The following is a 72,089-nucleotide window of genomic DNA, read 5'->3' as shown; positions in this document are numbered from 1 at the left end:
AGACTTTTATACAATTGACCAGAGCATCTTTTGAGGCAAGTTGTGGTTTTGTTGATAACTCAGCATTCCCACAATCCTTTGTTTTTTGCTGCAGGGAGGGGGAGAGTTTAACCCTGAAACTTTAGGAAAAGACTCGAGTTCATTTTCATTAAACCCAGTATCAAATTATTGCAATTTGATTATATGCCGTATATCACCCCAGATTTAAAAATTTCTACTTTTCACCTTCCATGCTTAATTAGTTAAAGTAGCTGGTTCTTATGTAATAACCAAATCAGATTTCTACTCAGTAGCATCTTTAAGTGCAAATGTCCACTGAGACAATTTTTGCCATCAGTTTATTTCTTATAATTTAGAATTAGCCTGTTTTTGTGCTTCCTGTTTTCTCTAATGGAGTTAGTAGCTTATCCGCTCATCGGTCGGGTAACCTGGTTTAATGGTACTGTGATTAGTTAATAGTGATCATGTCTTAAAATGGTAAGTGACAATGTGACTTTTTGTCTGCTACAGTCGAGATAACCATCATAAAGCATTATCATGTTGAGGTCTCCTGAGAAACTTCAGCTAGCATTAAGGAAAAAAAAAAGAAAAGGGAGAAAATCTGACATTGTGTTATTCTCCTCTGTTTTTAGTTTATCTGAACTTCACCACCATCTTGTGGGTACCTGTTCGTCCAAGACGTGAGCCCAATTTTAAAAATCATGCCCTATTAGCTTTAGCAATACCATGTTCTATAGTACCTTCAGAACAAACTTGATATTATGTCCAAGGATGACGATGTGTTACTGCAAAAAGATGCCCTGATTCAATGTGCTTCCTTCCCAACCATGTCCAGAACCCCAAAAGATGATGTTGTTCAAGGATTGTAATCTCAGCCTATATTGCTCGGACTCTTCAAAAATGCCGCCGGGTGAGTGTCGGATCCTCCAAAATTAGTGCATTTTTGGAGGACCGGACATGGGTGGGGCAGCATTTTGGAGAGTCCAAGTAACATAGTTTTCAGCTTGTGATTATGTCATATCCTTGGTTAAGGTATCTAAGTGATCTATGCTTCCTACCTAATGATGTTGAATAACTTTCTACGCTAATGCTTCTATCTTATAGCCAAAGATTGAGTAAGGTGACATATAATTGCTTGAGCTATTTCTTTTAAGGGAAAAACATTAAAGTTATATTGCTCTGAGCCTTTATCATTGCTAATAAATCTATATTTGGGGTACCTTTTGTTTTAAATCGATGACTTGTTTTGTACTCTGCAGAATTTGGATTCGAAGATTCACCATAACAACCTTCTTAACAACATTCTCGCAAAGGTATCTTTTTCTCTTCTAAGTTTGAGCTATGCAAATCTATACTTTATGTATTCACATATTCTTTTTTTTTTTCTAATGTTTCTGAGAAGCGGAGCCTTGGAGCAACGGTAAAGTTGTCTCTATGTGACCTATAGGTCACGGGTTCGAGCCATGGAAGCAGCCACTAATGCTTGCATTATGGTAGGTTGTCTATATCACACCCTTAGGGTGCAACCCTTCCCCGGACCCTGCGTGAATGCAGGATATCTTATGCACCAGGCTGCCCTTTTTCTTTCTATTGTTTCTGAGCAAGTCGTAATTTTGATCGTGAAATTTATATTGACGGTGCTTTATCTTATATCTACTTGCAGATTCTCATCTCACCTCTTCTTCAATTTATATACTTCGTATTAAGAACTTATAGCTTGCGATATGGAGAAGTACCTTAGAGAATAAGGGTTTTAGGATGGGTAGAACCGTAGAAGTAAGACTTAGTACATGCACTGCAAGTCTAGTCGGTATGAGAAGAGCGAAATTGAGGTGAGATTAGATAGGATTGCGGTGGAAAAATACAAATAATTTAGATATCTAGGCTCGTTGTTTCAAGAGAGTAGAATGATAGATGAAGATGTTACTTATAAGATTAAAGCGAATGGTTGAAATGGAGAAGTGCTACCGAGGTATTATGTGATAGAAGGATGCCTACCAAAGTGAAAGGTAGGTTGTATAGAACAACTACAGACCGGCTATGTTATATGGTAGCGAATGTTGGACCACCAAAGTCCAACATATCCACAAAATGAGTGTTGCAGAGATGCGGATGCTAAGATGGGTGTGCGGGCCACACAAGATTAGATAAGATTAAAAATGACAACATTCACCAGAAGGTGCAAGTAACACGCATTGAGGATAAAATGAGAGAAGGTCGCTTGAGATGATTTGGTTATTTTTCCTACTTAGACCTACAGATACATCGGTCGGTAGGTATGAAAATATGGTGAATGAAGGTGTTAAAGGGGACATGGTAGATCTAAAATCATATGGAAGAAAGTTGTCTCGAAAGACCTAAAAATCCTTGTAATCAATGCAGATTTAGCTAAAGATAGGCACAATGGAAGAGAAAGATCCATATAAGTGACGCCTAACTGGGAATAGGTTTTTAGACTTGGTAGGAAACTCTAATATTATTATTATTGTTACTATTATTTACATATATTTACATATTAACTTTATTTTTCGCTTTCACTTCTATTCTATTTTGGTAATGATAATGATATGAGTTGGGCTTAAAGAAAAAAGTGAGGATTTATATCGCCGACTCCAACTTGTTTGTGACTGAAGCATAGTTGTTTATATTAAGAAATTATACCAATTTCACTTCATCAAAAAAAAAAAAAATCATAGCAAATTTGCTTTTGGAGTGAAATTGATTGGTTATCCAGCAAAATTTTGTTAGATCAGTTGGAAAGTTGGAAGTACATGAAATGCTTATCCCACTCTCTAATTAAGATTATGAAATGCTTAAATGTCAATCAAAAATATCATGGTAAGTAAAAAATTTAGACCTCAATAGTGAAGTTCTGTCACTTTGACTGTGACGGTGGAAGAATTGTTTTGGTTTGGTAGCTGGACATACTTGTTGACAATTTCACATCGTGATCACTGTATACTATGTGAAACTGCTAATGCAACTCCTGTTTGGAGAAGTCCGGAAAAGAGGGGGGGGGGAGGACATACCTTAGAAATTGCAGTTGTTTCTTGTCTTTGTCGCACTACCACACTGTATGGTTTATTGCATGGTCTCCTGACTGTATTTGACTTCAATCTCTCTTCTGGTGCAGATAGAAGGAAATAATGCTGGGGCTGATGATGCCGTCATGCTTGATAAAGATGGCTATGTGTCAGAAACTAATGCTACAAATATTGTAAGCTCATTCACCTCCTATAGTTCCTTTTGCTCTGCGGTTCCCCGGTCTATATCCTTCAGGAGGCAAGCCACACTTTAGGGAAGCTCATTGCATGTATTGTCCGACAGATTCTCCTTTTCTTCTGTACTTTCTTCCTGCTTTTGGTGGCATAACCACGAAACTCAAAAAGTGTTCTCATACAATTCTATGGTCATTTAGTTCACTTTTTAATGGTTTGAGCATTTCTTTTGCTTTTTACCAACCATCAAATCTTGTGTTTCTTGTCAATTTCCTCTCTTCGATAAAATCTATTTTTACCCTTTGCAGTTCTTAGTGAAGAAAGGGCGCGTGGTGACACCTCATGCTGATTATTGCCTTCCTGGTATAACAAGAGCAACAGTAAGTTTCAGAAGATTTCTCATTTGATATTAATCATTCTGTTGTGTTCAATATTCTGTCATCTCTCTCTCCCCTTTTAAACAAACAGTATGGATCATGTATTATCATGCGAAACTACTTTTTTTATTTTCTTTTAGGTGCTCAGTCATGTTAGTGCATTTAACATATACAAAGTTAGTTCTTGTCCAAAACTGGAGCAGAACCCAGTCTTTTCCAGACTCAGGCTATAAATGGTTGCCATCCCCCACCCCCCCCCCCCCCAAAAAAAAAAAATCCCCACAAAAAGAAGAAGAAGAAGGGGGAAACAGATCTGAGACACAGTACCTTTATGTATTATGTAGACTATTTGGTTAGAAAGAAACAAAGATGCTTGAGGAAAACACAGCAACTCTCTTATATGAAAGATAGATGTTTACAGAGTCTTTTCTTTTGGCGCAAGGGTAGGGATATGGAAGATGTGAAGCTTTTTCATTTTTTGGACTCTATGAATTTGACGTAGATGTTGAGAAAGTGTTGACTTTCTCCTGTTTTGTACTCTTGCAGTACTTTCTTGGTAGTCATAATAAAACTTACGTAAAAAAAAAAAAAAAAAATTCCCCCCACCCCCCACCCCCACCCCCTTCCCCCTTTCTTTTCATTTGAGCAATGACTTTCTGAAAATCCATCTCGTTTCTCTCCTGTCAGAATAATATGGATTTTGGCACAATCAGTGCCCCTGAACTATTTGAGCTGTAAATCTAATTTTCAATCTACCATCAAGTAAGCCAAAAATATCTTACCATGTTAATCCACATTACATAATATTTTGTTTGGAAGCACTGGTTTAGGAAATGATCTCTGTTTGCTGCCGACCAACTTATGATACGAAGATGTCTTAGTGATGGATTCTTGGTATTACTTTCCCAATTTATTTCGAGATGACTCTTCAATTTTAGGATCAAAAATAATTTTGTCGACAACCATCCATTGTGTTTATTAATTGTTACAAATGCAGCCAGAGTGGCATGGGTCTAAATTACATGGCATTTAGTTTTTGATGAAGTAATTAATTTGTAGAGTTATCTGCTTGATGATCAACAATCCATTTTTCAGGTCATGGAGCTTGTGCTGAAGGAAAATTTGGTTTTAGAGGAGCGACGAATTAGCTTATCAGAATTTCACACTGCCGATGAGGTGTATACTCTTAACTATGAGTTTGTTCTTTTGCGAGCCTAGGAAATTTGTTGCAAGCATTAACTAACATCTTTTCTCTTAAAGACTCGCTCCACACTTTTTGAATTATCATGCTTGTAATGTGTCTAAGGCAACTTCTTAAGAAATTAATCAAATGAAGAATTTAGTTTTAGGGAGCATTTAGTGTATGCATCCTTCTCATCACACAACTCAACCTACTCCGTTGTCTGGAGAAACCATTCCTAACAAACTTTGCTTTAACTTGAATACCTTTTTTTAAGCATCTACGGCATCTGTACTATAATTGAATAAAACAGCAGTATTGCAATAATGTTTTGGGTAGCACTGATAGTCTATCATTGTACAACCACGACACCCCCCATAATGAGGAAGCTTGTGGCCCTTTTCTTGTTTGCAGTTTCATAGCATATTTGGTTTTGAATATAAAAATCAGGTGAAAACCTCTTTATTGTGCATCTCTGTGCAAAATACCTGCGTAACAACATATACAAATAGTAAAAAGAGGTTATATCTATTTAGGGGTAAATTCACTAATTTCAATATTTATTCTTCATATATACACCAACAATTTTTACAATTTCATTGTGCCCAGTGTTTTGCTTCCAACATTTCTTCTCCAAGTCAATGATACTGGTGCCAAGTGTCATAATATCATTTATTGAGTCATATTTTGTTAATATTTGTAATTCATTAAATGAGGTTTCTAAATTTATTCTAGATTCGACTTTGATAATTGTGTGTATATTATGTTGAGGGACTAGGGAGCCATTTTACCAAATGTAAGATTCATGAATCATGAGGGAATTAACCATTCCATGGGAACTATGATTCAGACGCTCATCTTATCTAGTTTCAATTTGAATTTCTTACTTGAATTCATTGATATTCAAAATACAAGCTTCCTTATTCTTACGCTTGACAGTAATGAGTTAAAGATATAAGCATTTTCAGGAAAATTAAGTTTTCGCGCTTTATGACACGCCATGATTATACATGAAAATGCCCACTTTCTTGTTCTCTTCATTCTGTTGTTTTCTCACTTGAAGCAATTAGGATATTCTTGCACTGCGCTGTTTAACAACTCTTAACTCTTCAATTTGAGCATATATTGCCCGTGCTTGGAGAAACCCTTTTAGCAAAGTTAATTCCAGCACAAGTATGCTTCTTCTGTTGTATTATCGGTCACACTGCTTGCTTTAGAGGTCCCCTCTCTTCTTTGGTTTTAGTTGTTTCTTGCTATCTTAGTCTTGAGAAATGTTTGTGTTAAGCTGAAGCTTCTCTCGTCATGATCTTCATTTTTATTGTCACTAGTGAAATACGACCACCATCACCACCCCTATTCGTTTTCATTGTTGATGATTCTTGTCATTTTTCTTTTTTTTCTTCCTCTTAATATGAATCTTGCACTTCTTGCAGGTGTGGACAACAGGAACTATGGGAGAGCTTAGCCCGGTATGTTAAAGTCTTTGACTGATTTACAACTTTCAGGTCATCTGGCTGACTCAGTATGCAGAACTGCTTCTGTTTCCTTTATCCATTGCATTTATATGTTTGAGGCTAAAGATTGTCTCTTTTGGTACCCGAGGAACCTTGGCTTGGTTTCTAATTAGGTGTCAATCCCAATTCACACACGTTTGGCCTTTCAAAGTAGATTATTTTGAGTGTGTGGGTTATAAATAAATCCCTGGATCACTATTGCACCTCTTGTAGAATACCTTGCTGATAATGATAAAGAGAGAGTTCACTATCATCAGTTATCCTCATCACTCAAAGTGTTCCAGTTCTCTATACTGGAGTCGCACCTTCCTTTTGACATGTCGCTTAGTATCAGATATTCTCGCAGGCAACTTACTCTTTCTGGTTTACTATCATACTGGAGGGCTATCTTGATTGTTTTACATGGACAGGTTGTCAAGATTGATGGACGTATAATTGGTGACGGTCGAGTGGGACCTGTAACACAGAGATTGCAAAATGCTTACAAAAAGCTGGCAGAAGAATCAGGAGTGTCTATACCAACCTATCAAAAGAGCTAAATAGATAGTTTCCAGGTTCCCATCTTCAACTTTCGTTCGTTCATTCTCTGGTTTTTGTTTATTAAAGCTCCTAGGTAATCTATAGTCAACTTTCAGAAAAGCAAAGAGTTATTATTCCTCAGCCTTTTTTCTGCTAAAGTGTCCCCGCCTCTTCCCCTAGGCGTTTTTTTTGTTTCCTTGTGCACAAATTTCGTTCGTTTATTCTTATGTTTGCAATTTCAGATGTCTAATAAAGAACTGGAGAAGGGATGTTCTTCCATCTTTACGAAAATTTCATGTAATAATGTGGTCGCCTTGTTTTCATCTCCCTTACAGGAACTGGAGAAGGGGCGTCTTCTCGTGATTTATCAATTGTTCAAGTTCGTTATATTAGCTTATCTATACTTCTTGAATTTGTCTCAAATTGCCTGAGGAGTTTGAAGGGTTCATGAGTTGTCATTAGGAAAGCGATCCATTGAATGCCATATTAGTGGCAACAAATTGTTATTTTCCTATCATAAACGTACGAAAGGTAATAAGAACTGTGGCGTAATTTAGATATAAAAGTCATGGAATACTTGTACCCAAAAGAGTTCAAGAACAACACAAACCAAGATAATAGAGGGGAGAGGGAATAAGTCAATGTACCTGTATAACCATGTAGGATACAACTTTTTCTTCTTTTCGAGTTATGCTTTGCAACCCTTTATCGCAAAAGCGATAAAAGATGGTAATTACCCCCCCCCCCCCACACACACACACAAACAAAAACAAAAAAAACTAGAATGATAATTTTTTAAAGTTGAAGATTATTCATTTCACCTGTAAACTAGAATTTAAAATGCTTTTTTATTTTCTGAAATACGTATAGATGCAATTTTCTTCAAATAATTGATTGAGATTTAATTAAATTGAAATTGCACTTGTTATATCGACGAGATATTCAAAGCATCTATCCCATAATAAACTTCTCCATTTCTACTTATTTGAGTATATTTTTGGAATTTTTACCTCCTATAGCAAAGGTTAACACCTTATTTATTTTAAATAAATACTGTCACGCCTCCTTTTTGCGCGCCCGGAGGGTAAATGCGCGAGGGAGTTTTTCCAATTTAAGTGACAATATTCGAAATGGGATTATTTATTTTAATTCAGAGTCGCCACTTGGGAAAGGTTTGGCTTTTGGTGTCCCAAGTCACCGGTTTATCTTGAATCCCAAATCGAGGAAATTTTCGACTTTTCCAAATGAAGTCTGCGAACCAGAAATTCTAAGTAAGGAATTCTGTTGACCCGAGGGAAGGTGTTAGGCACCCTCGAATCCCGTGGTTCTAGCACGATCGCTTAAATTGTTATAATGGCTAAATATCTGATTTAAATACATGTTGTGACTTACGTGCTTTTATTAAGTTTAAACCGCTTTTATTATTATCATTTATTTTTATAGAATTGCAACGTCGTGAAAATGCATCTCGAACCACGTCACAATCAATGCACCCGTGGTCGTCGACACATTTTGACTCCGTTGAGATTTGGATTTGGGTCACATCAATGTGCACCCGTGTTTAAGAAGGTTAAATTATTAAAGGTGCGCCTAAAGCAACTAGCGTATTGTTATTTTGGGAAGGCCGTAAAATTCGCTAAACGGCCTGTCCCGAATTCTAAGTATTTTAATATATACATTTAGAGGGCCCCGCAGCTTGTGCATTTTTGTTTGTCGAGGCTCGTCTCATTTTTATTTAAAAGGATAAACCTACAGTGACTATATTTTCCTATTAAGTTCGTCTCTAAAATAAAAGAAAATCTCTTAATTAATTACATGCTAAAAACGTAACTTATTAATTATTAGTTTACGGCTAATGCGAATGGAAAAAATTTTGTGCTTTATTGGTCATGCTTTCAATTTGACAAAAGAAATTGCATACAAGACAAATATCATGCTAAACTCACCCTAGGCGTCTGTCTCATTTTATTCGAACTGACCTTTTGAACAGATTAAACAGCATTGACTACTATAAACTAATACCAATGAGATTCAGACGTGATCCTATAAACTGCCTAACGCGACCCAATTTGATAGAGTTAGTTTAAACGATTCAGAATTATGATGAGTCTTTCTGTTGAATTAAAAGCATCCTGCCTTACATGTTAGGGAAACAAGAATAGAAACTGAGATTTGACTGCCGATATACTAAACACACACGCACTCCTCGTCATACAGACATCTTAACAACTATAACCACGTAGTGTTAAATAGACTAAACTTCTATTAAGTACCTATTGCACAAAGGTATATTTTAATGAGCTATAAACTGATCTAACAAATATATCATCTCCCGACACATCTGATCTAACAATAATACTATCTAGTAATCCACCTCGGTTAGGATGTATATTAATTCATACAGAGTAATTGTAGATAAAATGAACTTAAACAAATACGAGCTAACTAACATTCAACTTATTGCTATGTTTTTAATACAAGTATTGTAAAGTAAACAACATTCATTTCTTTATTTCTACTTCAAACTTCAAGCTTTCAGCAAACATGGTTTCAGAAGTGTGTACCTGGAAATGCTTACAATTGAAGAAGAAGAGAAGTCAGTAGAGTAACAATGGCAACAGAAGCAACAGCAGTAACAGCAGATAACAACAGGACAAATCCCAGTGCAAGATGCAACTATAGCCGATGGAACAAGCAGTAACAAAATAACAGCAGCAAATAATGCAGTAGAAACAATGTTCCAAAACAAACCAAGTCCAGGAGAACAACCAATGCAAACCAACCAATAGACTTAGTTGAGACTTGGAAGAAATCAGAATTGATTGAACAGGTTGAACAAATGAAACCCAAACAACAGTAGGAAGAAACGGTTTCTGATTTTTCTGTATGTTTTTCACTCTTGTGTATGTGTCTGTATATGCCTATTTTGTGGTATCTCTCTCTGTATTTGTGCTTTCTAAAACAAAATAAATTTCAAAATCAATCTAAATTTTAGTTCCCAATTTCAGTCCCCCTTCATCTGTCTGAGTCCCTCTCCTTTTATAGCCTAACATCAGCCCCTTTTAATCTGTTAAACATATCAGAACCCCCTCCTTTCTTGCTGTTTTTCCACTCAACATTTAAAATATGAAAACCTCACATGAGATTCCTGACAGCCTTTTTAATCAGCTTATTAAACTAAAAGCAAGCATGGGCAACAAGAATATAACCTGACAGCATATGCTGTCAAGTTATTTTAAACTCTAAAAGGACTTAATGCACATGTTGTGCACAAATGCACATGTCACCAATTCAAACTGTGGCTAACAAACCAAATCCTCAAATTTCTGATTCAAATACCACAATTATAAGTAGCTATACTCAATTCTCAATTTGATTCAAACAGAGTTTAGCAGGAAAACAAATCAGATTGTTATCATTCACACAGCTGAAACTATTCGATGACACGTATCGTATCGACTATACTAATTATAACATATACAATCAACAGCCAAGGTTTGGACTCAAACAGTATTGAGCAGGGGTTCAGATTGTACTGTCAAAACAAAGACGACCTTGGGAACTAACTAAACGACCAATTTCAAATCCAATCGACTATGCAGCTTACAAGCACACACATTATCAGTAAATGAAGAAGGACTTGACCAAATGCAGAGGTCCAGGCAAAGTGGGCAACAAACAGTTGATAAAAATTCAAAACACAAATTAAACAAGATGTTTGGCCATACGAACAGACCTTTAACAAACACCTGAACTGAATAAAGAAAAAGAAAAACAAATTTGCCTTAAAGCCTTGAAAAATCAGAAAGCCTTAGCTTGGATTTGAATAGACCCTTCTTGGGGGTTGAACAGACTTTAATCGAAGTGTTCTCAACTGAGAACACTTCGATTAAGGTCCATTAGACCCTAATCACTTGGCTCAAACGGACACAGACCAGGCCCGGGGTTTCTAGGGTTCCTAGATGGCAGATTTGGGATTTGGGTTTCCTCGGTTAGATTCGGACCAAACCAAGCATGGTTTGGTCACGAGGGAGGTCCGGGGACTGTCTGGTGTGAAGCTGGGGTAGATCGGTGTAAGTCGAGGTCCGACTCGAACCTTCAAATGAAGATTCGAGAAGGTGGGAGGGGATTCGAGCTAAGTGGTTGGTGGATTTGGGTTCAGGGTGGTGAGGTGTATCTATGGTGTTAAAGTGGGGGTCACCGGCGTCCATGCCGCCGGGATTAATGGTGAGGGGAAAGGGGGCGGCTAGGGTTTCAGGGTTTGGGTCTGTTGGAAAGGATGAGGACGAAGGAAGGGTATTTGGAAAGGGGGTGGGGTATGAGTGGAAAGCTTATATATGGGTTGGATGGCTTGATCTCAGCCGTTAGATCAATCGAGATCAACGACCTGGATCTGGAAGTTTAAATGAAACGGTGTCGTTTAGCTTACTAAGGGTCACAGTTGGTTCGGGTAGAATGGGTCGGATCTGTTCATGGGTACGGGGTATGTGATCTTGGCCGTTGATCATTCTGAGATCAACGGCCCAGATCAAGCATGACCCAAACGACGTCGTTTGGGATACTCCTGGGGCCGAACTGGACTGGACCGGATAATTTAGTTTGGGCTTGTCTTATTGGACTGGCCCAATCCGAAATCCCCTTTCCTCTTTAATCTCTTAATTAAAAATTAAACAATACTAATAAAACATTAAACAAACAATTAATCACACAATTTAAAAAAAATAACATCACTTTATATTTTTACACACGACACATATTTTACATTTTGTTTTGATAAAAATACAAAAGGGGAAGATTTTTGTTTGTTCGGAAACATTTTACATTTTACATTTTACATTTTTGTTTGTTCGGAAACACGAAGAGTTTTCGTGCAAAGATAAAGTGAGCGGATATGAGCGATTTTTGCCTATTGGATTACTCCGTGTGAAGCACATTTTTTGAAAAATCTGACCGAATCTTTGCTTCAAAGATTTCCTACATATCCTGGGCTAAACAGGAATCAGGTCAATGTAGTTCGGGAAATTTTGGCAGCTGGGACTACCATGGGATTGCAATGCTTGCTGTTACTGCTGTTGCTGTTGTCACTGTTGCTTTATTGACCGCCTTATTACAACCAAAGAAAAATTGAAACTGAACTAAATACTTATGCTTGTCACTTGCTAGTTACAAGATTCATATCTATGATTCTTTTGCAACTTCATCTCGGGTCTTAGCTGATTTTGCTTGTAGACTTCGATCCAAATCTTGACGCTTGCAAGTTGTAGGTGCCTGTTTATTTCTGCGACACTGAGTGAGACGGGAGTGGTAGAACTCGGGGCCTTGATCGAAACTTGGAGCGATCCGCTCTTCATTTTTTCAAGCATCTCGGAACATCTTCTCTTTTTTTTTTGGGTTAAGGCTTATCTCGTGGGTCGTCTCGATCCGTGCGTCTCGAAGTCAGACCTGCGGGGAAAAACAAACGAACGAAATTCTCTTCCCCAGTTCTACTAGGAAAATTTCGTGAGTCAGTTGCCAGGAAGTTTATAGAGTTGATGAAAGGATTGGACTACAAAATGCAACTCCGAAATTGGATCCCTAATATTGCCATAAGGTAAAAATGCTCAGTTAAGGATTGGAGCCCTAAATGCTGGCTGACAGACAAATGCTCAGTTAAGGGTTGGAGCCCTAATGCTGGCGGAATGGAAATATTTCAGTTCAGGGTTGGAGCCCTAATGCTGACTAGCTGGGGAGAAGTTCAGTTTTAGAGTAGAAAAACTAATGCTGACTGACTGGGGAAAAGTTTAGTTTTAGGGTTGAAGCCCTAATGCTGACTAAGGGAAAAAGTTCGGTTTAGGGTTTAAAACCCTAATCCTGATTAAAGAAAAGTTCAGTTTAGGGTTTTAAAACCCTAATGCTGACTGAATGGAAAGAGTTCAGTTTAGGGTTTTAAAACCCTAATGCTGACTAAAAGAAAAAGTTCAGTTTAGGGTTTAAAACCCTAATGCTGACTAAAGGAAAGAGTTTAGTTTAGGGTTTAAAACCCTAATGCTGACTAAAGGAAAGAGTTTAGTTTAGGGTTTAAAACCCTAATGCTGACTAAAGAAAAAGTTCAGTTTAGGGTTTTAAAACCCTAATGAGAACTAAAGGGAAAAGTTCAGTTTAGGGTTTAAAACCCTAATGCTGACTGAAGGAAAAGAGTTCAGTTTAGGGTTTAAAACCCTAATGCTGACTACAGGGAAAAGTTCAGTTTAGGGTTTAAAACCCTAATGCTGACTGAAAGGAAAAGTTCAGTTTAGGGTTTAAAACCCTAATGCTGACTAAAGGAAAAGTTCAGTTTAGGGTTTAAAACCCTAATGCTGACTAAAGGAAAAGTTCAGTTTAGGGTTTTAAAACCCTAATGCTGACTGAAGGAAAATAGTTCAGTTTAGGGTTTAAAACCCTAATGCTGCCTACAGGGAAAAGTTCAGTTTAGTGTTTAAAACCCTAATGCTGACTACTGGAAAAGTTCAGTTTAGAATTTAAAACCCTAATGCTGACTAAAGGAAAAGAGTTCAGTTTAGGGTTTAAAACCCTAATGCTGACTAAAGGAAAAGAGTTCAGTTTAGGGTTTAAAACTCTAATGCTGACTGAAGGAAAGAGTTCAGTTTAGGGTTTAAAACCCTAATGCTGACTGAAGGAAAGAGTTCAGTTTAGGGTTTAAAACCCTAATGCTGACTAAAGGACAAGTTCAGTTTAGGGTTTAAAACCCTAATGCTGACTAAAGGAAAAGAGTTCAGTTAAGGGTTTAAAACCCTAATGCTGACTAAAGGAAAATAGTTCAGTTAAGGGTTTAAAACCCTAATGCTGACTGAAGGAAAGAGTTCAGTTTAGGGTTTAAAACCCTAATGCTGACTAAAGGAAAAGAGTTCAGTTTAGGGTTTAAAACCCTAATGCTGACTGAAGGAAAGAGCTCAGTTTAGGGTTTAAAACCCTAATGTTGACTAAAGGAAAAGAGTTCAGTTTAGGGTTTAAAACCCTAATGCTGACTAAAGGAAAAAAGTTCAGTTTAGGGTTTAAAACCCTAATGCTGACTAAAGGAAAAAGTTCAGTTTAGGGTTTAAAAACCCTAATGCTGACTGAAGGAAAGAGTTCAGTTTAAGGTTTAAAACCCTAATGCTGACTAAAGGAAAAGCGTTCAGTTTAGGGTCTAAAACCCTAATGCTGACTAAAGGACAAGTTCAGTTTAGGGTTTAAAACCCTAATGCTGACTAAAGGAAAAAGTTCAGTTTAGGGTTTAAAAACCCTAATGCTGACTGAATGGAAAAGAGTTCAGTTTAGGGTTTAAAACCCTAATGCTGCCTACAGGGAAAAGTTCAGTTTAGTGTTTAAAACCCTAATGCTGACTGAAGGAAAGAGCTCAGTTTAGGGTTTAAAACCCTAATGTTGACTAAAGGAAAAGAGTTCAGTTTAAGGTTTAAAACCCTAATGCTGACTAAAGGAAAAGAGTTCAGTTTAAGGTTTAAAGCTCTAATGCTGACTGAAGGAAAAAGTTCAGTTTAGGGTTTAAAACCCTAATGCTGACTGAAGGAAAGAGTTCAGTTTAGGGTTTAAAACCCTAATGCTGACTAAAGGACAAGTTCAGTTTAGGGTTTAAAACCCTAATGCTGACTAAAGGAAAAAGTTCAGTTTAGGGTTTAAAACCCTAATGCTGACTAAAGGAAAAGAGTTCAGTTAAGGGTTTAAAACCCTAATGCTAACTAAAGGAAAATAGTTCAGTTTAGGGTTTAAAACCCTAATGCAGACTGAAGGAAAGAGTTCAGTTTAGGGTTTAAAACCCTAATGCTGACTAAAGGAAAAGAGTTCAGTTTAGGGTTTAAAACCCTAATGCTGACTGAAGGAAAGAGCTCAGTTTAGGGTTTAAAACCCTAATGTTGACTAAAGGAAAAAAGTTTAGTTTAGGGTTTAAAACCCTAACGCTGACTAAAGGAAAAAGTTCAGTTTAGGGTTTAAAAACCCTAATGCTGACTAAAGGAAAGAGTTCAGTTTAAGGTTTAAAACCCTAATGCTGACTAAAGGAAAAACGTTCAGTTTAGGGTCTAAAACCCTAATGCTGACTAAAGGACAAGTTCAGTTTAGGGTTTAAAACCCTAATGCTGACTAAAGGAAAAAGTTCAGTTTAGGGTTTAAAAACACTAATGCTGACTGAATGGAAAAGAGTTCAGTTTAGGGTTTAAAACCCTAATGCTGCCTACAGGGAAAAGTTCAGTTTAGTGTTTAAAACCCTAATGCTGACTACTGGAAAAGATCAGTTTAGGGTTTAAAACCCTAATGCTGACTAAAGGAAAAAAGTTCAGTTTAGGGTTTAAAACCCTAATGCTGACTAAAGGAAAAGAGTTCAGTTTAGGGTTTAAAACTCTAATGCTGACTGAAGGAAAGAGTTCAGTTTAGGGTTTAAAACCCTAATGCTGACTGAAGGAAAGAGTTCAGTTTAGGGTTTAAAACCCTAATGCTGACTAAAGGACAAGTTCAGTTTAGGGTTTAAAACCCTAATGCTGACTAAAGGAAAAGAGTTCAGTTAAGGGTTTAAAACCCTAATGCTGACTAAAGGAAAATAGTTCAGTTTAGGGTTTAAAACCCTAATGCTGACTGAAGGAAAGAGTTCAGTTTAGGGTTTAAAACCCTAATGCTGACTGAAGGAAAGAGTTCAGTTTAGGGTTTAAAACCCTAATGCTGACTAAAGGAAAAGAGTTCAGTTTAGGGTTTAAAACCCTAATGCTGACTGAAGGAAAGAGTTCAGTTTAGGGTTTAAAACCCTAATGCTGACTAAAGGAAAAGAGTTCAGTTTAGGGTTTAAAACCCTAATGCTGACTGAAGGAAAGAGCTCAGTTTAGGGTTTAAAACCCTTATGCTGACTAAAGGAAAATAGTTCAGTTTAGGGTTTAAAACCCTAATGCTGACTGAATGAAAGAGTTCAGTTTAGGGTTTAAAACCCTAATCCTGATTAAAGGGAAAAGTTCGAGGATACTAACCGACACCCTTTTTTGAATTTTCTTGTTTTAGTAAAAGGTAAAAGAGAATTTCGTGGAAACTTACCTTTCGAGTGGATTCCTTGTTGCCAAACTGTTTTTTTTGTACTCATGTACCTTCTTCTTTGGGTGACACCTGCCTCTTGCACGGTTGTCTTGGATTATACATGCTTCAACTTCTCAAACAAAGAACAATTGTTAGTTCGGAAATGGCGGTTGGTTCGGTGACCTTGACTATTCCAGTTGCTTTGTTGCGTCCTTATTTCTGTTGAGAAGTCCTGCCATTGATTGGATTCAAATGGCGAAACCCTTTTGGACTGCTCAGGCTTGTATTTCCAAATTCTGTGATGATTTGCCTTGTAAGGCTCCCTTTTTTTGTGTCCCGTTTTGCTTGGAGATTCTCAACGGGGATTTTATTGGGGATACTCTGTGGGGATTTGTATAAGGCGGTCTTGCCGGGGATTTGTTGCAAAGCGGACTTGCCGGGATTTGTTGGGAAAGCTCGCTGGGGAATTTTACAAAGGGATGGCGCTGTGGGGATTTGTACAAAGGGAAGTTCTGTGGGGATTTGTACAAGGGAAGTTCTGTGGGGATTTGTACAAGGGAAGTTCTGTGGGGATTTGTGCAAGGCTGACTTGCTGGGGAAATTTTTCTCCCTTTTTTTTTACTTTAAATGTAGTCGAACATCATGATTCATCAGATTTGGACAAACGTGCCAATGAAACGGGGCATTTCCCTTGCAAAACGGAATTCCGTGAAACCAAACCTGCCACATGTCCTTTCCGGTATATCTGGAACTTAGGGTTAAAAATGAAAGGGATTCGAAGAAAAACAAAGAAGGAGAAAGTAAACTTCAGAAAAGAAGTGCCCCTTTCGGGATGAAAAAGACTTATCTGAGGAAGACAATGCTGACTTTAAATGGACATGACATGCTCTTTGAACTGGACGCCTGACCTTCAATGAACTTGCATTTCCTCCCGAACCAAAATGGGTCTGTGTTTCAAAACTGGTGGAACTTTGCCGAGACCTCCTTGGGTAGAGTCGTTCTTTCGGCCAACAGCGCCCTTTGCGGGTTTTCGCTAGCTGACCTCTCTCATTTCCCTCCTTGCTGTCGCTCGATAGCACTCTTTACGAGTTTTTACTACACAAGCTCTCTCATTTTGGTTTCTCTACTCCCGTCGCCTCGCGGTGCCCAAAGGTTTTCACCGACGAGACTCTCTCATTTTATTTCTCTCAATTTAGAGTGTGCCTGACCTACATTCGTGACGCTTCTTGGCTTCCCGCTACCTTTGGTAATTGATCTGAAAGGCTTGTGCTTGGCAAAGAAAAGTAGATGATACTACAACTTCTAAACCGTTTGACGTGCCCCGGTTTCAATTTCAGGGTAAATGGGATTTTATTGATAGTCTGGCTGAACCTCAGGGAGAGGCTGCCTACGTATCCTTTCGGAATCAAGTCAGACGTAGTTCAGGCCTCGATCAATGTTTTTTTTGTAACCGGCTCAAAGGCTTGTAGAGAGAGTTGATAGTGGGAATAAAACCTTCAGCATTTCAAATGTGTCAGGACCGCTGGGGCGTCACTCAGACATAGTATCTTTTGACTGCGTCCGCATTCACTGCTGTTTCGGGATCATTTCCTTCAATGTCACCTAGGTACAATGCTCCTCTCGGCAATATCTTCCTGATGATGTATGGGCCTTTCCAGTTTGGGGCAAATTTCCCTTTTGCCTCCTGGTGATGTGGCAGAATGCGCCTCAGTACCAGTTGACCTACTTCGAAATTCCTGGGTCGGACTTTCTTGTTGTAATCGCGGGCCATTCTTCGTTGGTACAACTGTCCGTGACAAACCGCGACCATTCGTTTCTCATCAATCAAAGTCAACTGCTCCAATCGAGTCTTAACCCATTCGCTGTCCTCGATTTCTGCTTCAACAATGGTTCGAAGCGAAGGGATTTCTACTTCCGCTGGTATCACAGCCTCGGTCCCATAAACCAAAAGATAAGGAGTTGCTCCTACTGACGTGCGTACCGTAGTGCGATACCTCAACAATGCAAATGGTAACTGCTCATGCCACTGTCGGGAATTCTGGATCGTTTTCCTCAAAATCTTCTTGATGTTTTTGTTTGCCGCTTCTACAGCGCCATTGGCCTTTGGCCGATAAGGAGTAGAATTCCTATGCGTTATTTTGAATTGCTCGCATACATCTCCCATCAAGTGACTATTCAGGTTTGCTGCGTTATCTGTGATGATAGTTGCAGGAATACCGAAACGACAAATAAGATTTGAATGTACAAAATCCACTACAGCTTTTTTGGTGACCGACTTGAGAGTGACAGCCTCTACCCATTTTGTGAAGTAGTCGATGGCAACCAGTATAAATCTATGTCCATTTGAGGCCTTCGGCTCGATCGGACCAATGATGTCCATGCCCCAAGCAACAAATGGCCAAGGTGCAGACATGGGATGCAATTCCGTGGGAGGTGCATGAATCAAATCACCGTGCACCTGACACTGATGACACTTCCGAACGAAGCTGAAGCAATCCTTTTCCATGGTCATCCAGTAATAACCTGCTCGAAGGATTTTCTTCGCTAAGACATACCCGTTCATGTGAGGTCCGCACACACCTGCGTGTACTTCGTGCATGATCTTTCTCGCCTCCTCGGCGTCGACACATCTTAGTAGGTTGAGGTCCGGGGTCCTCTTGTACAACAATTCACCGCTCAGAAAGAAACCACTTGCATGCCGCCTAATGGTTCTCTTTTGATCTCCAGTAGCATGCTCGGGGTATTCTTGTGTCTTCAAGAACCTCTTGATATCATGGTATCATGGCTGTATACTTGATCCTGCCTCGATTACGTTACAGTAACCGTGTCTTTCCCTGATTTGGATTTCTAAAGGATCGACGTGGGCGTTGCCCGGGTAGGGTAGCATTGAAGCCAGAGTAGCAAGCGCATCCGCTAGTTCATTGTGACACCTCAGGATATACCTGAACTCTATTGATTTAAAACGCTTGCTGAGGTCCTCCACGTGCTGTCGGTAAGGAATAAGCTTGACATCCCGAGTTTCCCATTCACCTTGGGCTTGCCGGATAATCAGGTTAGAATCTCCCATGATCAGTAAGTCTTCGACATCCTGATCGATCGCCATATGCATGCCCATGATGCAAGCTTCATACTCAGATGTATTGTTTGTGCAAAAGAAACGCAGTCTAGCTGTGGCTGGATAATGCTGACCGGAGGGCGAGATCAAAATTGCCCCAATCCCTACACCTTTGGCGTTTACGGCTCCATCAAAGAACATCTTCCAAACATGAGCGTTCTCCGAGACCACTTCTACAATGTTTACTTCTTCATCCGGAAAGTAGGTACTCAATGGCTGGTATTCCTCATCGATTGGATTTTCGGCCAAATGATCTGATAGCGCCTGGGCTTTCATTGCCGTGCGAGTAACATAGACTATGTCGAATTCAGTAAGCAAGATTTGCCACTTGGCCAGTCTTCCAGTAGGCATTGGTTTCTGAAATATATACTTCAAAGGATCTAGCCCGCTTATGAGGAAAGTAGTGTGAGTTTGAAGATAATGTCTCAGCTTTTGAGCAACCCATGTCAGAGCGCAACATGTTCTTTCCAGCAGAGTGTACTTGGCCTCATAGCCGGTGAATTTCTTGCTCAAGTAGTAGATTGCTTGCTCCTTCTTTCCGGTTATGTCATGTTGCCCGAGGACGCAACCGAAAGAATTTTCCAAGACTGTTAGGTACAAGAACAGTGGTCTCTCTGGCTCTGGTGGGACCAAAACCGAGGGATTTGAAAGATATTCTTTAATTTTGTCAAAAGCTTCTTGACATTCGGCCGTCCATTTGATCGTCGCGTCTTTCCTCAAAAGCTTGAATATGGGCTCACACGTGCTTGTCAGCTGGGCAATGAATCGACTGATATAGTTTAACCTGCCCAACAAACTCATCACGTCTTTCTTCGTTCTTGGGGAGGTAGATCTCTGATAGATTTTATCTTTGTTGGATCTAATTCGATACCTCTCCTGCTTACTATGAAGCCCAAAAGCTTGCCCGATGGGACTCCGAAAGCACATTTGGCTGGGTTCAGCTTCAAGTCGTACTTCCTCAGTCTCTCGAAGAATTTCCTCAAGTCTTGGATGTGATTATCCTGCGTCCTGGATTTGATTATCACATCGTCCACGTACACCTCTATTTCTTGATGCGTCATGTCATGAAAAATGGCGGTCATGGCTCTCATGTAAGTAGCCCCGGCATTTTTCAGACCAAATGGCATAACCCAATAACAGTAAGTGCCCCAAGGCGTGGTGAAGGCAGTTTTCTCGGCGTTTTCTTCATCCATCAATACCTGATGATTCCCAGCGTAACAATCTACGAAAGACTGGATCTCATGTTTGGCGCAATTATCAACAAGGATGTGGATGTTAGGCAATGGGAAATTATCTTTGGGACTCGCTCTATTTAGGTCTCGATAGTCCACACACACCCGAGTTTTCCCATCTTTTTTCGGCACTGGAACCACATTTGCCAACCATGTTGTATACTGGACCACCCGAATCACTCCCGTTTTTAGCTGCTTGGTGATCTCCTCTTTAATCTTGTCACTGACCTCAGTTTTGAACTTTCATTGCTTTTGTTTAACTGGAGGACAATCAGGGTGAATTGGCAATTTATGAACCACTAGATCAACACCTAGTCCCGGCATGTCATCGTATGACCAAGCAAGCACATCTTTAAATTCAAAAAGAAGTTAAATTATCGCGTCTCGCGTTTTCTTGTCCGCGTGAATGCTTATTTTGGTCTCCCGGATTTCTTCAGGAGTTCCTAAATTAACCAGTTCGGTGTCATTCAGATTTGGCTTAGGTTTATTCTCAAAATGTTCCAACTCTCAGTTTATTTCCCTAAAAGCCTCTTCTTCATCATATTCTAGTTCTGGGTTCATTATTTCGCAATTAAATAGCTCGTTGTAATCTGGGCGTGAAGTCCGCAAGCATGTCATATTTAAAGCCGCATTATTATAACTGAAAGAAAGGATAAAAGAAAAATAACAAAATCAGAACAAAGGGAAAAATGGGAAAACAATGATGATTTTTTTTCATTTTCTTCTTGAAATCTGGAAAACAACAATGTTTACAAACTCAGGAATTCAAAACAACAAATAAAATAAGAAAACATCCTAGTTATATCCTGGAGATAACTTGTGATGCAGGAAAGGTGGCAGGATAGGTCTACCCGGACTTCCGCCTAGTCGGGAATGGCGTGGCCTCCCAGTTTCGGAGTTTGGCATTTTGCCCCATATATAGTATTTCGGCGGTGCTGGTGCCTTCTCCTGGTTGAACCATGTGAGCCTCGTAGAGCATTTCTCTCATTTCCCCACATATCTCCTCTATTTCCTCAGCCGTGAAAACCTCATCGTCTTCTTCTTCAGTGTATTTTGGTTCGACGAAAGTTTCATATAAATCCGGCAGTGGCCGAGGCAGTTTCCACCCCCCATTCTTTCTTTTCTTTGCCCATTCTTCATCTTCTGGAGTGGGTTGAAAACCTATCCCAAAAAGTTTTTTGGCGGAAGGTAGGGTGATGGGTTCCGTTATTCCCTGCAATGTTCGTCCGAGCCCTTTCCCTGGCCTGAATCCGTGCCGGATCATCTCCTTAGCCACCATAATCGAGGCGTTAGACAAGAAAGGTTGAGGGCAAGGTCTTCCCTCTTCATGCTGCTCTGCTAACACAATCTCGAAAGCTTGATAGACCGTGTGTTCGCTCCCTTCTCTTGGTTCAAGATATGTGATGGATGGGTCCCGATAAATAGCATGCTCGTCTTCTCTATGGACCACGATCTCTCGGTCTTCGTACTCAAACTTCACCATCTGATGAAGAGTGGAAGGCACAGCTCCTACCGCATGAATCCAAGGTCTGCCAAGGAGGAAATTGTAGGACGTATCCATGTCAAGCACTTGGAAAGTTACCTCAAACTCTACTGGCCCTATGGTCAAAGCCAAGTCTATTTCTCCAAGGGTGTTTCTTTTGATGCCGTCAAAAGCCCTTACGCAGACATTATTGGGGCGGATTCTTCCGGTCCCAATTTCCATTCTCTGTAGCGTGGAGAGCGGACAAATGTCAACACCTGAACCCCCATCCAACATTACCGCTTGACGTAGTAGCCTTCGCATTTAGCTGTTAGATGCAGGGCTTTGTTGTGTGCCGCTCCCTTTGGGGGTAGATCGTTCTTGCTGAAAGAGACTTGGTTGATGGCAAAGAACCTCTCCGTCATCCATTCCAATTGTTCAACTGAGGTTTCTACTGGTACGTATGCTTCATTCAGGGTCTTGAGTAGGATCCTTTGATGCTCGGCCGACCTCATCAACAATGATAGCATGGACACTTGCTCAGGGCACTTGCGCAGTTGATCTACTACTTCGTAGTCTGGCATTTTCATTTGTTGGAAGAAAAATTCTGCTTCTTCAACGCTTACAGGCTTCTTTGGTGGGAAGCGTCTCCGTGTGGCGTTGTTCAGCTCTTGGGTGTTTGAATACCTTCCAATGAAAGTATTTTCCGGAAGTTCTCCCGTAACTTCTTTACCTTTGTACGTTACCAACGTCCTCTGATAGTTCCACGGTACTGTGGACAGGTTTGTCATCGGCTTTTGTGGCACGCGTTCGATAACCACTGGCTCATTCAGCCGAGGTGGTTGAATCGTCCCCCGGACCACATAGGCCCCTTTGGCACGTACATAGGTTTTGCCCTTTCGACCTCGAAGTTCTGCGGCTTCTCTGCTCGACCTCGTGGGATGTAAAGAACTCCATTCTTCACAGGCACCGCCTTCTTCTCCATCTTCTTTTCGGTCTCGCACTTTACAGTATTGGCCTTTTCCCCTTTTTCTGGTTTCTGGGCTGTTTCAGGCTTTTTCCCTGCGTCCACAATGGCGATTATGGCTTTCAAAGCAGGGTCAAATTCTTTGTCTTCGCAAATCATTCCGATCAGCGGCCCATTATTGTGAGCAGGTAATGGATTGTTAGTCACATTTGGGACCTCCTCGTCCCTTAACACTATTTTCCCTTGCTTTATTAAATTCTCGACCACTCTTCTCAATGACCAGCAGTCATTTGTATCGTGCCCCTCGGCCCCTGAATGATAGGTGCATCTGACGCCGGCTTTGTAAGAAGGTGATACCGGGTTGTGCCTTGTCTGAGGGACTGGCTGCAGGAAACCCAACTGGACTAGCTTCAGGAACAAAGTAGAGTATGGCTCACCGATAGGCGTGAAAGTCCGCCTTCTAGGTGGTTCCTGAGGGCGGAAGTTATTTTGAGGAGGCTGTGGGTTATAGTGGTTGCGGTATGGAGGCTGATTTCTGGGAGGTGGAGCTTGGCCTCGGTTGGCTTGTTGTGGCGGATGGACATAAGGCTGGGTGTTCATGACCATGTAGGGTTGAGGAGGATATGCCGCGTTTGAGTGGGGGTAGTAGTGTTGCGAGGTCTTTTCCGGAAAACGAGGCCTGGGATGACGATATTCCCTTGCTTCTGAGGCTGCCATGGCTATTTCTTCCTTTTTCTTCCCTCTTGCCATTCCTCCAGACCCGCTTTGGACGGCTTGGGAGGTCGCCCTTATGGCTGCTTGACTCAAAATCCTGCCTGTTTTCAGACCATTCTCCACCATCTCTCCAATCTTAATCGCTTCTGCAAACGGCTTTCCCATGGCTGACATCATGTTTTGGAAATAGTCAGACTCTTGAGCCTGGAGAAAATTAGTGACCATTTCCACCTCATCCATGGGAGGCTTCACCCTCGACGCCTGCTCGCGCCACTTAATAGCATATTCTCTGAAGCTTTCTGAAGGTTTCTTCTTCAAGTTCGACAGAGAATTTCGGTCTGGTGCGATGTCGATGTTATACTGGAATTGTCTCACAAAATCTCTAGCGAGATCATCCCATATATGCCATCGGGACATGTCTTGGTCCATGTACCATTCCGAGGCTATTCCTACCAGACTTTCCCCGAAATATGCCATTAGTAATTCCTCTTTTCCGCCGGCTCCCCGCAATTGGTTGCAATATTTCTTGAGGTGAGCAATGGGGTCACCGTGCCCGTCGTACTTCTCAAACTTTGGGGTCTTGAAACCCGCTGGTAGGTGCACGTGAGGAAACATGCATAGATCGGTGTTGGAGACGCTTTTCTGTCCACTCAAACCTTGCATGTTCTTCAAACTCTGTTCAAGGCTTCTCATTCTTTTGGCCATCTCATTTTGTTCAGCAATTCTGGGGTTTTGATCCTGCCCAGGTGCAAGCTCGCACTGAGGCCGTGGAGGAAAAGTGCTGGTGGCGAACCGAGTTGGTTCCATTGAGAAAGATGGTGCTTGGAATGTAAACGAGGACGAGTCAAAATTCGGCTTGTATGCAGCAGGTTGTGCCGTGATCGGGCAAGGTGGTGCAGTAAAGATGTTTGTGTTTACATCCGTTGTTGACACTCGGGGATGAGAATCAGAGGGCGATCCAGCAGAGAAGGCCGAGATGGCTGGGTACCCGAATGGGGTGGCAGGATAGCTTATGGGGACATTAGAAGTCCCGCTTATCCTGGAAAATAGCTCAGGGAATCCAGGGACGACGCTTGGTGGCTCTTTTCCGTTATTCCAGTCGTCCAGCATTTCCAACATGCGGAGCCGCAGGATTCTATTTTCCTCCGCAATTGCGGACTCGGGCGTGAGGACAGCCGAGATCGAACTTTCCTCGGAAACAGGAACTGTTGGTGAAGGAATTTCTGCAGACATTTCTATGCTTCCTTTGGACCTTGTGAAATAAGTGTGAGCACCGCCTCTTGCCTTAATAACAGGTAATTGAACACTCCCTTTCGACCTCGTGAAGTATGAGTGCGAGGCCAGACTTTCACCAAACCAACCGTCTTTTCCAAAAACCTGGAGGAACTCAACGACAAACGAACGGTTAATTCGGATTAAATAACAGATAGGCAATCTCACGTTGGGGCATGATGCACCTATATAGTTAAATGGATTCCTACATGTTTGCGACGAAAGCATGCGTCATTCCGGCATTCCCTTTTTTAGGCTTCCCTTTTATTACTTTCCCTTTTTTTTTTTTTTTCAATTTTTCTCTTTGGTTAAACCGTGACCGGATCCGATGAGGATTGCCTACGTATCATGATCCCGCATGAATCAGATCATTACGTAGTTCAAAAATAGATGAATGTAAAAGAAACACACATTTTATTACTGAAATGATATGTTACAAGCAATATTTCAAAAGGAAAAACAAAACTTAAAAAATAAACATAGACTCAAACAGACTAAAACACCCTGATGTGAAAAGATGGACAGAAGATGTTAAGACACAGACTCGACCTATGAATACATTATGGTTTTGAAAATCGGTGCCCGCGGGGCATCGTTCGGCCTCGCCGCGGTCCTAGGTGTGAGATCCCTTTCAAGTTGCTCCAACTCATGCATGGTCTGCTTGACATAACTCATCACTGCCGAGAGAATGGTAACGCTGGGAATGTTCTCACAACATAGACATCGTCTGATGATGGCGTGGGCAATGGTCCTGATCCTATCTCTGGTTTGTTTCTTTTCTATGAGCAGGCGTTTCATCTGATCACTGCACATTTTTAAAACCTGAGAATCTTGTATATGCCGATTCTTCAGTTGCCGCACTTCTGTCTTCATTTGGGCCAACAGGTCGTAATAGTATCTGCTCTCAAATTGGAAATCCTCGGCCTGTTTAGCTGCTTTAACCTCAATCGTAGTGATCTCTTTCTTCATTTTAGCGACAGTTTTCTCGTGGTCACGTTTCAGTTGGTTCAAGTATCGACGATGCTTATCTGTTCTTGTACCCCACTGTGCCTTGAGTTCTGCCATGACATTTTCAGATTCTTCTAAACCATCTCGCCATTCCCTGACTTCTCTTTTCAAACCTTTTATCAACTGCTTGTCTGATCGACTTCTGGGCTGTTCATCAAAAGCCAATCTCAATTCTTGGATTTGGGCCTTAAGTTCTTCATTCTCTTGGATCAATCTATTCCTTTTGCCCCGATCCGCAGCGATGTGTATGCTGTTATCGAATTTCAGACTGTCAATTTGTAGTTTCAAATCACCGATCTCTGCCCGATACCCCTTTTCTTTTGCTAACCAGTTCCATTGCCCTTGGGATGACTCCACGAAATCTTTGAGATGAGGTCTCTTAGCTAGTCTCTCGTAGGACAGGTCACCTCTGAACCAAGCATGATATCCTGGGGCAACTTCCCCTTTTGCTATATCCCTCACACAAGTGTTTGCTGTCAGATGTTGGCACTCACTCCAGATTTGGCGAACTTCCTCTTTGGGGAAATGACCATCCGGGATGATTTCAATCACTTGAGTACTCAGATCTTCATCTTTTGGTACTATTTGATACCTCCCAAGTTGCCTTAAAACCCGATATGGTGGTGCATAGGGTTGGATGCTTTTAAGTCCCATTAACAGAAAATGGGGCCTGGTTGCCGGCATGTATAAGATTTCCTCAACGGGCAACCATCCGAGCGTCCACTGGATTTGGTTGGCAGTGAGAGTTTGGAGAAATGAAGTCCATGTTGTGGCTCCCTCGGGTAGATTGAATCCTTTGACTCTTGTGTAGAATTCTCCAATACAAGTTTTCTCGGGCGAACCGTAACCCAAGAGAGAGGAGCGGTGGCATAAATGATCGGACATCCACATTTGCAACAGTAGGTTACATCCTTCGAAAAAGTCGGCCCCGGCTCGGCAAGCAGTGAGAGCCCGGAAAATGTCAGCCATAATCATAGGTGCCAGAGTACTTTTATCTTGGGTGAGCAAAGTACTGACGACCCCAGTTACTTTTAGATCGATGTTTCCGTCTTTCCTTGGAAACACTATAAGACCCAAAAAGGCTGTCATAAAAGCTAACAGCCTGTGTTCGTCCCACTTTTGTCGGTTGCCTCTACTATATAGTTTGTAATCTGGCTTATTGAACCCGCTCTCGTGGCCGTATCTAGCATACATGAGGTGGAGACTGCAGAAACCCTTGGCAAGATCTGGATGGTGAAATGTTCGGGGTATTTTTAGGAAATCCAGAAACCGGTGTACTATGACGGCCCTAGGTGCAATCAAGTATTTGAACCTTAATGGAGCTTCATACCCTCCAATGTATCCTGCTATTTCTTCCAACGTCGGGGTGAGCTCAAAGTCTGAGAAACGAAACACATTGTGCGCTGAATCCCAGCAAGTGACTAGTGATCTGATAATATCACCCCGAGGCTGAATGTCTAGTAAATCCGGGAGATCTTTCAGATATTTCCTTACTTTGTCTTTCCCCTCTTTGCCTAAGTCGTTCCACCATAGTCGCAACTCAAAAGGGATCTTGGTCATTATTGAAAAGGGTTCGTTTTGTATGGTGCTCATCCTGCACATTTATTAGGGTGATTATGCTAACGAGAAGACTTTTATTAGACTCAAAATAAAACTATCTGGATTTTTTTTCCAAGATTTTTTTTTATTTTTTCAAAACGACGAACTCGATTTCAAAAATGCGGCCTTTTAGTACTTCGAATAAAGACTCTAAAGCTGCGAGGACCAACCGATCAAAAATGAAGACCGAAGATGGCCGTTTATGCAATGTCAACCTTCCGGCGTCCCGCTTGGGAAATTTCGGCGAGGTTTCAACATTACTTGAACATTGGTTTTATTTTTTCCCAAAAATAAGTAATTATCTCCCTACGCTGCTATTCTTTTTTTTTTGGAACTTCTTTGGAAACCGGTCAGCATGCAGATCCGAAGCAAATAGATGCGCAAAACAAACGGAATGCAGCATGATGGTCTTTTCATTTCAGGTTGCCTGTCCTACACGGACCCAACCCCTGTGTTGAGTCCCTTATGTCAAATGCAACATGATGCAGATAAGCGTTCCTACTAGGGATCCGGCATGAGGTTTCGTTATACTAAGTTTATAACCTGGGTAGATGTTCTAGACTGTGTACCTGAGCGGACAACTCGAGTCGAGGAGGGGCAACTTACCGGGAACCAAAAGGCCATCCGGCTTCGTAACTTATCCGTCCTCTTTCTTATTTCGGGTATTGACACTAACAGAATAGGGAGTCTCACCCAGTAAGCACATCCCCGGAGGTGAAGAGAGAAAGGTTTCGGCACAGTTTATATACAGTTCAGATAATATCAAAGCGGTAAAAGACAACATTCAGCACGTTATATCAAAACATGTAATAAATACCAGATAATAAAGCCAAATATAACAATTATTCTAAGCTCGAATTCTTGAACCCTGAACCAGTGGTTCTGGGTTACTTAATTCCCCAGCGGAGTCGCCAGAGCTGTCACACCTCCTTTTTGCGCGCCCGGAGGGTAAATGCGCGAGGGGTTTTTCCAATTTAAGTGACAATATTCGAAATGGGATTATTTATTTTAATTCAGAGTCGCCACTTGGGAAAGGTTTGGCTTTTGGTGTCCCAAGTCATCGGTTTATCTTGAATCACAAATCGAGGAAATTTTCGACTTTTCCAAATGAAGTCTGCGAACCAGAAATTCTAAGGAATTCTGTTGACCCGAGGGAAGGTGTTAGGCACCCTCGAATCCCGTGGTTCTAGCACGGTCGCTTAAATTGTTATAATGGCTAAATATCTGATTTAAATACATGTTATGACTTACGTGCTTTTATTAAGTTTAAACCGCTTTTATTATTGTCATTTATTTTTATAGAATTGCAACGTCGTGAAAATGCATCTCGAACCACGTCACAATCAATGCACCCGTGGTCGTCGACACATTTTGACTCCGTTGAGATTTGGATTTGGGTCACATCAATGTGCACCCGTGTTTAAGAAGGTTAAATTATTAAAGGTGCGCCTAAAGCAACTAGCGTATTGTTATTTTGGGAAGGCCGTAAAATTCGCTAAACGGCCTGTCCCGAATTCTAAGTATTTTAATATATACATTTAGAGGGCCCCGCAGCTTGTGCATTTTTGTTTGTCGAGGCTCGTCTCATTTTTATTTAAAAGGATAAACCTACAGTGACTATATTTTCCTATTAAGTTCGTCTCTAAAATAAAAGAAAATCTCTTAATTAATTACATGCTAAAAACGTAACTTATTAATTATTAGTTTACGGCTAATGCGAATGGAAAAAATTTTGTGCTTTATTGGACATGCTTTCAATTTGACAAAAGAAATTGCATACAAGACAAATATCATGCTAAACTCACCCTAGGCGTCTGTCTCATTTTATTCGAACTGACCTTTTGAACAGATTAAACAGCATTGACTACTATAAACTAATACCAATGAGATTCAGACGTGATCCTATAAACTGCCTAACGCGACCCAATTTGATAGAGTTAGTTTAAACGATTCAGAATTATGATGAGTCTTTCTGTTGAATTAAAAGCATCCTGCCTTACATGTTAGGGAAACAAGAATAGAAACTGAGATTTGACTGCCGATATACTAAACACACACGCACTCCTCGTCATACACACATCTTAACAACTATAACCACGTAGTGTTAAATAGACTAAACTTCTATTAAGTACCTATTGCACAAAGGTATATTTTAATGAGCTATAAACTGATCTAACAAATATATCATCTCCCGACACATCTGATATAACAATAATACTATCTAGTAATCCACCTCGGTTAGGATGTATATTAATTCATACAGAGTAATTGTAGATAAAATGAACTTAAACAAATACGAGCTAACTAACATTCAACTTATTGCTATGTTTTTAATACAAGTATTGTAAAGTAAACAACATTCATTTCTTTATTTCTACTTCAAACTTCAAGCTTTCAGCAAACATGGTTTCAGAAGTGTGTACCTGGAAATGCTTACAATTGAAGAAGAAGAGAAGTCAGTAGAGTAACAATGGCAACAGAAGCAACATCAGTAACAGCAGATAACAACAGGACAAATCCCAGTGCAAGATGCAACTATAGCCGATGGAACAAGCAGTAACAAAATAACAGCAGCAAATAATGCAGTAGAAACAATGCTCCAAAACAAACCAAGTCCAGGAGAACAACCAATGCAAACCAACCAATAGACTTAGTTGAGACTTGGAAGAAATCAGAATTGATTGAACAGGTTGAACAAATGAAACCCAAACAACAATAGGAAGAAACAGTTTCTGATTTTTCTGTATGTTTTTCTCTCTTGTGTATGTGTCTGTATATGCCTATTCTGTGGTATCTCTCTCTGTATTTGTGCTTTCTAAAACAAAATCAATTTCCAAAATCAATCTAAATTTTAGTTCCCAATTTCAGTCCCCCTTCATCTGTCTGAGTCCCTCTCCTTTTATAGCATAACATCAGCCCCTTTTAATCTGTTAAACATATCAGAACCCCTTCCTTTTCTTGCTGTTTTTCCACTCAACATTTAAAATATGAAAAACCTCCCATGAGATTCCTGACAGCCTTTTTAATCAGCTTATTAAACTAAAAGCAAGCATGGGCAGCAAGAATATAACCTGACAGCATATGCTGTCAAGTTATTTTAAACACTAAAAGGACTTAATGCACATGTTGTGCACAAATACACATGCCACCAATTCAAATTGTGGCTAACAAACCAAATCCTCAAATTTCTGATTCAAATACCACAATTATAAGTAGCTATACTCAATTCTCAATTTGATTCAAACAGAGTTTAGCAGGAAAACAAATCAGATTGTTATCATTCACACAGCTGAAACTATTCGACGACACGTATCGAATCGACTATACTAATTATAACATATACAATCAACAACCAAGGTTTGGACTCAAACAGTATTGAGCAGGGGTTCAGATTGTACTGTCAAAACAAAGACGACCTTGGGAACTAACTAAACGACCAATTTCAAATTCAATCGACTATGTAGCTTACAAACACACACATTATCAGTAAATGAAGAAGGACTTGACCAAATGCAGAGATCCGGGCAAAGTGGGCAACAAACAGTTGATAAAAATTCAAAACACAAATTAAACAAGACGTTTGGCCATACGAACAGACCTTTAACAAACACCTGAACTGAATAAAGAAAAAGAAAAACAAACTTACCTTAAAGCCTTGAAAAATCAGAAAGTCTTAGCTCGGATTTGAATAGACCCTTCTTGGGGTTGAACGGACTTTAATCGAAGTGTTCTCAACTGAGAACACTTCGATTAAGGTCCATTAGACCCTAATCACTTGGCTCAAACGGACACAGACCAGGCCCGGGGTTTCTAGGGTTCCTAGATGGCAGATTTGGGATTTGGGTTTCCCCGGTTAGATTCGGACCAAACCAAGCATGGTTTTGTCACGAGGGAGGTCCGGGGACTGTCTGGTGTGAAGCTGGGGTAGATCGGTGTAAGTCGAGGTCCGACTCGAACCTTCAAATGAAGATTCGAGAAGGTGGGAGGGGATTCGAGCTAAGTGGTTGGTGGATTTGGGTTCAGGGTGGTGAGGTGTATCTATGGTGTTAAAGTGGGGTCACCGGCGTCCATGCCGCCGGGATTAATGGTGAGAGGAAAGGGGGCGGCTAGGGTTCCGGGGTTTGGGTCTGTTGGAAAGGATGAGGACGAAGGAGGGGTATTTGGATAGGGGGTGGGGTATGAGTGGAAAGCTTATATATGGGGTAGATGGCTTGATCTCAGCCGTTAGATCAATCGAGATCAACGGCCTGGATCTGGAAGTTTAAATGAAACGGTGTCGTTTAGCTTACTAAGGGTCACGGTTGGTTCGGGTAGAATGGGTCGGATCTGTTCGTGGGTACGGGGTATGTGATCTTGGCCGTTGATCATTCTGAGATCAACGACGTCATTTGGTATACTCCTGGGGCCGAACTGGACTGGACCGGATAATTTAGTTTGGGCTTGTCTTATTGGACTGGCCCAATCCGAAATCCCCTTTCCTCTTTAATCTCTTAATTAAAAATTAAACAACACTAATAAAACATTAAACAAACAATTAATCACACAATTTAAAAAAATAACATCACTTTATATTTTTACACACGACACATATTTTACATTTTGTTTTGATAAAAATACAAAAGGGGAAGATCACAAATAAATACCAAAAAATGCCACGTAAAATCCGAAAAATTGTGCAGCAAGACCAAACTACTATTATTTTGTTTCTTTTGGAGTGATTGTCGCGAAAACAAAAATCACGTGCTCACAAATACCATTTGAATAAATTATATTCTATAGATACTTTTTAAGGTTTATAGCAAAATATTTAATTTTGGTTACTTCCTAGCCCTAAGCCACTAAATAAGCTAATCAGTTACAATATTTTCTTTCTCTCTCTACTTTGATACATTCCATTCTCTTCCCCCATCCTATTAAAATTTCCGATTTTCTTCCTCTTCTCTGTCTAGCCAACGATTCTTTCCCTTTCATAAAACAACCAAATTCCTTACGAAATATTCGAAGACCAAGAGGAGTAAACGAAGTTGTTCAACTGAAGCTGTTCAAGCCAATATCTTTCTGCGTTGATTTGGAAATACAAAAGTGAGGCAAGGCAAGGAAAACCTTACATTTGTACTTGAATTAGAATTGAAAGGCTTAAGGCTAGGGCAAAAATGAGTAGAATTAGCGATTTTCTCCATTTTGGAGTAGAAATTGAGAGGAAAAGAGGGAATCTAGGGAAAAGGGACCTTTTCTTTATTGGGTTCTTGATTTGGTTATGCTTATCCTCCAGCTTGACGAGACGACATTAGGGTTGTTCTTGAACAAAGACGAAGGAGTTTGGGGCTGAGCAACTTGAATTTTTTGTTAATATATCTCAATGTATCTCGCTGTATTTCCATGTATTTCACTGTATTCATTGTCTTTTTTTCATTGTATTTCAATGTATCCCGCTGTATTCTATGTATTTCATTGTATTCATTATTTCGCTATATGCCATGAATGTATTCATAAGTTTTTTTTAATTAATATAATTTACGTATTCAGATGTATTATATAATTTCTCTGAAGATTGCTATGTTTTTGGGGTATTTTTCGGTTGAGAATCTTTTTTATAACTGAAAATACAAAATTTATGTGTTATAATTGAGTTTGTTGAGTTATATTAGGAGTCTATTATGTTAATTGATTCACTTTTCGTTTTAAAAACAGTGTAATCCCCTATTTCACACCATGAATACAGTCGAATACAATAATTTGTCAAGCTGTAATCCCATGTTTCACTCCATGAATACACTCGAATACAACAACTGATTAGCTGGACTTCCCTGATTCACGCCTATTTTTGCGACTGTATTCATGAATACAATAGCTTAAATACATCAAATACATCTTATAACCACAGAAAAGGTATCTATAATCCGTAATATAGAAAATGGTATCTATAGATGACTAATTACTACTAAAAGATGGTGTTTTATGAAAATTTCTCTATATTTTTCTGCAGAGGAAAGTTGTAGGGGACTGTTTGCAACAACATGAAAAGATGGATTAACCCGATGTGCAAATATGGGAATAAGACGACACAAATGTCAGGGGAGAAACTCAAAAATAGCCAGATTTACATCTGGTCATTCAAAAATAGCCCAGTTTCAAAAGTAATCGAAATTTAGCCACTTTTCATGTAAAGATAAATCTGAGCGAAAACACTGTTCAAACCCCGGAAAATACGCCAGTATATTATGTTGGAGTTCCAACATAAGTATACTTGAACTCCAGCATATTATACTGGAGTTCCAGGATAAGTATGTTGGAACTCCAGCATGCATAAATACACTAGAACTCCAGCAAGTATATTTGTCCAGCATAATATACTGGAGTTTGGAGCATCGGTGCTCCAGTCTCCAGTATATTATACTGGAGCCAGCAAAGTATACCGGTCCAGCATAATATGCTGGAGTTAATACACAGGTGCACCGAACTCCGGTATATTATGCTGGACCGGACTCTGTTGCAGCAAAATAGTGGCTATTTTTTATTGACTTGGTAAACACTGGCTATTTTTGAATGACCAGTCCAACAACTGGCTATAACGTGCTATTTTTACAAATTTCAGTACCGCCCACTTTTGCATGTGATTTGCTCGATTCCAGGGATATTTTTTTCCTGTTTTAAAATACTTAACTCATAAAACTCTCCTGAAATTTAAAGCAATGAAAATGGTGAGAAATTTGTTAAATCAAAAACATTGCATGTTCACGTGATGACATTGTGCAGATTGATTATTCTGTCTCCAGTACCAACTCTGATAAATGCTTAACTAATGCTACGATGGCATTATTATAAGTTCCACTAGATGCTTTTTGTCTCTAAAGATATTAAATAAAATTGAATAGTTTACTATAATGGGTGTCGTCTATAAATGCAACTACTAATCAAGAGATAACAACACTACCATAAAAATAAATTCTTCCCCATTCATCTGTAGCATCAGAAATGGTTCCACAACTGAAATTTGCATTTTTTCTTGATTGCCGTCCTTGTTGCAACTACTGGTTGATAACTTTAATTTACCTTCCTTCTTTCATCGCCATTCAAATTTATACAAGCATATGTGTCTTTTCTGAATTTCTTTTTTAAAACTATTAATTCTTGCAATTAATAGTACTGGCAGGCGGCTCACCAAAAGTGCAAGTAATGGCAATGCGAGACATTATAGGCATGGATGTTGGAGTGATTGAGCAAAGACAAGGTGCAATAGACCATGCGGATCAGACGTTGATTGTGGTGACGGTTCGTTGTGCATTAGGTGTAAGCCTACTTCTAAACCGGGGGATTGGTCTTGTCAAAAGTGACTAAGAACTGGACTAGCTTAGCTAAAGATTGGCAATTTTTGCAGTTGGCTTTGCTGCTTACTGCAAAAATGTATCTCTTGTTTGTGTGATAACATCACCATGTCAATGTTTGAGTGTACGCTTAATAATTGATATCCTTAACCAGATCTGTCTTGTTTTGTTTATTACCTATTTCCTTTTTGGACTTTAATTCGTGTAACAATGGAGTAACTAGTGACCTTATTTTCCACAGCACATGGGAAAAATAAATACTACTATATGTTTCTACCAGTTCAAGCAAGACTATGGTCGATTGCAATTGGTACGATAATGTGTTAACTGAGATACAAGTGGAAAAAGAGAATATAGGCGTCCAACCAGGCCAATTGGTACGACAAAGTAGGCGTCCAACCAGGCCAATGTCAACGATCTAATTGACTCTTACTACAACTAGGAATAGTACTACTAGTGACTAGTAGTTAGAACAATTCTGCTTACATGAATTCCGTCCCAACTGATGTGAGCATTAGGGTTAGCGCATGCTACAACTCCTGGAGCTCCACACATTAATATTGCACTTGCGTCATAATTGTAATCTACTAATCCACAACAAGCTTTCTGTAATAAGTTTTTGTCAAGTCCTGCAATGTGTTTCAATCAAGATGAATTTTTTTAAGACATATAAAAAGATATAGTAACAAACTGATATTTTGAGCACTTACCAAGACTTGCAGCATTTTGTAAAAGCCACAAATAGGCATTGCCATAAATCAGTGTAATGTTTGGATAATCTTTCTTCAGTTCATCAATGGCTTGTTGCAAGTGATGATTGTAGAAGATTGCCAAATTATTTAAAATTTTCAAGCAATGATACTCATCGTAGGCAGTTGTGTTATTGGTCATGAATTTCGTTAGGTAAATTGGTAAACAACCAATTGGAAAATTGCCCGGGACTACCATTCGAGTTGCCCCAAAACCAATGACCCTCTGAATTCATTAGAATTTCAACAAAAAACAGAAAAATAGTCAAGAAATTAAAGTGGTAACTAGAAAACCTTTCGTCACGTAGTAATTATAAAATATAAAACTATATTCAAATACAAGAACATAACTTAAAAGGCTATCCCAAAATTAAAGTGAAAGCAAACTCACTTTAACAAAATTAATAATGGTCTGAATATTTTCTGGGACCATGATTCTCAACTCTTCCACCGTTTTACCTTCAAATAAGCCAAAATTGAGATCGTTTCCTCCTATTTCTCCAACTAGAAAAAGAGAGTTCTTTAGGTTTTCATGGCAACCTAGCAGCCAGGACAAACAAAACACAAAAATTAATGCTACTTGCTGTTAATTTCCTTGAAGTGTTTAACAAAGTAGTAATTAATTGCCAGCGGGGAAGGTGGTTTTGAATGAGAAGACATCCGATCAAGCTGCACATTTAATGAACTATTTGTCCCCCAATCGACAATCTTATTCTCTGCCATGACTTCAGCTGGTAAAGCAGTAGTATAGCTCCTGCTACTGCAAAAAAAAAAAAAGACTTGTATTTCATTAGCGAAACGAAAAAACCTTTTTCTATTACGTACCAATTTTTAAGAGTTTAAGTTCTATACATTAATTGTATAAAATGTATATATAATACTATCATAGATAAATCTCTATAATAAATTTTACACTAGCAATTAATAACTTGATAAAAATGGCAAGTAGTCTGAAAACTATTACTATAGGCCGAACTACATATAGTCATAGATAATGTAAAAAGTGTATATACTTAGGTGTCCTTTGGTTGAGGTTTGAAGGGATTCAATGCAGGGGCGGAGTAAGAGTGTGGGATGCGATTTCGGCTGAACCCAATAGTTTTTGTTCACATCCTATATTAATCTTAAAAAATTCATTAAATATGTATAAATTATTAATTTAGAACTCAGTAACTAAAAAGAATACAGTCCGAAACCCACAAGGTTTAAATCCTCGTTCCACCTCTGATTTAATCCCAACATTAAAGTCTAGTATTATTTTGTAGGGGTATTGCTTACTTTTGTTGTTCTCGTAAATAATACATGCATAAGTTATGCTAGGAGATATATATTATATTATGTGAGATAGAATGGAATAAGAAGGTAAATCACAACATACCTAATCCCAACATGACTTATCTCTAAACCAAATGACGTTCCCTTAGTGTACTTAATTTAAGTCAACTTAGTTTATAATATTCTTGAAAACATAAGCAGAGAAGAATGAAATATCGCCAAGGAAAAAAAAAACTATATACCTATGAAATCAATCATGAGTATGCCGTTAGAACAACGTCCAGAAGGTCCCCCTGGAAAATCCATTCCATAAGGAAGTCTTGCATATATTGATTGAGCACCAATGAGGCTTTCTCTAATGAAGTTGCCTGTATCAGAAAGTGACTCACGAAACTGATATATTTTATCAAATTTGCGTTTTATCAATAGTGGAGCTTGAAGCATTAGTACTTGAGCATCGATTTTCTGAGAATATTCTTGAATAACCAAGAAAATAATCAAAGAAAGAACAAAGAGATCAACAACTCTTATGGTTAGTGCCATGCTCAATTGTAATTGCAAAGGAAATTGCACTACATAAGAAAACCAAAACTCCAACTTTATAAATACCACAACGCAGCATGCATGGTCCAGTACCATTGCTAATAATAGTAGAGTATTAAATTAATTACTTAGTGTACTGTCGTTGCTTTGTCACGGGTGGAATTTCTATGAATAAATATATTGACAAAACTATGAATAAAATATGGAAGGATTTAAGATCGATGTTAACAAATATCTCCCGTTGTACATGCAATAGATCAATCAGTGAATTAAGAGATGAGGTAACAGTCGTTTTTTATAGGTAACAGTTGTTAATTTCTATTGTAAAGCCACATGAGTATGCAGTGGACCTATACATGTGAACTAAGAGATAATTAAATGTAATAGTTGAGGGACAGCAGCCTAGAGTTGGCGTTTGCATGCAAGTCTTAGTTGAAAGTATATATGCAATGTCATTCCAAATTCTTTTTTTCAATGTCTTTCAAAAGCGAATGTTAGAAAAAGACACTCATCATCAACTAGAGATCTTAGTTCCAAACTGAACAAAAGAGAGAGATACAGGAAAGTGTGATTAATTAATGGCTGTAGGTAAGCCGAGGGGCAGACTAATTAATAAATAGGGACTATATGACTGGAGAATTTATAAATTAGTGTACGTATCTGAGAGCTTACAAATTGAGCTACATCCGACTTGAAGACAACCACAGCGTGATGGAGAAACGCAATACATTTAAATATATATTCGAGCCTATGAAGTAAGACACTGAAAAGTGCGCAATTTATAAAAGACACAATATATTTGAAATGTTCACTATTTAAAATGTTTATATTGAGGTTTAAAAAAATGTTCATATTGGAAGACGAGATTATAAACAATGGCATTCAAGATATTAGCTAGTGTCGTTTGATGCACTTCGCATACAAAAAGAAAGCACTTAACTTGAATGGTACTCCCCGTGTTCCATTTTATGTGATATCTATATCCTTTGTGTAGTATATTTCACTAAGAATGATACACTTCTATTTTTGACTATTTGATCTTAGCATTCCATTTTACCCGTAGTTATATAACTTGTTAGGATTTAAAGTTCATTTTTTTCAAAAAGAAAGAGAAATGGAACTCTCACCAAGATATATTCTCTAAAAAGATAATTCTGGTACTTGGTATATATTTGGCTTACAAGTCAAAAGTTCTCTTTAATTTTTTAGATCTCATATTTAGTCAACCATCTCCACGTAAACTGAAACGAAGGAAATACTATTTTAATTCAGCCAGAATGTAGTCAATCAGTGATCTTGGCTATCAACTAGTATATGCTTTTTCTATCATATTCCGTGCATACATGATACGTCCAAACGACGACAGCGTCTTCACTTTGCTTAGCTATATGTATTGTTACTACTACTACTGTATTATAAATGGGGAGTTAGCAACGTGTAAGGGTCGATATGCTTAAAAACTTTGGTGGCATTTTCAATTCTCAGGTTATTTGTGCTTGGCTGCTTTGCACATTAACATTTGAAAGTTTTGGACTTTTAGCTGCATTTCGGGCAATTTTGATGAATAGGCCTAGAGCGGAGAGAGTGTCTGTGCATGCGCGTGATTAGAGTGACCCTGAAGTAGAGAGAGGAAGAACATACTCAGGGGACACTAAGAGAGAGAGGGAGGGAGAGGGAGAGCGAGAGAGAGAGAGAGAGCGGGGTTAGAGTGAGCCTCAAGTAGAGAGAAGAAGAGTATCCTCAACAAGCTGAAGAATGGAACGGAAGCACACAGAATGAGAGAGAGTACAACAGCAATGGCAACCTATTTCGTGTCATCTAAAATATAAATCTAAAACATTCACATATGGAAGTGACATTACTCGAAAGCAGCAGTTCCTTTTCTTTTCTTTAACAAGAATACATCTATTCCCGATGGAACACTGACATCTGTGACCAGGTATAATTCTTCACATTTGACCATATTTGTCAACATGTAAACTAAGGTTCAAAGATCGGCACTTCCACTTCAAAAATTCCTTTTTAGCATGATGAACCATCCGAGGCAAATAATTCATTTCATTTTAGCGGCTGCAGTTCTTGATCATGAGTAACAGTTTCAACTCTTCCTACTGGTCCATATGGAAGAGTGGGTTCTTGCCTCCGCCTCCAAATAAACCATCCAACTGGAGCTGCTAATCCAACTACCAAAACAACTAATGCAACCACTAGAACCAAGTAATTTCCCGGCCAAAGCTTCCTAAAACATTAGAACCATGTCAAATCAAGAATGTTATATCATACTTAGTAGTTAACTTACATAGGCCACTCTAATTCTCACCAAAATATTCACGGACAATGCAAAAGGACAGCCCTGATTTGCACCTAGTTTTGTGATTCCAATAAATCCAGATTTTTAATGCAATATTATCTCTAATTTCACTGTTCTTGCAATAATAACACAAGCAGCACTTAACAGAAACAATGTTAATTGAGAGACACACTCTTTAGGGAAAATGAAAACATAGAGGAGGAGAAGATAAAACAAAGTGCCACATCCTCAACAGGTAATCATTCCATTTGAAATTAATTAAATTTAGTGATTTCAATATGGGCCTCAAGATGCTGTCCAATTTCTTTACACAATTTTTATAATACAGCTCAAAGCATACATCCTATTAGAGTCCCTAATATCTGAAATTCACAATTTAAACTATGGCCTAACCTTTTATTCAACTTCATATTGACCATTTTACTAAAATTAGAACTGGTCAACTGGGAACTAGGAATACACGTTAACATATTTCTTCTTAGAAATCAAGCTAAATCAATACTCCAAGTATTCAATTTCAGTCAAACCTGATAATCATCGTTGTGGCTGAAAAAGTATACTTCTCATAAAATACTAGAATCAATTAAGATAGCATGACCTCTTTTATGCCTTCATGTCTATTATATAAGTTCCATAGAAATAGTTTAATGTTACAGCATAGAGAAGTACTGGACAATCTTGTTTTTTGTCTGGCCTAATTTACATGATAATAGTCTAGCAATATTTTTAATGAAAATTTCAGACAATCTCTTCCGAGTTACTTTAATGTTTGTAGACAAAAGAGGATAAACAAGAATGCAGATACCCAAGCACACAAAATCATCTTAACCTGCACAAACAAGCTTTAAAGTGACAATTTAGCAAGTCAACTTCACCACTTCATATTTATCTCCTGGAGAAGGAGATGGATCTAACATGGAAAAGGAAGGGTAAACAACACTAAAAGAGAAAAAAGACCAGCAGGGGAAGACAAGCAGATGAATTAGTGAGAGAGGCAGCAGTAATTGCTTGTATACCTTTTTGGTGGAGGTTCAATGACCCAGTCAAACAATTTATAACTTCCGAAGGAATGCTGTAGATGGGGATGATTTTCAGCCAACCTGCCAATTATTTCCTGCGTACAGATATCAATGAATAAATAAACATTCTTCAACTCAAAGGATAGCAATAAATATTCTAGAATGCTGAGTCACCATTGCAGTGGCATTTAGCATATAGTCTGCAGATCCTGCTGGAAAAATGGCCCATTTAGTGAGGGAATCATTTCCCTTCGTTGAAAAGTTCATTAAGCGAACCTGCAAGGTAAGTGACATTATCATGTGTAAGAAAGCTAACTGCACTTACTTGAAAGCATAATCAGTCCAATCCAGTAAAAGAGTTGAGTTGCTGAAGGTTAGTCAATCTTTGATAACTACTCTAACCGATGGTTACAGAGGATTCGTACAGCTTTCCAAACTTTGCTTGAGATTAAGGCATAGATGAATGCCATATCAGTTGTAACAAAGTTAAAACTCAAGACTAGTTGAGCAACATAAACAAAACTAGACATTCATAGTTAAATTGCACCACGATAAGATAAGGTAAGCTTTCAGAGGCTCTAGTATTGAAGAACCAAGCTATACCATACTAATAAAAGAGGTCTTCTGAAAACTAACTTCACAAACTACTAGTTCTGCACAGCCCTTTTCTGCGCTATTGTGCCATAGGTTGTCAAAACTTGCTTCTTAACGCTTGAGAGAAAGAGAATTTACCTATTCAACCCCCCCCCCCCCAAACCTCACTCCCACAAACTTCTATTAGAAACTCTTACTTCTCAGTCTAATTTGGACTACTCCTATAGCAGCGCTGTGAAGAGAGCCCAATTCTAGACCCCTTTAGAAAGAAAAATATCTGAGACATTCAGCTTATGTCAAAATATCGGCAACTCCATAATGCTGTTTGATTAAATAAAAGTTTACTTCACAAAAACAAAAGTTTTTGCCAAAATTATCACAATAAAACCAACCTGTGAGACATTAACATCCAACTCTTGGGCAATGAAATGGGCAAGTTCTGGAATGCGAGGCTTCAGCTCTGAGCAGTTGACACTTAGTGACAAGTAAAATGTAATGAGCCCAACTTTAATTTCCACTGCAAGTCGACATAAAAGATGAATGTGATTACAACCATAAGTCTTTGTAATGGAATTATCTAATTTCAATAGCCATCATATCTGCACCGAAGCCTAGCTCAAGTTTGTGAGAATAGATGTAGTGAAGTAGAAAAAGGGGACTAATACTTGCAAAACTAAATTGAAATCTTGAAAAGTTTTACAGCAGATAAAAGTCAAAGCATTTGAGATTATGCAAACCATTGAAGAGGTACATCAAATTGAAATAATACAAAACAGGGCTATGTTTCAACAATGCAAACAGGAAATATTAGGCAGGAAAAATTTTGCGATTCTGTCATTACTTTAAGGTCTTGCCACAAATTTCTCATGCTTGTCGTTGTCCAGTCACAAAATTCACTAGAAATTTGACAATTGATTACTATAACTTAGTGGATGGATTTTCAGATAGTCGGTATATGGTCAATGCATGTTCACTTGGTATCAGTTGTCGTAGTCCTTAGAAATAACTTTTTGGTCCCTTGATTATACCATATTTGTACTTTAGATCCCTCAACTATTCAGCTTTACACATTAAGCCTACAATTTAACGAACTTTACAGATGTAGTCCAATAATAAACAAAACTAACTAACCCACGACATATTCATATTTCAAGTCTCCTTTTTTAATAATACAAATTTCAAAAGGAGCATTAATGTTGTAAAAGTACCGTTGCCTACTAAAATATCCCAAAAAGATGAACACGCTGCTTTGGAAATGGAACGCACCAATCACACGAGTTGCGGATTAACAAAATCTAAAAATTCTAGTTCTAATTAAGATCTGAGTAAATCTGCAAACTCGACAAATTAAAAGGCAGATGTCAAAGTTGGAGAGTTGGACTAAAAGTGGAAACAGGGGGATAACAGGGGACCAAAGATTTTCTCAGTATTCCTTGAAGTTATTATAATAAATTTCCAGTTTAAGTAAATCTTTCTCAAACTACAAGAAGGCTGAGAATGCTGTGACATCAGTACAATTTTATGCAGGCAGTTGCTTCTTAGAAATTTTAAAATACCAGGGAAACAAGATGATTACAAGACTAATTTCAGAGAAAGGTCAGATGTCAACTTGAATAGGATTATAAACAGGGATCTTTACACAAATAGCCGGCTATATTCATGTTTACTTTTTCTAGCCATATACACAGATTATACATTGATGATACACAATTATGCACATATAATACATAAATTATGCATTCACACAAATACCAGCATTCTGGACATAAGAGACAGAATGTTGATTGCCCAAAAATGATCTAATCGAAGGCAACACATCAAAATCAGCATGATGCAATTCTAATTTTGATTCTCATTTTCATAAAAGAAACCACAAACCATTATAGTTCAAAATTGAAGGGAAAATTGAAAAGGGAATTGTATTAATCTATTAGAAAACAGAGCTAGTAGAGATGCGAAAAATGAAACCAGTTCAGGTTATGACAGCATTCTAATGGGCAGAGTAACCTTACAGTAAAAATACTATGTGAAGAAAAGCTGTCCCTTCATACCAGGTGTGTTGTACCCAGGGGGTCCACTAGGAGCTGATGAAGGAGACAGGTGCGCACTGGAGTTTGTGTTATCCAAGCTTGAGACCGATGGTGAAGGTGGAGATGGAGGGGATAAATTGAGTCTGTCCCATAACTCAGAACAATTAGTTTTCCAAAAACCAATTCTTTTATTTTCACGATCGTAAGTAACAAGAGTGTTGCGAACAACGATTCCTGTTGCAATTAAAAGCACGCATGTTACAGCACCGAAGACCTAGGACGATGAACTTTGTCAAGTAGTTAGAAATACCTCCAAGAAGACTAGCTGGATTCTTTCCATTCGGGAAAATTCCTAGGCAATAAGCACCACGTACTTTGAAGTGCTTTATAGCATACAAGTTACAATGAAGAAGGGGGAAATTAATCAATACTAAATCTTATAAAGAAAAAGAAGCCAGTAGATGTGACGCCAAAATAGTGTCGGCAGATAGTTAAGAAAGAACTAAAACAGAATAAAATGCCTACCTGAAACAAGTAATTTTCAGGAGAGAGAGTTAGTTTCTTTCCATCGCTGAATACCATATCGACACGCGGAAAGTTCTTTGAGAGTTCTGATATGTTGCTGGAATATATAAGATATTAAATAATAAGGGTAACACCAACAATAGGAAAAAAAAACAAATTTAGACAAGAAAATCATAGACGTCCAATTAATTTTGGAACTCTCCTTATAAATACCTTCCAGCACCAGAAAAGCAGATATCTTTAAAACTAGGATCTGGCCCTTCAATCTGTTTTAAAGAATGAAGCTCTTTCACTACCTGAAAAGAAAAGTTGAAGAGGTTAATCCCAAAAAGGAAAATACTTAAGTTTATCTAAAGATAATCGCCACAAGTTACATACTGTATAAATTCACAACCAGTGACTCCACTTTTCCTTCGCTAAATGTAACATAGCAAAAGCAATGAAAGACAACATCAAAGATATGCAGAAACTTGCAAGGAACTCTGTATATGTAGATAATTACTACCTGCTAACATCATTGGAAGAAAATGTTGTGTGGTGTATTACCAAATTCAGAAGTTTAAAACAGGAAAAATCAACTATTATAAGTGGTTAAGCAATCTAATTAGGTCCTTTAATAGCAGAGAAACTAACAACAAAAGAAGGGATAGAGGCCATAATATAGCCTTCCTTTCTTTTGATAAAGTACATAGCCTCCAACTCATCACAGGAATAAGTTAGGTGGCAGAGTTATAGGATCACAAGATACCTGGTTCTTACTTTTCTTCAAAAACATGTTCTAGATATCAAAGTGTTAGCTCTCAAACTATTATTGACCAAGATGTTTTAGTTTCAGTCCCACTCATGTACAGGAATCTCCAACTATATATTTGATCCACGTCACAATAGGACATGATGGTTTGTTTCACCAATCAGTGGTGTAAATAGAACTTTGAATGGCAAGAAAAATTTAACAGATTGAGTTACATATAGAAAACACATTATTCAAATGAATATCTTTTCACATCTAATTTCTTCTAGGACATTCTGCTCATCAATAGCGTGCTATTCGCCACTAGTCACTTTCTCAGACAGAACGAATCAAACAAACAGACAGAAACATTGGCAGATATGTAGATAAACTATATCTTACAGCATTCTTGAAAGCTGCAAATGCTGCTTCTGGAAGGTACGCATAGGTGGTACCACTATCAAGTATAGTCCCATGTTTTCCACCAAAAACCCGTGGATTTAGGTTTAGCGGCTTCCCAGCGACATGTATCTCCTTCAGGTCAATATTGTAGTACGGGCTGTTGCCATCCGAGACTAAAGTAAATGCGTAAGATTTATCAAGTGTATTTGCTAGGAGGAGACCTAACATCACTGTGTCTCTAAACAATTGTTTCCTATACATACCTGTGACCAAAATCTGATTTGGTAAATGCCATGTCAGCAGGGGGTTTTACTCCACCAAGAACCATTGCCCCGCCACCAAAATCCATCCCTCCATAGCACAAGGAGAAAGAGTCACTAATTACATGTTTCTCCACAAGTTGATCAACTATACTAAGATCACCTCGGCCCAAGCCCATTATACCATCAGCACGTTGGCTGTAAAGATCACCAGTTTCCGCAATTTCACATCCAAAAACAGCTCGTTGTGGTGCAAGCTCACTTAGATTTCCAAAAGAAATGATGTCCTCTCCAAGCAACCCATAACTTGCACTCATCTCAGCATACCGTCTCTCATAAATACATTGCTGCCTCTTATGGTCGCAGGGACAAGCCTTATTGCATTTCACAGATTGATAAGTGCTTGACATTTCCGGCTGAAACTTAGGATCCTAAATAAGACATCATACAGAGTACCACCGATCAAAAGACAGAAATCTAATGCCAAGCAATTCTAAGTGCTATATTAAGCATTTCTCACAAAATTAATAGGCTGACTCAAAGTAAAATTACTAGTCATGAAGTTTCTTAAGCGCTCATATTTTCTCCAATTAGGAGATCCTTTAAGATTACAAGGCAAATTGAGCAAGAATCACATTTAAAACATCATGAAAATATACAATGGATTTGTACAGCTTATCAACAAAGAGAGGCTTAGAACTATTTGTATCCTACTTAGATTGGTCTGTTCTTGTTTACCTATCCATGTCCTCTTTTCCTTAATCCTTATAAATAAATGTATCCTACTAAACGAGTTCCTTCCAAACAAAAAGTATCTTAAAGTAATGTTTATGAACTTATACCTATACATAAACATTTTCAAATTTTAATTTCCATATCTAGCTACCAAAATACACAACTGAAAAGTTAAGATAAATATGTAAACCTTCAATATTATCCAGAAAAAGAAAAGAGGGAAAGAAGGACAAAGAGATAGTTGAGAAATGAGCAAACCTGATGGCTGCCACACTTTTTACACTCAGAGCAAGGGACATAGGTAACTGTACTCCCTGTATCAACAATAAGAGCGAACTTCTGCGGTGGTGTTCCAATCCAAATATGAGTTGTATAGTATCTGCATCACAAGTTACTTGGAATCCATTCAACAAAATAAAAAATACTAATAAAGAAATTAGTCTGAACTAGAGGTGTAGAAATATATTCCACAGTGAAAACGCAAAATACACATGTGAATCAGTAGTCAAAAGAGTTAGTAACAGTGAATTTAAATTTTCTGAGCAAAATCTGCGAATTCGAACCCGTTGAGGAGGAGATCATCATGGAGAGACATGCGAGCACTGGCAGGACTCTTCTGGAGGTGGCGACGGGAGATTTCCGCACGGCGTGAAGTGTCTTTCGGAGGAAAGAGCGGCAGCAGCATGGTTGTGTGACGGCTGCCGTCGGCCGGCGAAGGGAGGAAAACGGAGCTGCCGTTAGTAACATCAGATAATCGGAAGCCGGAAACGACACCGTAATGGATCAACAGAGAGATGATCGCGAGAATAACGGTGAACTGTGGCCGTGCCATCTGAGATCAAATTATCAGTAACAGTTGACCTATCAAAGTGATGTGATGTTATTACCAAAATATAGAGGGATTAAGCTTTAAGCAAAGGCGCGAAGGAGATGGTAGTGGGTCGGTCATGTGTACGTTTGACTTCAGATATTCTTTTTTCTATCTTAAGTCGAATTAATTACGCCTAGTATTTTGGGGTATCATTTCCTTCTCTCCGATTTTTTTTATTTGGTAAGATGAACTATGAAATAAAATTCTGACTCCATCTGAATTAATGCACATTTTTTACTTAAATTTCCAAATTTTGTTGGTGTTTTGGCCAATATCTATAAGGTGGCTAATACCACTTTTGCTTAATTCAATTAAAACCGATTAAAGCAAAAAAAGAGAAATAACGTGGATATGTTTCTTAAGTGATCTGGCTTACAATTAATATCCACACAATTTTATGGAATTAAAGGGCATCAACAAGTGTAAGTGGTGCTTTTCTTGCAATTTTTAATGGTTTCAAGCCTCGGTTTAGGAGTAGCATTAAAGTTGACCCAGATTTCCATAACTTTATTAGTCTGCCTATACGTATTTCATACACTTTGTAATTCACTTTTTATTCGTAATTTATTGTTTAAACTGCTTGCTGACGTAAAAGCAAAGGGAGCACATGTCATCCAATATTAATGGTAAAATTAAACCCATTTCTTCTAAATCTGAGGTTATGTACCCATATTTAATTTGATAGAAATGACCGTTGACCCTTGGATGGGATATTAATGCCACTGTGGATGAGACTTTACAGTCCTTATTCGAGGAAATGGTTCGAGTGCATTTAATAGCTGCCTATATCTGACAATGCTTTGTGCATCCTATATACTCATTATAAGAGCCACATTTTGAGGTATCCATTTGTTTTTTTTACTCGAATCTAGTAATGATATATATTAAGGGTGTCAAATGGGCCAGGTTGATCCGTTTTCGGACCGGTCCAAATCGGTTGAAACTCGGACCGGACCGGTACTTAGCGGGGTGGGTGGGCTGGGTTATGGGTTGGTTCATTCACCTTAATACATTCGTTTAATCGGATCGGTCAAACCCGATCAACCAAAATTCTTGTTGAACCGGTTAACCGGCCCGGACTGGTTTAAGGCTAAATTTCTGACTTCTTTTTTTTTAAAACATTTTAGACCATTGGCAACGATCAGCTGGCTTTTGGTCGTTGCCCAACGGCTGGATTGCACAAATAGCCTTTTATTGGGCAATTTTTTTTAAAAAAAAAATACTTTTTGTAATTACTAATTTAGCCCTTTGAAAAAACTATAAATACACCCCCCTCTTCTTCATTTCTTCATTCATCTCTCATTTCTCAAACTCATATTCTCAATTATCATTCTCTCATTCTTCATCTAAAGTGCAATCAACTATTTGGCTCTTATTTTTTTGGAATTTAATTTATCCTATTATTTATTATTTGAAGTTTAAACAATTGATGTTTCTTCGTAGTAACATTGGAGTTGCGAAATCATCAAGGGTTCAATTTACTGCCAAACTCGGTGCACTCCCTCTAACTCTTTTTCTTTTTTACTATTTTATTTGCATATTTAATTTTTGCTAGTAGTTAAATTTTTGCAACATATTTAATGCTGCAAAAAGAGTTTGTAACAATAATCGGGGTAATCAGGGAAATAGAAAAAGAGTTACTACTTCAACATCTGGTAGTAATTTTAATGACTTTACACATGTTTCTGAAACATTATCTGATAATAATATAGATTATGAATAATTGATCACGCCCAACTATGCCTTATAAAAAGGACAATGCGGTCGTTACAAATATAATCCGGTTTACAAGTCCGGAGTCGAATCCCACAGAGAACTAAGGCTTAGCTACAACTGTTCACTATCACCAAGAAGACAAGCTTGAACAGTTCCTAACTTATAGATATTTAGATTCTTGTGTTTAACTAATTGATTAACAAATTAAAATAATAAATTAACAACTAAAGATACTAAGAGTTAGAGACAAGATTAAGGAGGTCTAGAGTTATGATTTCCCCAATTGTCGGAATCCTTCCCGCTATGTCTTCTATAATTTCGTCTAAGTATTCTCTACCGATTGTCACACCTCCTTTTTATACACCCGAAGGTATATAAGAGAGTTTTTCCAATTTAAGTGACATTATTCGAAATGGGATTAATTATTCAATTCAGAGTCGCCACTTGGGATAGTTTATTTGGTGTCCCAAGTCACCGATTTATTTTAAATCCCAAATCGAGGAAATTTCGACTTTCCTTTTGAAGTTTGCGAACCAGAAATTCTGAGTAGGGAATTCTGTTAACCCGGGAGAAGGTGTTAAGCATTCCCGGATTCTGTGGTTCTAGCACGGTTGCTTAAACTATTACAATTGGCCGATTATCTAATTTTTAAAACATGTTTCAACCTATGGTATATTTTTAACTTATTAGCCGCTTTTAATTAAATTTTTTTTTTTGGAAAAAATTCAACGTCATATAAAACACGTATTGAACCATGTCACATGAAATGCACCCGCGGTCCACGACACATTTTATCTAACGTTGTTGAGATTTAGATTTGGGTCACATAAAATGCACACCCGAGTTTAGGAAATTATTTTTTTTAAAAAAAAATAGTGCGCCTAAAGCAACTACGCACTTTCAAGTTTGCGAGGGCCATGAAAAATTCAACTAAATGACACGCCTCGATTTCTAAGGATTAAAATTAATTAAATGAGGGCCATGAGTTTTGAGATTTTATTTGGCATGACGCGCCTCGATTATTCTAAAAGGATTGTATTCAATTTAAAGCAAACTACAAATATTCATGATTATGTTTCTTCCTAAAACTACTTTGAGATTATTGCAAGGTCATGATTTATGAATATGGAATTATTATTGAAGAAATATATGATTTGAGTTATTATGGACCTAATCACCCATGTCGGTATCAAATTTGCTATTGACTTAACATCCTTTAATTTGGATCCAAGCTATTACATCGTTCTCTCTCCATTTTGAATACATTTTCCTATCTTTCCCTATGAACTACAATCTCATTGAAGAAACTCATTCTGTCTTTCACGAATTCTATTTCTTGATGCTCTTCCTTCATTTTTTTTGTTCATATCTTTCAAGTTGGTAGATAACCAAAATATAATATACAAATCAAAAGGAAATACGGTGAAAGAAAAATAATGGAAACATTGGTTAAGAAAAGAATGAACCTTTTATAGATGAAGATCTTATTCAATACATATGGAGCAAACAACCATCAAATTTAATGTGCAAATGAACCACAATCAGAGGCAACGAGCGGAAACCTTTCGAACCGAACTCGACTTCGACCTCTTCGGGCTAGTATTTTGGGCTATCTTTTAAATTGAGTTTGAAGCTTTTGGATTTGATTTTTGGTGTTATTTAGCTCCTGTTTTTGAGGTATTTTTTTTAAAACAAGGTAATGAATGACTATATGTTTTTTTTTTGTTGAAAGAAATAGGTAGAAAGAATAAAACTAGTAAAAATTCTCTTTAGCATAGAAGAAGAATATTTGTTTTCTCTCAATATTCTTCCCTCTTCTCTTCTCTTCTCTTCTTCAAATATTTCTCTTCTATTTATAGGAGAATTTTCAAAAAAAAATTTATTTTTTTATTTAAAAGAAATCCCACTTACATTTTGCTTTTCTTTTTTTATAAATAGAATTACCACATTTCTTTACTTTTATTTTTTAAATTCCAACTTTAATTACTTTTATCTTATTTAAAATCCCACTTTTTTTACTTTTTTAAAAGAGAATTCCACTTATTTTACTTTTCTTAAAAAAAACAATCCACTTTCTTTTATTTTTCTTTATAAAATTCTACTTTATTTTAATTTAATTTTTTTTAAAAATTTTCAGCTACCTTTATATTATTTTTTAATTCCAACTTTCTTTTACTTTTTATTTTTAAAAATTTCCATAAAACTTTACTTTTATTTTTTAAATTTTTCACTTTCTTTTACTTTTTTTAAAAGAGAATTCCACCTACTTTTACTTTTTTTTTTAATTCCATACTTCCCTTTTTCTTATTTTTTTAAATCTCTCCCGAAAATTTAAAAAAAAATAATATTTTTTTGGATTTTTTATTATTATTTAAAAATAAGAATAAAAATAAAATAATATTAATAGTAATAATTCACCTTCTAAAATTTTGTATTTTTAACATATACTAAAAAGTATAACAAAGCTAAAAATTTGTATGTTAAAACCCCCTAAAATATTTACATAGAAGAAGTGACAAAAAAAATTAAATATTGTCAAATATTAGGTGCTCACAACTGCCCCTCTTTGCTTGGAAACATGAAGAGTTTTCAAGCAAAGATAATGTGAGTCATGTGACTAATTTTTGAACATATCTTTATTCAAAAGAGAAGAAATAAGGATAAGAGAAAAGAGAAAGGGTGCAACCGAGTCTTGATTTTGGACAGCCTACATATCCCGGGTTATAAGGGAATCAGGTCGCATGTAGTTCAAGAAAAATGATGGAATGATGAGTTGAGGAGTTGAGTGAGGTTCCGTCGAGGCTCCGGTCCGCGATCCTGTTATTATATCAAAAATCAAAGAGAAACTAAACAAGCCTATCAGCTATGAGTTACAAGATTCCTATCTATGAGTCTTGTGAAACTTGTCCTTGATCTTGACTGGTTCTTCCTGCAGACTCTGATCTGAATCTTGATGCTCGTTAGCTGCAACTGCTGGTTCATTCTTCTTCAGCTTTTCGGATCAAGGCGGGACATGCGAAGCTTGTGACTTCAATCATATCTTGAACAGTCCACATCTTTCTCCACATCAACACTTTGAGTTCATTTCTTTTTGCTCCTTTTCTTCTTTTCTTTGTTTTGAATTGAGACTCATTCTTTTGGTTGTCTCAGACCTTGTGCCTCGAGGCCAAACCTGCTCAGATACCAAAACAAACAAACGAACGAAATTTTTCTGCCCCAGTTTTTACTAGGAAAATTTCGTAAGTTATTTGTAACTAAAATCTAAACTTTTTTTGTTTTGTTTTGAAAGCGGTAAAATAAGGATTGCATGTCTTTAGGAGGAAGAGATTAGGGAATGGAGACCTATATCTAAAATAACCTCGACTAGGGAGTGGATACCCTATGTTGGCAAAATGGCGACTAGGGAATGGATGCCCTATGTCTAAAAATCTCAACTCAGGGATTGGAGCCCTAATGTTGGAAAAGAAAGGAGACTAGGGAATGGAAGCCCTATGTCTAAAATCTCAACTAGGGATTGGAGCCCTAAAGTTGGAAAAAGGCGACTAGGGAATACTCAGGGATTGGAGCCCTAATGTTGACAAAAGGCGACTAGGGAATGAAGGCCCTATGTCTAAAATCTCAACTTATGGATTGGAGCCCTAATGTCGGCAAAAAGGCGACTAGGGAATGGAGGCCCTATGTCTAAAATCTCAACTTAGGGATTGGAGCCCTAATGTTGGCAAAAGGCGACTAGGGAATGGAGGCCCTATGTCTAAAATCTCAACTTAGGAATTGGAGCCCTAATGTCGGCAAAAAGGCGACTAGGGAATGGAGGCCTTATGTCTAAAAATCTCAACTTAGGGATTGGAGCCCTAATGTTGGCAAAAAGTGCGACTAGGGAATAGAGGCCCTATGTCTAAAAATCTCAACTCAGGGATTGGAGCCCTAATGTTGGTAAAAGACGACTAGGGAATGGAGGCCCTATGTCTAAAAATCTCAACTCAGGGATTGGAGCCCTAATGTTGGCAAAAAACGACTAGAGGGTGGAGGCCCTATGTCTAAAAAATCTCAACTTAGGGATTGGAGCCCTAATGTTGGCAAAAGGCGACTAGGGAATGGAGACCCTATGTCTAAAAAATCTCAACTCAGGGATTGAAGCCCTAATGCTGGCAATAAAGACGACTAGGGAATGGAGGCCCTATGTCTAAAATCTCAACTTAGGGATTGGGGCCCTAATATTGGCAAAAGACGACTAGAGAATGGAGGCCCTATGTCTAAAAATCTCAACTCAGGGATTGGAGCCCTAATGTTGGCAAAATGCGACTAGGGAACGGAGGCCCTATGTCTAAAAATCTCAACTCAGGGATTGGAGCCCTAATTTTGGCAAAATGCGACTAGGGAACGGAGGCCCTATGTCTAAAAATCTCAACTCAGGGATTGGAGCCCTAATATTAGCAAAATGCGACTAGGGAACGAAGGCCCTATGTCTAAAATCTCAACTCAGGGATTGGAGCCCTAATGTTGGCAAAAAGGTAAAAGATTGATTTTGGGGCTTCTAAACTACCTTTTTTTTTTATTTTCTTCTTATCTATTTTCTTTCAATTCATTTTTTAGTAAAAAAATGCAGGAAAGAATTTGGAGGAGACTTCCCTTTTGGGTTGATTATTGTTGCTAAGCTATTTCTAGCGCTTGCACATTTCTTTTTCCATTTTGGTTACACTTGCTTCTTGCACTGTTGTTTTGGATTGCACCTGTTTCAATTTTCAAACAAAGAACAATTGTTAGTTTGAAACGGTGGTCGATTTTGTGGCCTTCATTGTTTTTGATCACTTGATCTCGGCCCAACTCTTTTGGAGAGAACCTCTGCCGCTTCCTGGATTTTCTTAAAGATTGGTCTCTCTCCTAAAACCGAGGAACTCAACTTTTCAAAATTTATCATGACGGCTCACCCGTATAGGGCTTTGGCCCTTTCATTTTAATCTGTTTCTAGGGGATTTTGACTTTGGATTTCTTTTCATTTTCAATAACTCTGATTTTAGAGAATCGGCTATCATGACTAGTTGGGATCGACTTGATGCACCCACTGAGGCTGGGTACTTTTCTTTGGACTTGGCTTTTATTAAACAAAACCCTGTAAAACCAATCTTGCCACCTTTTCTTTTTATTAGTTTCGGAACAGAGTTAGACCGAAAGGTATTCAAGGAAAAGTAAAGAAAGGACAAGAAAAAATGAATTTAAGGAGAAACGTCCCTTTTGGGGGAAAGAAGGACTTATCTGGGGTGCATGTAGACTTCAATAGACATGACATGCTTATTGGACTGGATACCCGATATGCAAAACTATCCAACTCATTGTGAACCACCTCTCCAAATCGAGAAACCTGGCCAGGACTCTTTCAGCGGTGGGGGGTGTCTTCTTTTCGATTGACGGCGCCCTTTGCAGGTTTTCGCCAATCGACCTCTCTCATTTCTCTTCTCACTGTCGCTTGATAGTACCCTTTACGAGTTTTCACTAACCAGGCTCTCTCATTTTCAATTTTTCTGCTCACCGTCGCCTTATGGTGCCCGTGTGGGTTTTCACCAATAAGACTCTCTCATTTTATTTCTCTCATTTTTATTGCATCGGATCCAAGTAGTTGTATTCTCTGATCCTTGAACATTCTCACCGATTGATCGGAAGGACTTGAAAGGATTTGGGTAAAAATGATTCGGATCGAATTACAACTTTGGAACCATTCAAGCGGGATTATCGCAAGACCATTACAACATCTGCCCCAGTTTCACTTTTGAGGGAATTTGGATTTTTATTTTGGTGTGACTGAACCCTATAGAGAGGCTGCCTACGTATCCTTTCGGAATCAAGTCGAACGTAGTTCAGGAAAACATCTTCTTCTTTTTTTCATTTCTTTTTTTTTCAATAACACTTTCAAGTTCCAAAGAGGGCAATCAAAGAAGAGTAACCGACACAAATGGGTTTGCAAAGGGTAGATAGTGTTTGGGTAGCGAGAATAAAAGCTTTCATCCTCCCAATCGGACAATGTTGTTGTTACAGAAAGACTAAACATAGTACCTTTTGACTGCATCCGCATTTACAGCTGCTTCAGGATCATTTCCTTCGATATCACCCAGATACAATGCTCCTCTCGGCAATATCTTTCTGATGACGTATTGGCCCTTCCAATTAGGAGCGAATTTTCCTTTTGCTTCCTGGTGATGGGGAAGAATACGCCTTAAAACGAGTTGCCCCACTTCAAAACTTCTAGGCCTCACTTTCTTGTTATAGACACGAGCCATTATTTGTTGGTACAACTGCCCGTGGCAGACCGCAGTCATTCGCTTTTCATCGATCAAGGTTAATTGTTCCATACGGGTTTTAACCCACTCAATGTCTTCAATTTCGACTTCAATAATGATTCGGAGAGAGGGGATTTCAACCTCGGCGGGTATTCCGGCTTCCGTGCCATAAACCAAAAGATACGGGGTGGTTCCAATTGATGTGCGCATAGTAGTTTGATATCCCAACAATGCAACCGACAACTTTTCATGCCACTGCCTGGAACTTTGAATCATCTTTCTCAAAAGCTTTTTGATGTTTTTGTTTGCTGCTTCAACAGCACCATTGCCTTTAGGCCGATAAGGAGTAGAGTTCCGGTGCATTATCTTGAATTGCTCACATATCTCCCCCATCAAATGACTATTCAAGTTTGCAGCATTGTCTGTGATAATAGTTGCAGGAATGCCAAAACGGCAGATAAGATTGGAGTGCACAAAATCTACCACAGTTTCTTGGTGACGGACTTGAGAGTGATTGCTTCAACCCATTTTGTAAAGTAGTCAATGGCAACTAGTATGAATCTGTGTCCATTTGAGGCTTTTGGCTCGATTGGCCCAATGACGTCCATGCCCCAGGCAACAAATGGCCAAGGTGCAGACATGGGATGCAGTTCTGTGGGAGGTGCATGAATCAAATCACCGTGCACCTGACACTGATGGCACTTCCGAACGAAACTAAAACAGTCCTTTTTCATGGTCATCCAGTAATAACCCGCTCGAAGGATTTTCTTTGCTAAAATATACCCATTCATGTGGGCCCCGCATACTCCCGCGTGTACCTCATGCATGATTCTTCCAGCCTCTTCTGCGTCAACACATCTTAACAAATTGAGGTCCGGAGTTCTCTTGTACAATACATCCCCACTCAAAAAGAAACCACTCGCGTGCCGTCTAATGGTTCTCTTTTGGTCTCCACTGGCTTGCTTGGGGTATTCTTGAGTTTTCAGAAACTTTTTGATGTCATGGTACCATGGTTGGGTATTTGGTGCTGCTTCAATTGTATTACAATAACCATGCCTTTCCCGGATTTGAATTTCCATGGGATATATGTGAGCATTGCCTGGATACGGCAGCATTGAGGACAAAGTAGCAAGTGCGTCGGCTAATCCGTTGTGACAACAAGGAATGTACCTGAACTTTATTGACTTGAATCGCTTGTTGAGGTCTTCCACATGCTTCTTGTAAGGGATAAGCTTAACATCTCGGGTTTCCCATTCTCCTTGGGCTTGCCGGATAATCAGATCTGAGTCTCTCATGATCAATAACTTTTCGACATTTTGGTCGATTGCCATGTTTATACCCATAATTCAAGCTTCATACTCGGCGGTGTTGTTTGTACAGAAGAACCGAAGCCGAGCTGTGGCTGGATAGTGCTGACCAGTGGGTGAGATCAAAATTGCCCCAATTCCAACACCTTTTGCGTTTACCGCCCCATCAAAGAACATTTTCCAAGCATGAGTGTCTTCAGATATTGCCTCAACTGAATTTACTTCTTCATCTGGGAAGTAAGTTCTCAAAGGTTGGTACTCATCATCAATCGGGTTCTCAGCCAAATGATCCGCTAATGCCTAGGCTTTCATAGTCGTGCGAGTGACATAGACTATGTCAAACTTCATAAGCAAGATCTGCCACTTTGCTAATCTCCCAGTGGGCATTGGTTTGTGAAATATGTACTTTAAAGGATCCAACCTGGTTATGAGGTAGGTGGTGTAAGCTTGCAAATAATGCCTCAGCTTCTGAGCGACCCATGTCAAAGCACAGCAAGTTCTTTCCAATAAAGTGTACTTGGCTTCATAACTAGTAAACTTCTTGCTCAGATAGTAAATGGCCTGCTCCTTCTTTCCGGTCACGTCATGTTGCCCGAGGACACAGCCAAAAGAATTTTCCAAGACAGTCAGGTACAAGAACAGAGGCCTCCCTGGCTCAGGTGGGACCAAGACTGGCGGATTTGACACATATTCCTTGATTTTATCAAAAGCTTCTTGACATTCAACTGTCTATTTGATTGCCGCATCTTTCTTTAACAACTTAAATATGGGTTCACACGTGGAGGTCAACTGAGCAATGAAACGACTGATGTAATTCAATCTTCCCAACAAACTCATAACATCTTTCTTGGTTCTTGGAGGAGGCAAATCCCGAATAGACTTTATCTTTGTTGGATCTAACTCGATGCCCCTCCGACTGACTATGAATCCTAAGAGTTTGCCGGATGGTACCCCAAATGCACATTTGGCTGGGTTTAGCTTCAAATCATATTTGCGCAGCCGCTCAAAGAATTTTCTCAAGTCCCGAACGTGGTCGTCCTGGGTTTTGGATTTGATGATTACATCGTCCACATACACCTCTATCTCTTGGTGCATCATATCATGAAAAATGGCAATCATGGCTCTCATGTAGGTTGCCCCGGTATTTTTCAAACCAAATTGCATGACTCTATAACAATAAGTGCCCCAAGGTGTGGTAAAAGCTGTCTTTTCTGCATCTTCTTCATCCATCAACACCTGGTGGTATCCTGCGTAACAATCCACAAAAGACTGTATTTCATGTTTGGCGTAGTTATCAACAAGGATGTGGATGTTTGGCAAAGGGAAATTGTCCTTGGGGCTTGCTTTGTTCAGATCCCGGTAGTCAACGCACACCCGAATTTTCTCATCTTTCTTTGGCACAGGAACTATATTAGCCAGCCATGTGGTGTATCGGACCACTCGGATCACTCCTGCCTTTAACTGTTTTGTGACCTCTTCTTTAATCTTGTCACTGATATCAATTTTGAACTTCCTCTATTTTTGCTGGATAGGGGAATAATCGGGGTAGGTTGGCAACTTATGGACCACTAAATCGACACTTAATCCTGGCATGTCATCGTATGACCAAGCAAACACATCTTTGAATTCAAACAAAAGTTGGATCAATGCGTCCCTGGTTCTTTCATCTGTATGAATGCTTATCTTGGTTTATTTAACTTCTTCAGAGCTACCCAAATTAACCGGCTCGGTTTTATTTAAGTTTGGCTTAGGTTTATTCTCTAATTGTTCCAATTCTCGATTTATTTCCTTAAAAGCCTCTTCTTCATCATATTCCGGTTCTTGGTTCATTATTTCGCAGTTAGACAGTGTGTTTGGATCTGGGCATGAAGTCCGCAAGCATGTCATGTTATTTAAAGCCACATTATTAGAGCTGAAAGAAAAAAGAGAAAAAATAACAAAATTAGAAAGAATAAAGAAGGATGGACGATGCAATATGATTTCATTTCTTTGAATTTGAAGATAACAGGGTTTACATTGGAAATTAAAAGACAAGAAACTAAAGAAAAACATCCGAGTTACACCCTGACATAACTCGCGATGCAGAAAAAGTGGTAGGACAGGTCTACCGGGACTCCCGCCTGATTGGGAATGGTGTAGCCTTCCAATTCTGCAGCTTGGCATTGGGTCCTATATACAGCACCTCAGCGGTGCTTGAGCCCTCCCCTGGCTGGACCATGTGGGTTTCATATAGTATCTTCCTCATTGCCCCACAGATCTCTTCAATCTCTTCGACAGTAAAGGCATCATCTTATTCTTTCTTTTGGTATTTTGGCTTGACAAATGTTCTGTACATATGCGGAACCGGCTGAAGTAAGACCTAACCATCATTCTTTCTATCATCTGCCCATCTTATATCAGCTGGAGTGGGTCGGAAGCCTACCCCGAAGAACTTTTCACTGGTGGGCAGGGTGATAAGTTCAACTATCCCTTGCAATGATTTCCCAAGTCCCTTCCCCAGTTTGAAGCTACGTCGGATCATTTCTTTGGCCACCATGATTGATGCATTAGAAAGGAAGGGTTGGGGGCAAGGGTTTCCTTCTTTGTACTGGTCTGCAACCACAATTTCAAAAGCCTAATAAACTATGTGCTCACTCCCCTCTCTTGCTTCAAGACATGGGACTGATGGGTCCCGATAAATTGATTGCTCATCTTCTCTGTGGACCACGATCTCTTGATCCTCATGCTCGAACTTCACCATCTGATGAAGAGTAGAGGGTACAGCCCCCGCTGCATGAATCCATGGCCTCCCCAAAAGAAAGTTGTAGGATGTGTCCATGTCTAGAACCTGGAAGGTTACTTCAAAGTCTACTGGGTCGATGGCCAGAATTAGATCGATCTCTCCAATTGTGTCCCTTTTGATGCCATCGAAGGCACGTACGCAGACATTGTTGGGTCGGATTATTTCGGTCCCGATTTCCATGCGCTGTAGAGTTGAAAGTGGGCAAATGTATACTCCAGAGCCTCCGTCCAACATAACCCTTTTCACGTAGTGCCCTTTGCATTTGACTGTTAGGTGCAGGGCTTTGTTATGTGCGGCCCCTTCTGAGGGCAAATCATTTTTGCTGAAAGTGATCTGGTTGATTGCGAAAAATATTTCTGCCATTCTCTCCAACTGCTCTACAGAAGTGTCAACAGACACATATGCTTCATTAAGGGTCTTGATCAATACCTTCTGATGTTCGGCGGAGTTCATCAACAAAGCCAACAAGGAGATTTGTTCGGAAAATTTTCGAAGCTGGTCAATCACCTCATAATCTGCCATTTTCATGTTTTGAAAGCAAGCCTCCGCTTCTTCGGCACTCACAGGCTTCTTAAGTGGGAAGCGCTTTCTAGTAGCGTTGTTCACCTCTTCCAAATTGGAATACTTTTCAATAGGGTTATTTTCTTGAACTTCTCCTGGGATTTCTTTGCCCTTATAGGCCACCCCCATTTTGTTGTAGTTCAAAGGGAAAGTAGTAGGATCTTTTATGGGCTTCTGTGGCGCGCGTCTAATAACCACAGGCTCATTCAGCCTCGATGGCTTAATTGGCCCCCGCATCACATAAGCCCCCTTGGGCACATACATCTGGGTTGTTTTGTTCAACTCGAATCTCCTGGGAGGACTCAATGTCATCTGCTTTTCTTTACGGCCTTGAGGAACGTAGAGAACAACATCTTTGGGAGGCGTTGCCCCGGTCTCAACTTCAATTTTCTTCTCTGACTTTGGAGGGGTGGTTTCTTTCTTTTTCTCCCCTTTATCTTGCTTCGGGGCAGCTTTTGGTTTCTTTTCTTCTTCAACAATGGCAATTATGGCCTTCAATGCTGGGTCAAATTCCTTATCCTTACAAATCATTCCAATTACCGGCCCGTTGTTGTGGGCTGACAGTGGGTTGTTGGTCACATTGGGAACATCTTCATCCCTCAGCACTATCTTCCTTTGTTCTATCAAGTTCTCCACGGCTCTCTTCAGAGTCCAGCAATCATACGTGTCATGCCCTTCTGCCCCTGAGTGATAGGCGCATCGGGTACCGGCTCTGTAAGCGGGTGATGCTGGGTTTTGCCTGGTTTGAGGAATAGGCTGTAGCAGACCCATTTTAACAAGCTTTGGTAACAGGCTGGAGTAGGTTTCGCCAATTGGTGTGAAATTTGGCCTCTTTGGCGGTTCATGAGGGTGGAAATTATTTTGTGGAGGACGGGGGTTGTAGTGGGTTTGGTAAGGAGGTTGGTTTCTAGGAAATGGAGCTTGATTTCTATTGGCTTGTTGTTGTGGTCGGACATAAGGCTGAGCATTCATGATCGAGTATGGCTGAGGAGTATAGGCCAAGTCTTGGTGAGGGTAATAGTGCTGCGGGGTCCTTTCTGAGAAAAGAGATCTGGGAGTACAGTTTCTCTTTGCACCCGACACTGCCATGGATGTTTATTCCTTTTTCTTTCCCTTTGCTATTCCTCTAGACCCACCCTGAATGGCTTGGGAGGTAGCTCTGATAGCGGATTGGCTTAGAATTCGACCCGTTTTCAGCCCATTTTCAACCATTTCGCCAATCTTGATAGCTTCAACGAACGGTTTACCCATTGCGGACATCATATTTTGGAAGTAGTCAGCTTCCTGAGCTTGAAGGAAAACTATGACCATTTTAACCTCATCCATCGGAGGCTTTACCCTGGATGCCTGCTCACGCCATTTAACTGCGTACTCTCGGAAGCTTTCTGAGGATTTCTTTTTCAAGTTTGTCAATAAGTTCCCATCTGGAGCAATATCAATGTTGTACTGGAACTGCTTGATGAAATCTCTAGCAAGATCATCCCAGATGTACCAGTGGGATATATCCTGGTCCATGTACCACTCAGATGCGATGCCAACCAGACTTTCTCCGAAATAGGCCATGAGTAGTTCTTCCTTTCTACCGGCTCCTCGCAGCTGATTGCAATATCTCTTGAGATGAGCAATAGGATCACCATGCCCATCGTACTTCTCAAATTTTGGGGTTTTGAATCCCAATGGTAGGTGCACATGAGGGAACATGCATAAGTCGGCATAGGATACACTTTTCTGTCCACTCAAGCCTTGTATGCTTTATAGACTATGTTCCATACTCCTCATCTTCCTCACAATCTCTTCTTGCTCAGGAGTTTTGGTGGTCTTTTCTTGCCCCGCAATGAACTCAAATTGGGGTGGTTGTGCCGTAGCTGAACAAGGTGGCGCGGTGAATATGTTTGAAGTTGCACTTGAAGCTAACACCTGGGGGCGAGACTCAGAAGGTGTTCCAGCAAAGTGGGCTGAAATAGTAGGATATCCCAGTGGGGTATTTGGATAACTTATGGGGATGTTGGAGGTCCCACTTGCCCTGGGAAAAAGCTCAGGGAATCCAGGGATCGCACTTGGTGGTTCTTTTCCATTGGCCCAGGCATCCCATATTTCCATCATGCGGAGATGCAGAATTCTATTTTCCTCAGCCGTTGCTGACTCAGAAGTTGGGATGGACGAGATCGGACTATCCTCTGGAATAGGAACTGTTGGCAGAGGAATTTCCGAAGACATTTCAACGTTTCCTTTTGACCTTGTGAAGTATGAATGTGAAGCCAGACTACCATAAAACCAACCACCTTACTATAGAACCTTTACAATAGTAGACAACAAACCAGTTAGTTTGAAGCAATTAACACATAGGAAATCGCACGTTGGGGTGTGATGCATCTATACAGTTAAATGCGTTTCTACATGTTTCGCAACGGCTACATGTTTCATCCCGGCTCTGTTTATTTTCCCAATTTTCTTTTTCTTTCCACTTTTGGCTTTTGTACTTCTCCTCTTATTCCCATTTTCCACTCTTTTCTTTCCTCTCTTTCCTTGCCCTTTTTTTTCGTTTTTCTTTTGGTTTTTCTTTGGCTCTCTTTTTCACATCCCTCTCTTATTTGAGTTATTTACAAAAATCATGACCGAATCCGATGAGGATTGCCTACGTATTACGATGCCGCGTGAATCAGATTATTACGTAGTTCAAGAAAAATAAGTGCGAAAAATAAAGAAACAATTTTTGGGAATTTTCAAATTTTCATTAATAAAACTCCTAAACTTTCTATTACAAAAGACTTCAAACTACTCATTTTCTTGGAATTTTAAAACTACCAACAGACTAAAAAATAATTTCCAAAATATAGACTCAATAAGTGAAAAATCATGAATACATCAATGCTTCGACTCCTGGGGCCCGTGGGACATCATTCGGTCTTATGGGCCTACATGCGAGATCCCCTTGAAGCCGCTCCAAATCACTCATTATCTGGCGGACAAATGTCATTACAGCAGCGAAGAAAGTGGTCTGAGTCATTGTGAGCACGTGATTTTTGCCTCACGAAAACTACTCCAAAATAAATCAAAAATAAAATAAATTTCTTTTACTGTGCAATTTTTGAATTTGCGTGGTGTTTGTTAAATATTTGTCTTATATCCGTAAATGTTTACTTTGTCATAACAAAATGAAAATAAAAATAAAAATATATGTTTCATGCATATCTAGGATTTAATTATGCATTTAATAATTGATTCAAAATAAAATCACAAAATATGCATTTGTTCTATTTTAAATATTTCACTGTGTGATTAATGTTTGGTCTGTGTGTTAAATAATTGTTAAAAGGTAATTAATATCTTTGGAAGGGTAATTTTTGTTTTTATAATTTTAATTAAGATTTTAATGATTAATAATAAAATTAGAAAATAAAAAAAATATAAGTTGTAAAAAGAAAATCGGACCTGGACCTAAATCCAGGCCCAAACAAAATGAGCCCCATAAGCCCAGTCCAAACAAACCTGTCCGGTCCAATTTACACGAGCCAAAACGACAGCGTTTGGTCACGCTTCATCAAGGACCGTTGGATTGAATCAATCCAACGGCGGAGATCTCACCCCTTACCCGTAACCCTTTACCCGACCCTTTGACCCGATCCAGCCTGACCCCGAATTTCAACCAAACGACAACGTTTGGTTAAGTGGATTGATCTCAACCGTGCATCTTAATTGATCCAACGGATGAGATCAATCCACCCCACCCCTATATAAGGCCCAAACCCCTACCCCAGCCCCTAACTGAACACCCCCTCCTCTCTACTGTTCATCATCCCTTCCGAAACCAAACTCCTAACCCTAGCCGCCCTTATTCCCCACCGCCTGAAACCCGGCGGCATCAACGCCGCCGGTCACCACCTTAACACCCCAGAACCCCCTGAACACCCTCTATCCGAATATGTTAGCCGCTTGGCTCGAATCTTCCTGAAGGTTCTCGAATCTTCATTTGAAGATTCGAGCCAAACTCAGATCTAAACCAAACAGCCCCTAGTTAACACCATAGCACCCCCTAGCATGCCTCGTTATGGATCCGGTGTTTGTTTGGCTCGAATCACTTCAAAGCTTCTCGAATCTTCATTTGAAGATTCGAGCCAAACATGAACTCACCCAGATCTGTTCTAAACTAACACCAAATCACCCCTAGGCTTCCCTCACCCTTGTGTCGTCTTTGGTTCCCTTCGAATCTACCCGGAAATGTTCGGATTTAAAATCCAAGATCTGAAACCCTAAATTTCCAATCTTGGAATCTTTTTCAATACAAATGAAGGATTGAGGTTTAATCGACCTTAGTCAAAGTATTTTCAGTTGAAAATACTTCGACTAAGGTCTGTTTGATTTCAAAAAGTCAAGTGGAATTCTAGTCTGAATAAATTTGAAGGATTCAGAGGTATTTTTCTATTTCTTTTGTGTATTCTACGTGTATTTTTGTTTGTTTTAATAACCTGTTAATTTTTCATATTTTTGTTTGATTAATTCTGTCATTTTTGTCTCATACCCGTATGTCTGATCAAATAAATGAATTGTTTCTGTTGGTTATGTTTGTTCACAATGTTGTGTAATCGACTCGATTAAATTCGTCGATTAGTTACATTATGAATTCCCGTTTGTGATAATACTGATTGAAATAATCTGTTTCTATAGACTGTTTGTTGACAATTGTTGTAGATAATCAGTTTAAGTTAATACTCGTCAGTTAAATCACCCTTGTTTGTAAATCAATAAGTCTGTCAGAATAATTGTTGTATGTATATTGTTTCCTGAACATTAAGTTTCAGGGCATTGTCAGTATATTGACAATGCTCCTGTTTGTTTGATCTTAGTTCAAAAGCTGAAGTTCAGTTTGAATTATTGTTGAAATTCAGTATAATGTTGTTGAGATGTTAGGTAAATTCAATTTCACAATTGTTGGATAGATACCACTAGGTTAGGAACTTAAGAGAATTGGTATTAGCTATTTTAAACCAGGTTGATAATTAGGTTTGAACAGATTTTTTAAATCTGTTTCATAATAGATTCTGATCTTGTATTAATGGGCAGTAGAAAACAGTAGGTCAGGGGCATTTCTGGGAATGAAACAGTAAAAACAGTGTGTTAGTGCTAGTGTATTATAATGTAATGTTAGTGGCTATAGTTTAAGATAATAATGGGGAACAAGGGATAATGGGGCTGCTTAAAATCAGGATAAGATCACTTAAAGTATTTAAAAGCAGATTTTAATGGGACTTTCTGATTTTTAAAGAGGAAAGGGGTCCAGGCAGCACTTAAAAAGAAAGGGGCAGGCCTGTATAAATACAGGGAGCTGGACAGAGATGAAAAGAAGAAGAAAAAAATGAGGAGATATTAGGAGAAAAAATCTGATTTGAAGGACAGATTTTAAAAGGGACTGAAGATCAGTTTTCAGAGAGAGTTTTTAAAAGAGGGAGAGAGATTTTGAGAGTCTGATTTTAAGGCATTAGAGATATACACAGAAATACATATACATAGAGAGAAATCTGGATAGAAGAAGAAAAGAAAACAGAAACAGAAAAATCAGAAATAGGAATCCGAAACAGGAAGAAACTGAAATCTGAAAAAATGTTATTCTTCTAAAATCTATCCGTTGTTTGTTTGTGGATATTGTTCAGTTTGAATCTGAAATCTTTCTCTCAAGTTTCTGTCACTGTTCATCTGGGTTAACGGGTCTTGTTCAAGACTTGCTGTGTTATTGGTATATCCTGCCGGTATTTTGTTACTGCTGAAACTGCTGAAATTTACTCCTTCTATCTTCATTTCCAGGTACATATCTTTTAAATTCTATGTTGGAAAGAGATTCAGCATGACAAATCAATGAAGCTTGAATTGCAATTCTATTTTTATTTTGTCTAAGTTCATTATTTTAAAAGTTCAGTCTTGTTTCATGTTTGGTTAATATAGTAGTATGTTTGACATGATAATTAGTAGTTGATCATTCTCTTTTAAAACTCATATAAGTGCTGTAATAGTATTATCTATACCCGAATTTCTCATTAGTATAGTCATATTTGAGTTGTCAGAACAGGGAATATGGCATAAAAATGGGCCATTGATTACATCCTGTAATACCTTTAGCTAAATGTAAAGTAGAATGGAAGTATTAAGAAGTTACATTATTAGTATATCTTGTAAAAATATGATTTTGTTTAGATTGATATAAGTTATATGTTCATTTATGACATGATGACAGGTATATTTATAATCATATGAGTAAGGTGAGTTGGTATAGCTCGTTACGATGTTAAGAATATTATGAATGTTTAGGCGCACAAATATGTTGCATGTAATACAATTTTATTGAATCAATTCGAATAATAACTCCTTTCTCATCAATTTGATTATTTATCGTTATAAATAAATTAACTAAGCAATTATAATTTTGGATTAAAAATAAGCATGTGAGAATGAGATGATATGTATAAGCACAAATTGCAACACTTTATATCAATGGTAAGTAGAAATAAAATTTGCACTAAATAAAAATAATAAAAATTCTTGAAAAATATTTCTTCCCTTTATAAATCATTTTTTAGTTTCATATGCAATTCATTCTTTGGTAAATATATATGTTGTATTTGCCAAAAATAGTGTTAATCAAATTTTTATTCTTTTCTTTGAATTTGAATAGTCTGGATGAATATAATTTATACGCGAGAATTATAATTGACGGTCAACATTTAATAAATTGTGAATTCTTTTTTTTTTTTTAAAGAATTTAAAGGCATCCCTTAAATGTGAATTTCTCAGAATTCTCATATAAAATGTGTAGATATAATAAACAATTTGTGAAAAATCCATAATATTATTACAAATATTTTGGGCAATTAGGGATGCGTTCGCGTACCCTGATTATATTTTTAAAAGCAAATTCGGATTATGCGTACGCGCAATTTCGAGCGAATATTTAATAAAAAAGATTTCTCCAAAGATATCAAAATAATTTCATATAGCCCGAGATGTGCAATTCATTGTTTAAATACAATGGTGACGATGTTCTTAATTTTTAAATTTTGAACATATGAGTTTATAATAAAGAATATAATATGGTCAATTATATTGTGTACACGTATGCGTGGCATGATCCCCTGTAATTATGAAAGGTATATAATACGAATATACGTACGCGCAATTCGTTTATATAATTGTAAACAATAAGTAAAAGCGGTAGCAAAATCATGCAATAAAAACGTATTTAGTAAAATCAAGATAATTAAGCCAATAATAAAAAACAGTTGAGCGACAGTGCTAGAACCACGGAATTCGGAAATGCCTAATGCCTTCTTCCGGATTAACAGAATTCCTTACTCAGGATTTCTGGTTCGCAGAATAACAAACAGAGGCATATTCTCCTCGATTCAGGGATTAGAAATTGGTGACTTGGGATGCCTTAAAATTCCCAGGTGGCGACTCTGAAACAAATAAATAAATAAATAAATCTCGTTTCGACTGTCCTTCAATTGGAGAAAACTCCCTACGCGCCCCGCGGGCGCGGAAAAAGGAGGTGCGACAGTCATATCCTCACATGCATGGCATTTCATGACGATGTAGTCGGCAATGGCCATAACCCTCTCTCGGACAATACCCTTTTCCTGAAGTAAACGCCCGATTTGCTGATTCCGGGCTTCCAACACTTGAGTGTCATGATGATTTTGATTCCGCAATTGTTGCATATCTTCGTCCATTTGGGCCATCAAAGCATAACAATGTTCCCTATCGGCTTTAAAATTCCTGGCCTATTTGTCCGCCTCATTTTCAAGGGTGATTAGCTTTCTCTTTAAATTGGCGATTGTCCCCTCATATTTTCTTTTCATTTGTCGCACAAACTCTGCCCGCCCTTCTGCATTCTCTGCCAATTGTGCTCGGACTTTTGCTAGACTAGCCTCAGATTTTTCTAGGTCATCTTGACACTCAAGTACTTTCTTTCTCAGATCGCTTATAAGCCTTTCATCTGCCCGGCTTCTTTCCAGGTTTCTAGCAGCTATTCTCATTTTATAGATTTGAGCTTTGAGAGCTTCGTTTTCCTGAGTTAGCTTTTTCTTTTCCCCTTGATCTGCGGCAGCTTGGATACTGTGGCCAAATTTGAGGTCCCTGATTTGTCCCTCTAATTTACTTATCTTAGCCCTATAGCTTTCTTCTTTTGCCAACCAGCCTCACTGCTCCTGCGAGTCGTTAGTGAATTGTTGGACATGAGGTCTCTTAGCAGGTCTCTCGGGCTCTCGAGGAATTTGAAATCTTTTTCTAAACCAAACCATATAATTGGGGTCCACCTCATCTCTAGCTAGTTCCCGCACCATAGTCTTGGGTTCGAGAAATCTGTACTCATTCCAAACTTGGGGAACTCTTTCTTCTGGAAATACAGCCTTTGGGCCCAATTCGACGACATGTACACTCAAATCTTCGTCATGGGGGACAGTTTGAAATCTTCCTAGTTGGCGCAAAACCCTGTGAGGAGTATATGACTGGATGCTCCGGATGCCCATTAGGAGAAAGTAGCACACTTTAGCTGACATGTATATGACTTCGGTGGCAGGGAGCCATCCAAACGTCGACTCAATTTTATCCGAAGTTAAAGAACTCAAGTTGGCAAACCAAGCTTCGGTACCCTCTGGAAATTCAACCCCCGCCACTCGACTTTCAAATTCTTCGATGCAATCCAAACCGGTCATGCCGTAGTTCATATACCCGACACGGTGGCAGAGATGTTCCAGTATCCACAATTGTAGTAGTAAGTTGCAGCCTTGGAAGAATTTTCCTCCTTCTTGACAGATGGTCAAAGCTCGATAAATCTCAGATAAGATCAGGGGAACTAATGTGCCATTAGCTTTCTTGATTGCGACATCAACCATTCCCACGAGGACCAATTCTATGTTGCCGTCTTTTCGCGGACATATTATAACACCCAAGAATGCTACTATAAAAACCAAACTCCGCTTTGCCTCCCATTTATCTTTATTTCCGGCATGGGTCAGACCAGTATTCGGTGCTTCAAAACCTTGGGGATTGCCATAGCGTTGGTACAGGAACTGGAAAATGCAAAATCCTCCAGATAAATTCTCATCCTGAATATCCCGGCTAATACTCAACATATCCAGAAACTTGTGAGGAGATACTGGTCTCGGTGACACCGGGTACCGACTTCTAAGGTTTCCGCTAAGGCCGGCATAACCCGCAATTTCCTCTAGCGTAGGTGTGAGCTTAAAATCAGAAAAGCGAAACACATTGCGGGTCGGATCCCAAAAAGGTATCAAGGCTTCAATCACGTCCAATCTTGGCTTGATGTTAAAAAGTCCGAGAAGACCACCCAAAACTTTTATCACAGTTCCTCGGCTATCTTTTCCTAGGTCATTCCACCACATGTGGAGCTGTAAGGGGATCTCTTCAAGAGCTGCGAAGGGTTCGTTTTCATCTGTGCTCATCCTGCACATTTATTAGGGTGATTTAATTTAAAAGGTTATGACTCATTTTGACTCAAGAAAAGGTTATCACTATTTTTTTAAAATTTTCATAAAAAATCCGGCTTTGCAAATACGGCCTTTCAGCACTTCGGGGAAGAAGATTTTAAGGCTGTGTTTGCTAAACGACCAAAACCTTAAAAAAAACTACTAAAGGTGGATGTTCTTGCAAAAACGGCCTTCCAGCGCCCTTTTAGGGACATTAAACTATTTTAGACAAGAATGACATCACCTTCTTATTTACAATCAAAACAAAATTTTTTGTTCTTTTTGGGCTATTTTTACAAAAATGAAGTTGGACCCGATGGGGGTTGCCTACGTATCCCACATTCGGTGAGAATCAAACTAGCGTAGTTCGGGAAGACCAAAAATAAAGTAAATAAACTAACTCTTTTTTTTGGAATATTTTAATTTCCGCAAGAAAGACTTATAAAGAAGAAAGAAAATATTTTTGATTTCAATTTTTTTTTTGGGAATTTCGAAAGAAGAAAGATTTTTTTTTAATTTAGACTTTTACTATTATTTTTTTTGGAATTTCGATAGAAAAAAAAACTTCTAAAGAAGAATGAAAAATATTTTTGGAATTTTATTTTGAATTTATGAAAGAAATGCTTCTAAAAAAATGAAATATTTTTGAATTTTGAATTTTCTTTTCAATTTTGAAATAAGAATGAAAATATTTTTGGATTTTTTGAAAGAAATTAAAAGAAAATATTTTTGTATATATATATATATATATATATATATATAAACAATTAGGGTCTAAAGAAGCAGTAAAAGAAAATATTTTTGTATATATATATTTTTTAAAAAAAAAACAATTAGTTTCTAAAGAAGCAAGTAATGGAAAATATTTTTTTTTGGATTTTTTGAAAATTGGGGTTTTAAAAAAAGACTTTTCTAGAGAGGAAGAAAAGGAAAATTTTTTTGGATTTTTTTTTTAAAAATTATGGGCCGGAACCGATGAGGTTTGCCTACGTATCTCACATCCGGTGAGAATCAGACCCGCGTAGTTCGCCAGTTTTGACAGAACATGGCAGTTGAAAACTTTGGCTCATTTAGAGATGATTTCTTTTTTTTTTTCCGGAATTTCGGCAGATTTTCAGAATTTTCTAAATACCTACCTCTCACTCCTATATTATTATTATTTTTGATTTTTTGATTTTTTTTTTTTTGATATTCTTCCTCTGTTCTATAAGCCGGTCAACATGCAAGCCAAACAAACAGATGTGCAAGTAGCACGTAAGATGCATCAGGTTGGTCTTTTTCATTTGGGTACACCTGTCCTAGACAGACCCAACCCCTGTGTTGAGTCTCCAAGGTCAAATGCACATGATGCAAACAAACGTTCCTACTAGGGATCCGGCATGAGGCTTGTTATACTAGGTTTAAAAATCTGGGTTTATTATTCTAGACCTGGCTTACCCGAGCGGACAGCTCGAGCTGGGGGGGGCAGCGTACCGGGAATATAGAAGCTTCACCGGCTTTGCAACTTGTCCGAACCTCGTTCTAAAATTGGGATAAGACTCTAACAGAAAAGAAGTCACACGAAGTGCACACTTCCCAGATGATTTAGAAGACTCAGAGGGAGGAGGGTTTCGTAGCAATTTATATATAGTCCAAACAATATCAAAGTGGTAAAAGCGGCATTTAGCACATTAGGCTCAACATGTAAAAATCAGATAAAACAAGTCAACTATAGCAGTTATTCTAAGCTCGAATTCTTGAACCCTGAACCGAAGTTCTGGGTTTGGATCCCCAGTAGAGTCGTCAGAGCTGTCACACCCCCTTTTTACACACCCGAAGGTATATAAGGGAGTTTTTCCAATTTAAGTGACATTATTCGAAATGGGATTAATTATTCAATTCAGAGTCGCCACATGGGATAGTTTATTTGGTGTCCCAAGTCACCGTTTTATTTTAAATCACAAATCGAGGAAATTTCGACTTTCCTTTTGAAGTCTGCGAACCAGAAATTCTGAGTAGGGAATTCTGTTAACCCGGGAGAAGGTGTTACGCATTCCCAGATTTCGTGATTCTAGCACGGTTGCTTAAACTATTACAATTGGCCTATTATCTGATTTTTAAAACATGTTTCAACCTATGGTATATTTTTAACTTATTAGCCGCTTTTAATTAAAAAAAATTTTGGAAAAAATTCAACGTCATATAAAACACGTATTGAACCACGTCACATGAAATGCATCCGCGGTCCACGACACATTTTATCTAACGTTGTTGAGATTTGGATTTGGGTCACATAAAATGCACACTCGAGTTTAGGAAATTAATATTTTTTAAAAAAATAGCGCGCCTAAAGCAACTACGCACTTTCAAGTTTGCGAGGGCCATGGAAAATTCAACTTAATGGCATGCCTCGATTTCTAAGGATTAAAATTAATTAAATGAGGGCCATGAGTTTTGAGATTTTATTTGGCATGACGCGCCTCGATTATTCTAAAAGGATTGTATTCAATTTAAAACAAACTACAAATATTCATGATTATGTTTCTTCCTAAAACTACTTTGAGATTATTGCAAGGTCATGATTTATGAATATGGAATTATTATTGAAGAAATATATGATTTGAGTTATTATGGACCTAATCACCCATGTCGGTATCAAATTTGCTATTGACTTAACATCCTTTAATTTGGATCCAAGCTATTACATCGTTCTCTCTCCATTTTGAATACATTTTCCTATCTTTCCCTATGAACTACAATCTCATTGAAGAAACTCATTCTGTCTTTCACGAATTCTATTTCTTGATGCTCTTCCTTCATTTTTTTTGTTCATATCTTTCAAGTTGGTAGATAACCAAAATATAATATACAAATCAAAAGGAAATACGGTGAAAGAAAAATAATGGAAACATTGGTTAAGAAAAGAATGAACCTTTTATAGATGAAGATCTTATTCAATACATATGGAGCAAACAACCATCAAATTTAATGTGCAAATGAACCACAATCAGAGGCAACGAGCGGAAACCTTTCGAACCGAACTCGACTTCGACCTCTCCGGGCTAGTATTTTGAGCTATCTTTTAAATTGAGTTTGAAGCTTTTGAATTTGATTTTTGGTGTGATTTACCTCCTGTTTTTGAGGTATTTTTTTTTAAACAAGGTAATGAATGGCTATATGTTTTTTTGTTGTTGAAAGAAATAGGTAGAAAGAATAAAACTAATAGAAATTCTCTTTAGCATAGAAGAAGAAAATTTGTTTTCTCTCAATATTCTTCCCTCTTCTCTTCTCTTCTTTTCTTCAAATATTTCTCTTCTATTTATAGGAGAATTTTAAAAAAAATCAGATTTTTTTAATTTTTTTAATTTTTTTATTTAAAAGAAATCTCACTTACATTTTGCTTTTCTTTTTTTATAAAAA

General features: G+C 38.5%; 3 protein-coding genes and 1 long non-coding RNA gene across 5 annotated transcripts in view; 2 read left to right on the top strand and 2 right to left on the bottom strand.

Moving 5' to 3' along the window:
* LOC104240766 (branched-chain-amino-acid aminotransferase-like protein 1) overlaps window positions 1–7,489 on the top strand; it is a 19,190-nt gene extending 11,701 nt beyond the window's left edge. Inside the window, exons 14-20 of one of the 2 annotated variants that reach the window (XM_009795651.2) lie at window positions 1,260–1,313; window positions 3,134–3,217; window positions 3,527–3,598; window positions 4,691–4,771; window positions 6,209–6,244; window positions 6,700–6,843; window positions 7,144–7,489. In XM_009795651.2, the coding sequence (XP_009793953.1) occupies window positions 1,260–1,313; window positions 3,134–3,217; window positions 3,527–3,598; window positions 4,691–4,771; window positions 6,209–6,244; window positions 6,700–6,828 (456 nt within the window). In that variant the 3' untranslated portion in view covers window positions 6,829–6,843; window positions 7,144–7,489. Of the gene's footprint in view, window positions 1–1,259; window positions 1,314–3,133; window positions 3,218–3,526; window positions 3,599–4,690; window positions 4,772–6,208; window positions 6,245–6,699; window positions 6,844–7,050 lie in introns of both variants that reach the window. The other variant, XM_009795652.2, reaches the window with a different exon arrangement.
* Window positions 7,490–34,149: 26,660 nt separating this feature from the next.
* Window positions 34,150–34,685, top strand: LOC104244973 (uncharacterized). The gene is made up of 2 exons (XR_715638.2): window positions 34,150–34,241; window positions 34,352–34,685. It is a non-coding gene; the product is annotated as an uncharacterized lncRNA (long non-coding RNA).
* Window positions 34,686–35,857: 1,172 nt separating this feature from the next.
* Window positions 35,858–37,099, bottom strand: LOC104244976 (GDSL esterase/lipase At1g28670-like). The gene is made up of 3 exons (XM_070154132.1): window positions 36,799–37,099; window positions 36,660–36,681; window positions 35,858–36,041 (listed from the first exon to the last, which is right to left on the bottom strand). The coding sequence occupies exons 1-3, from the start codon at window positions 37,097–37,099 to the stop codon at window positions 35,858–35,860; spliced, it is 507 nt and encodes a 168-aa protein (XP_070010233.1).
* Window positions 37,100–38,875: 1,776 nt separating this feature from the next.
* Window positions 38,876–46,680, bottom strand: LOC104244974 (aspartic proteinase 36-like). The gene is made up of 12 exons (XM_009800507.2): window positions 46,269–46,680; window positions 45,964–46,084; window positions 44,974–45,401; window positions 44,711–44,867; window positions 43,792–43,874; window positions 43,579–43,675; window positions 43,364–43,436; window positions 43,075–43,287; window positions 41,416–41,540; window positions 40,604–40,705; window positions 40,427–40,524; window positions 38,876–39,338 (listed from the first exon to the last, which is right to left on the bottom strand). Exons 1-12 carry the CDS (start codon window positions 46,535–46,537, stop codon window positions 39,158–39,160), a joined length of 1,947 nt encoding a protein of 648 aa, XP_009798809.1. The 5' UTR covers window positions 46,538–46,680; the 3' UTR covers window positions 38,876–39,157.
* Between the last annotated feature and the right edge of the window lie 25,409 nt (window positions 46,681–72,089).

This window comes from Nicotiana sylvestris, chromosome 1 (genome assembly GCF_000393655.2).
Source record: "Nicotiana sylvestris chromosome 1, ASM39365v2, whole genome shotgun sequence".
Classification (NCBI taxonomy): Eukaryota; Viridiplantae; Streptophyta; class Magnoliopsida; order Solanales; family Solanaceae; genus Nicotiana; species Nicotiana sylvestris.
This window is presented reverse-complemented; position numbering and strand designations above follow the sequence as displayed.

Bases quoted from the DNA above. Each gene is read 5' to 3' on its own strand.
- LOC104244976 (XM_070154132.1), bottom strand. From the start codon at position 37,099: ATGGCACTAACCATAAGAGTTGTTGATCTCTTTGTTCTTTCTTTGATT. The intron at 36,682-36,798 runs GTATATAGTTTT...CATTTGGTTTAG, and splicing joins ACTCATGATTGATTTCATAG to AGATAAGTCATGTTGGGATT. The intron at 36,042-36,659 runs GTATGTTGTGAT...TTTTTTTTGCAG, and splicing joins ATAAGTCATGTTGGGATTAG to TAGCAGGAGCTATACTACTG.
- LOC104244974 (XM_009800507.2), bottom strand. From the start codon at position 46,537: ATGGCACGGCCACAGTTCACCGTTATTCTCGCGATCATCTCTCTGTTG. The intron at 43,875-44,710 runs GTAAGATATAGT...TTTTCTTTTCAG, and splicing joins TTGCAGCTTTCAAGAATGCT to GTAGTGAAAGAGCTTCATTC. The intron at 43,437-43,578 runs GTAGGCATTTTA...TATGCTATAAAG, and splicing joins CTGAAAATTACTTGTTTCAG to CACTTCAAAGTACGTGGTGC.